General features: G+C 38.1%; 1 non-coding gene across 1 annotated transcript; it reads left to right on the top strand.

Annotated features, from left to right (window-relative positions):
• The first annotated feature begins 64,611 nt into the window (after window positions 1–64,611).
• Window positions 64,612–64,718, top strand: LOC112445295 (U6 spliceosomal RNA). The gene has a single exon (XR_003033652.1). It is a non-coding gene; the product is annotated as a U6 spliceosomal RNA (small nuclear RNA).
• Window positions 64,719–72,089: the final 7,371 nt, after the last annotated feature.

The following is a 72,089-nucleotide window of genomic DNA, read 5'->3' as shown; positions in this document are numbered from 1 at the left end:
GCATGAGTCACTCTGTCATGTCCTACTCTTTGCGACCCTATGGACTGTAGCCCGCCAAGCCCCTCTATCCATGGGACTCTCCCAGCAAGAATACTGGAGTGGATAGCCATTCCCTTCTCCAGGGGATCTTCTCATCCCAGGGACTGAACCCAAATCTCCTGCATTACAGGCAGATTCTTTATCATCTAAGCTACCAGAGAAGCCATTTTGATAACTTTTTAATATGGCTTTAAATCAGAAAATGTGATGCCTCCAACCTGATAAAAGTTTTTAAAGATTGCTTTGACTATCCACTGTTTTTTTTTCTTATTAAAGTATAATCAGTTTACAATGTTGTATTAGTTTTTGGTGTGCAGTAAGGTGATTTAAAGCTAGTGGGTATTTTTCAGTCCTCATATTATCTTATCTTTCTGCAGCATTTATATAATTGAATTTTCCTTTAATGACATATTCATTCTCTGGATTTCTTGACATTGTCCTACTTCCCAGATTATTTATTCATCTCCTATCTATATGATCATTTACCTTCAGTCTTGTCTCTGGACTCTTCACCTTTCCCATACCTTTAAATTTTAGAATTTCTTAGAGCCCAGACCTTGGCTCTCTCTTTCATATTCTTTCCTTAAGTAAACTCACCCAGACCCATGAATTCGATTGACTTTCTGAAATAATTTACTAAAACATACTCTAATATTATTTGATCAAAGTTATTAATTTTGAGTATTCCGTTTTGAAAACCTTCAACTCTTGGTGAATTTTTCTAGATAATAAAGTCACCTAAGAAATGAAATGTTGATTGTTCCTGCTCTTACTGAATACATTCATGTGATTGAGATAGAGACTGTTAAAACTTAGGAAAAGAATTACTTGAAGTAGAATATATATCCTTGGATAAATGCAGAATTTTAATATTTTTCCTCAAAAATATTTTTAAAAAACTAACATAAGGACTGTGTGCATGTATGTTTAGTAGTTCAGTCGTGTCCAAATCTTTGCAACCCTTTGGACTGTAGCCCATCAGGATCTTCTGTCTATGGGTTTTTCCAGGTAAAAATACCAGAGTGGGTTGCCATGCCCTCCTCCAGGGGATCTTCCTGACCCAGGAATCAAACTCTCATCTCCTGTGTCTTCCGCATTGCAGGTGGATTCTTTACCTGTGGAGCCATCAAGGAAGGCCAAACATAAAGACTATCTATGTTTAATACTCAGTAGTTTTAGTTTACTTGAGCATATTAAGAAAACTGTAAAATATTTATGTTGGAGTATATGTTGACAGTTTTCTTGGAGAAAATAGGAATATTGTTTAATTCTAAAAAGTAAAACATTAGAAATGACTTAAACAGAATAGGCCAATAGACGTTTATTTTTACTTTAGTTGCATTTATTTTTTACTCTTCCTCCATCCAATCAGTCTCACTGTCTGATATACCAGAACTATATCCCATAGCTTTATGATGGATCAGGATGTGACTTGCTTCATTTTTAGGAATCTCCATTTTGACTTTGGGTACACATTGCTCTTTAGTTTTGCATAGCAGAACACCTTTTCTTATTGCTTCCATCAAGGCCATCCTTGCTTTATTGATCATTGGAAGAGTTGACGGAAGAGATTGCTTAAAGCCAGGACAAACTGGAGTTGATGAAGATTGAGAGACTGATTGAGCCCAAGGGCTTGATATGGAAGATGGTGACTGTACAAAGGAAAAGAGTGATTGTAGAGTGGACAATTTTGTTGACTTCAAACTTGATGATCTTGGGTGTGGTGTAGTCAAATGTTCTGTTGGTTGTGCAACCAAAGATCTTGATGACTGTGTATCTAAACATCCTGATGGTTGGGCAACTGAGCGTCTTGGCAACTGGGCAACTGAAGGTTTTGATGATGGAATCAAAGATACTGATGTTTGTGGATATGAAGATACTGATGACAATGGAATTGAACTTTGTAGTGTTTGTGGAGTTGAAGATCTTGGTAATGGTGCAGTTGAAGATCTTGATGTTGGTGGAACCACATATCTTGGTGGTGGTGGAAGTGATGATATTAGTCTTGATGGAACTGAAGATCTTGGTGATTGCACATCTGATGCAGAGTCATTTAGATATGTAACTGCAGCCCTGGATTGAATTCTAGGTGAAGTTACTGGAGGAGATAAGGTGGAGGCATTTCCTGATCTTCACTTTGTGGGACTAAATCATCTGGTATCAGTTCATAATATTGGAAAGGTTCAGGTGTTGGAGGAGAGAAATGTTTCAGATGGTGTAATTAGAAGAGCTGTATCAAGAGTGGTCTGCAGGCAATCAGGAGGTGGTGATGCTGCTGGATCACTGAAAACAGTTGGTGTAAGTTGAGTCAGGGAATGCGTTACTGAGGAAATACTTGTCCTCTTTGAAGCTCTTAATACAGCTAACCAATCAGGTGGTAGTGGAGGTGGTGAATTGGGTCCTGTGGGACTCACAAACACCTCTGTTTTAAAACAAGTTCGAGGTTGGGGTTGCAAGTCTTCTCCCATTCCAGTTTCATAATTGACATAGACATATGAATTTTTCACATTGCCAGCTCCATGCATTGGCTGTTGTAGAGGGCTGGATAACACCTTTCCTACAGTTTTTGTTAGAAGTTTACTGATTTCACTAAATGGGAAAGTGCAAAATGAATTTTCAGCTGGTTGATCTACATATGAATGAGAGGTCTCACCACAGGCATTGTGATATGGTCCACTGTAATATCTTCTATCGCTTGACCATGAGGTACACATTTTGGCTCATATGGATAATCTAGGTGCTTCTTCTTTTGCTTGACCTTCCCTCCCTTTTGTTCTTCACCCTCAGAATATGAAACAGGACAAATCTTTAACCTTTCTCTACCATCTTGGCAGTAACGAGCAGGCATAGTAAGAGATGATGTCTGTACACAGGAATCATGTTTTCCATACCTTTTAACAGATTTGGAAGAGTATACTTGCTGTGATTGAAAAGCTGTATTTTGAAACATCCTCTTTTTCTAACTTGCAAAGACACACCTTCATTTGGATCATCTTGGGTAATGCCATCAGTTAACTGGATTACACTCTGGTGTAAAGTCTTAAGTTTTTTGGTTTTTTTTTTAAGTCTTAAGTTTGAAACAGAGCCTGTTGACCTCTTTGGTTAGTTCCCCAAATATGTATTCAGTATATTTATTAGATCATTTACTTGTCTAGCTATATTGTTTAAAGACATCAGGGTTACATAAACTAACTCCTCTCTAATTTTTCTGGGCCCTGCTGATTAATTTGAGGGCCCTTCATCTTTTTCTTCATGTAACGACATTTCAGAATCACATTAGTTTACTAGGAAAAGTTTCCAGGGCTCACCTGTCTCACCTCTTTTGAGCATCCACAACTCTTTTCAGACTCACTCCAAGCTTTACAGGGTTTTGAATTCTGCCGGCAACATCCAGCAATTGGCAGACGCTGCTTGTATGCGAGAATAAAAGCTCCTGCCTCCAGTTTTTGACGAGTAGCAACCTGGCAACCAAGTCCTGTGTCAGAATCTTAATATTGTGCAAGCAGTGAGAGAATAATGCCTTCAAATCATTGCCACGCACCTCTGGCCCACCCTCTCTGGAACTAGTTTCACAAAGATAGACCAGCTGGAGAGGAACAGACAGGGTTATCACCTAACCTCTCATTTAATGTTTCTCAAAATATGGCCCTAGATATGAGACCATATTATCCCATGTGACCACCAATGTGCTTCACTGACTTTAAATAGCATTTGTCTCTCATCTGATTCCAAAAAATTATCTTACACTTGAAATATTTGTTCTGAGATCCACTTGGATATCAACTTGTAGTTGTTCTCTTATTCTACCCACACCTACCTCTCCTCCCTGCATCTCTTATTTCTGAATACCACAAGTCCATCAATCCAGTTACTCATGTCCAAAACTTGGTGATTCACTTTATCCTTGACACTTCTCTTATTTCCATATCTAGTCTACAATATGGTTAGTTCTATCTCAAATTACATTCCCCATCATCCTACCCTACCACTAGTAAATTTCTCACTGTCTTTGATCAGAATGATCACAGCAGCCTTCTAAATAGTGTTCCTGTTCTTCTCTTTCCCTCTTCCAATCTATTCTCCTTCCTCCTTCATCCATATGTCTGTGCATCCTTCCATTCATCATCTATAAAAGTAAGAGTTTAAAATATCAATTTATAAAGACCTCTAGGTAAGATGGTTGCTGCTGCTGCTGCTAAGTCACTTCAGTCGTGTCCGACTCTGTGCGACCCCATAGACTTCAGCCCACCAGGCTCCCCCGTCCCTGGGATTCTCCAGGCAAGAACACTGGAGTGGGTTGTCATTTTCTTCTCCAATGCATGAAAGTGAAAAGTGAAAGTGAAGTCACTCAGTCGTGTCTGACTCCCAGCGACCCCATGGACTGCAGCCTACCAGGCTCCTCTGTCCATGGGATTTTCCAGGCAAGAGTACTGGAGTGGGGTGCCAATGCCTTCTCCAAAAGGTAAGATGGTAGGGTATAGCTAAATGACAAAAAAAAAAAAAAAAAACTCATCCTCAAAAAATAAATTATATGAACAAAAATGAATTTTAAAATGAAAAAGTAAATGCTTCAGCACCATAAAAAAAAATAAGGGGCATAATCCCCTACTAGGAAAATTGATGTCCAAAGACATGGAGACCAGGGATTTTAGGAACTCATACATAACTTCTATTTACATTGCTTAAGGAGTGTCTTGATGATGGGGTTGAGGCTGGTATTGACTGGAAGAAGTTGGTAAGCATTGGGAAAAGTGTCACTCATAACTCCAATCTGTAGGGAAAGGTTTGAAAAAAGCAAATGAGTTTCCTGGGTGAAAGGTACAAGGTATCTCTCTCTCCTCCATACTTCCACACTAACACAAGAGTTTAAAAAAAAAAAAAAAAACTTTCCCAGACTCTCTAGCTCGGAGAAATATGGGAAAGAGAAAACAGAATGTCTTAAATAATCAGAGCTAATTGGTTGTAACAATAAAAGATTTAATATGAATATATACTACAGATAACTGCAAAAAAAGTGGGTAGCCATTTGGGAAAAGGCACAAAGAAAGTATCAGTGTAAGTCTATCTCTACAGCTGTGGGCTAATAGGGCCTTGGCCAACCACCCCAAACTGCAAAACTGTAACATCATGGCTCCAGAACAAACTATTAGTATTATAAACTTGAAAATATACATTCAGTACTGTAAAGAAACAAAAATTGGGAGATAAACTACAAAAGTTTAAGAGCTGTGATTATGTTATCGTTTTCATTTGTTATAGCAACAATCCAATAGATACCTAAATCTAGAGATAGAAGTTCAAATAAAATATAAAATTATAACTATAATAACTCTTTTACTCTGCAATGTTTTTAAAATGCTACCATATGATATTCACAGATTATCACCCAGAGATAAAAGCACATGCAAATACTCTGAGGCATGAACTAAAATGTCCTGAATGAGACCCTGCAAGAGGCCCTGTGGCTAGGAAATGGTATGAGGTGAGATTTGAAGGATTTATAAATGCATCCATGCAAAAGATGTGTCAGAACTGTATTAGTGGTAGACATAGTGAGAAGTGATTTAATTCAAGGTGTATTTTGGAGAGGAAGAACAAGTTTGTGACAGAGGATATGGAAATACAGTGTAAGCAATAAGCAGTCAGGTGTTCTGAGGAAAGTTTGGGCCTGCAAATGAGTGTTTATAGTTGTTAGTGTGTAAATGGTGTTTAAAGTTATGGAATAGGATGAAAAATTCTAGGAGGAAAATACAAGTACAAAAAATTACGTCCTTCGTTATCATAAGGAATATAAACAGATATTTAAAACAAATCATAAATGATATAGCAAAAACTAAAAAAGCTAAAGTATGAAGAACAATAATAACAAAGAATTAGAATTTTAAAAAGATAATTTCATATCAGCAAGTTTTAATGGTATAAATTCATTTATTAAAATCAACAGAAGAGTGTTTGAAGCATGCAGGGATACAGTAGTGAATAGTACAGATAAAGTCTCTGTCACCCTGGGGCTCATATTCTACTGAATGAGATTAAAGTAATCAAGTAAATAAATCAATATATAGTATAACTTCAGATGGTGAAATGTGCTGTCAAAGAATATAGAGCCAGTTGAGAAGATAGATGACTGTTAATTAAGGCTTTTCTTAAGAGATAATGTATGAAAAGAATCCTAAATCCAAGTTACAAAAGGGATCTAAAACATTGACTTAAAAAGATGGAAGTAAAAGGATAGGATTCAATGTGAAGAAAGTTATAGTTATAATATTGATGTCAACCAGAATTGACTCTACATATACATTTTAAACAACACAGGAGAAATATATCATTAAAAATATAATTCAAAAAGAATCTCTAATGATTATGTTATTGTATATAAAATAACACAGCATTAAAATATATAAAGAAAAATTGAATAAGCAGAAAACTTAAAATTTAGAAACACAATTGACAAAATTTAGCAAGGATGGAGAGAATCCAAATAAAATAAATAAAGTTGGTCTAATAGATCTATATGAAACCCTGCTGCCTGACACAAGAAAAGGCACCTTTTTTACTTACCATTAGAATATTTATATATTTGGCTGTGTATTGGGCCACTATAAATCTAAACAATTAAAAATATATAAAAACAATAAAGATCACATTAATTTTAAATAATTTCTTCTTATATAATCACTTTTATTTATTTTATATATTTAATTCCATTATTTTCTCAATATGTTCATTATAGTTGCAACTTCAAAGTTATGGATTTTCCTGTAGACCCATGTAGTGTGTTATCCTTCAAAATCAGTTTTCCGAAGTTAATATGATTATTTCTGGGTTTTTTGTATCATATAATTTTTATATTTTTACTTTGAGAAGCTATAGAACACAGTGACTAAGAGCATGTTTTGCAATCAGTTTAACTGGATTAAAATTTTGATAGTCTCAAGGACTAAGGACATTTTCTCATCTTTTCATTTCCTCAGTTCTGATTTGTTACATGGTATAGTAATTGTACCAATCTCATAGAGATGCTATGAGATTTAAAGTAATTCATTCATAGCATTTATGAAGAGCTTCTGCCACACAATGTGTACTGTGCTTAGTCACTCAGTTGTTTTTGACTCTTTGCAACCCCATGGACTGTAGCCCACCAGACTACTCTGTTCATGGAATTCTCCAGGCAAGAATACTGGAGTAGGTAGCCATCCCCTTCTCTAGGGGATCTTCTCTACCTAGGGATCAAACCTGAGACTCCTGCATTGTAGGTAGTTTCTTTACCATCCTTCAACACAATAAGCCCATACTAAATGTCAGCTATTATTATTACTTTCATTCTTTTTGAGTCATGGTGTTTTTCTCTTGATAGAAAGAAGTATTTTTTTTGACAGTGTAGGATAATTTTTTCTTAAAAATTGATGTTTCTAAGATTTTATTTATTTTTGTAATACTTGCATGGCTAGTGTCAATTGTGTCAGTGTTTTCAATATTTTCTGTTTAAGAATCCTTTGATTTATTGTTTAGTGTCCTTTGATTTCAACTTTGAAGACTCTCCTTAGTATTTCTTACATGACATATTTGGTAACAATGAATTCTCCCAGCTTTTTTTTTTTTTTTTTTTTTGTCTTCTGAGAATTCTTTTTTTTTCCTTCAGAAGAATTTTAGTAAGGAATTATTTATTGACACTTTTTTTCCTGTCAGTACTTTGAATGTTATCTGGCCTCCATTATTTCTAATTAGAAATCAACTGTTAATATTATTGAAGATCCCTTGTATGTGATTAATCACTTATCTCTTTATGCTCTCAAGATTCTTTTTTTTACTTTCAACAGTGATTTTGAAAGTAATCACTTTCATTTTGATGTTGATGTGTCTACCTAAGGTTGCATTACTTGAGTTATTATTTGTACTACTTTGAGTTTCTTGTATGTGTAGATTAATGTTTATCATCAAATTTTGGAAGTTTCCAAATATTATTTATGCAAGTATTCTTTCTGATTCTTTTTTTGTCTTCTCTGGCACTTCCTTTATGCATATTTATTACACTTAATGGTGTCCTACAGGTCTTTGAAACTGTTAATTTTCTTCCTTCTTTTTTCTTTGTATTCTTCAAATGGAAATTTTTATTTTTAAAATTTTTTTACTGTATTTATTTTTTTTAACTTTTTATTTTGCATTAGGGTATAGCTGATTACCAGTGTCATGATAATTTCAATGGACAGCAAAGAGACTCAGCCATGCATATGCCTCTATCCATTCTCCCCATATTCCCTTCCCACCCAGGTTGTCACATAAAATTGAGCAGAGTTCAGTGTGCTGTACAGTAGGTCATTATTGGTTATCGATTTTAAATATAGCAGTGTATACATGTCCATCCCAAACTGTCTACAATTCCTTCCCAGCATTCTTCCTGCTGCTGCTGCTGCTAAGTCACTTCAGTCGTGTCCGGCTCTGTGCAACCCTATAGACGGCAGCCCACCAAGCTCTGCCATCCCTGGGATTCTCCAGGCAAGAACGCTGGAGTGGGTTGCCATTTCCTCCTCCAATGCATGAAAGTGAAAAGTGAAAGTGAAGTCGCTCAGTCGTGTCCAACTCTTCGCGACCCCATGGACTGCAGCCCACCAGGCTCCTCCATCCATGGGATTTTCCAGGCAAAAGTACTGGAGTGGGGTGCCATTGCCTTCTCCTATTCTTCCTGCTGGCAACCATATATTTGTTCTCTTAGTCTTTTTGTCTATTTTGGTTTGCAAATAACTTCATCTGTATCATATCTTTTAGATTCTGCATATAAAGGGTATAATATGATGTTTCTGCTTCTCTACCTGACTTAATTCACTCAGTAATTAATTAATCACTAGATCCATCCATGTTGAAGCAAATGCCATCATTTCATTCTTTTTGACAGCTAAGTAATATTCCATTGTATGTATACATGTGAGTATGTATATATGTGTGTGTGTGTGTGTGTATATATATATATATATATATATATATATTGCATCTTCTTTATCCATTCCTATGTCAGTGGACATTTAGGTTGTTTCCATGCTTTGGCTATTGTAAACAGTGCAGCAATGAACATTGGGGAACATGTATCCTTTTGAACCATGTTTTTATCCAGATATATGTGCAGGAGTGGGACTGCAGGGTCATATGATAGCTCTATTTTTAAGTTTTATAAGAAACCTTCATACTGTTCTCCATAGTGGCTGTACAAATTTTCTCAACAACAGTATAGGAGGGTTCATTTTCTCCATACCCTCTCCAGCATTTATTGTTTTTAGATTTTTTATTATAGCCATTCAGGATGGTATAAGTTGATAGCTCGTTGTAGTATTGAATTGCATTTCTCTAATATTTAGCAATGTTAAACATCTTTTCATGTGCATCTGTTTTGCCATCTGTTTGTCTTTTGGGGGGAAATATCTATTTAGTATTTTTGCCAGTATTTATTGGGTTGTTTGTTTTGATGCTGTTAAACATCATGAGCTGTTTCTAAATTTTGGAGACTAATTCCTTATTGATCACATAATTTGCAGATATTTCCTCCCAATCTGTGGGTTGTCATTTCATTTTGTTGTTTCCTTTGCTGTGAAAAACTTTTGAATTTATGTAGGTCCCATTTGTTCACTTTTGCTTTTATTTCCATTACTCTGGGAGATAGACTGAAAAAGATATTGATATGATCTATGCCAGAGAGTGTTCTGCCAAAAGCATTTCTAAAACTCTTTGAGTTTTATAGTGTCTGGTCTCACATTTAGGTCTTTAATCCATTTTGTCCTTTTTTTAGTGAATGGGGTTAAAGGATGGTCTAATTTCATTTTTTTTTACATATAGCTGTCCAATTTTCCCAGCACTATTTGTTGAAAATATTGTCTTTCCAACATTGTGCAGTTTTAAGTCCTTTGTCATAGGTTAATTGGCCATAGGTGCATGAGTTTTTTCTGGGTTTTCTATCATGTTCCACTGACCAATATTTCTGTTTTTGTGTCAGTATCATATGGTTTTGATGACTGTAGCTTTGTAATATAATCTGAAGTCAGGGAGACTGACTCCTCCAACTCCGTTTCTCTTTCACAAGATTATTTTGACTATTTGGGGTCTTCTGTGTGTCCATATAAGTTTTAAGATTTTTTTGTTCTAGTTCTGTGAAAAAACGTGATTGGTAATTTGATAGGGGCTGCATTGAATCAATCTGTAAATTGCCTTGGGTAGTATAATAATTTTGATAACATTGATTCTTCCAATCCACCAACATGCTATGTCTTTCCTTCAGTTTGTGTTTTCTTCACTTTCTTTCATTAGCATTTTATATTTCAGGGTATAGGTCTTTTATCTCCCTATGTATTTTTATTCCTGGATATTTTATTATTTTTAAGGTGATGGTTGGTCTTCCCTTGTAGCTCAGTTGGTAAAGAATCTGCCATCAAAGCAGGAGACCTGGGTTTGATCCCTGAGTCAGGAAGATCCCGTGGAGAAGGAAACGGCAACCCACTCCAGTATTCTTGCCTGGAGAATCCCATGGACAGAGGAGCCTGGCAGGCTACAGTCCATGGGATCTCAAGAGTTGGGCATGACTTAGTGACTAAACCACCACCGATGTGATGGTAAATGAAATTGTTTCTTGAATTTCTCTTTCTGAGTTTTCACTGTTAGTGTATAGAAATGCAACTGATTTATGTGTATTAATTATATGACCTGCAACTATATCAAATTCATTGATGAGTTCCAGTAGTTTTCTAGTAGCATCTTTAGGATCTCCTAGACATGTATTAAAAACCAGAGACATCACTTTGCCAACAAAGGTCAGTATAGTCAAAGCTACGTTTTTTTCCCAGTAGTCATGTATGAATGTGAGAGTTTCCATAAAGAAGGCTATGCACTGAAAAATTGATGTTTTCGAAGTGTGGTGCTGGAGAAGACTCTTGAGTGTCCCTGGACTGCAAGGAGATCAAACCAGTCAATCCTAAAAGAAATCAGTCCTGAATTTTCATCAGAAGGACTGATGCTGAAGCTGAAGCTCCAATACTTTGGCCACCTGGTGCAAAGAGCCAACTGATGGAAAAGACCCTGATGCTGGGAAAGATTGAGGGCAGGAGGAAAAGGGTACAACAGAGGGTTAGTTGGTTGGATGTTATCACTGACTCAATGGAAAGGAGTTTCAGAAAACTCCAGGAGATAGTGAAGGATGGGGAAGCCTGGCATGCTGCAGTCCATGGGGTCACAGAGTCAGACATGACTTAGCAACTGAACAACAGCAACAATGCTGATGAAATGAAAGATGAAATCAGTAAATACCACCGGACAAATGATAATAGAAACATACATGTCCAAAACCTATGTGATACAGAAAAAGCATTTCTAAGATGAAGGTTTATAGTGAAACAAGCCTAATTTAAGAAATAAGAAAAATCTCAAATAAAAATCAAAATACAAAACTGGGGCTACATGATGAAGTAGAAAGACACTGACTATACCTCCTCTCACAGGCATACAAAGATCAAAATTATTTACTAAATAATAAACAGTGAAAAAGAGTAGAACTGATCAAAAATGATCTTCCCAAACTGAAGATATTAGCAATGTACCACAATGAGATAAGTGGGAGGGATAGAGTCATCATACATCCAAATTATATACTCCTGGGTGGGCAACCCACAAACAGGGGAATAATTCAACTGCAGAGACTCTCTCAAAGGAGTGATATGTCTGAGCCCCACATTGGACTCCCCAGTACTAGGGTCCTGAACTAGGATGATAAGTCCTCAGAGAATATAATTTTGAAGTCAGATGGGGCTTATATCAGGAATTCCAGAGGGCTAAGAGAAGTAGAGATTTCTATCTTAAAATATTACATACTCTAGAACCCAGGGCAGAAACAGTAATTTGATAGAAACCTGGGTTAGACCTGCCTTCTGATCCTGGGGAGAGGCAGGAGGCAACTGAAGCTCTCCCTGGGGATATCCACACCAGTGACAGCCATTTTGGTAGCTCCTTTTACTACATGGATGCTTGTGCTGGTAAGCACCATTTTGGACTTTTCCCTCTAGCTTTATAGTCTCAAGACTAAGCCCTACCCTGGCCCAACAATCTACAGATGCCAATGCTGTACACCTCAGGTCAAGGATATAACTAGGCATGAACACAGCCAACTCACCAGTGGATAAGCTCCCTTAAGACTGCTGGAGACCCCACAACTTCCTCTGGACATGGTTATGCCCACCAGAGGGCCCAAAACATGGTCCTACACACCAATGCACAAGCCCCCAACTCCTGTGGCAGAGATCTTGAGACACAGACCCACCCACCAGTGAAAAGGCGCCAGCGCCAGAATCCTTGGAGTCCAAGTTCCTCCCACCAGTGAGCCTGCTCTAGCTTCAGGTTCAGCTCCACTCAATGTGTAGACACCTGTCATAAAAAACTATATGACCCATGGTCTGCACACACAACCTGCCTGTTGGCAATCAAGAACCTCCTCTGGGACCAGCTGGGCCTCAATCCAACCCACAAGTGAATCTGCTCTAACCTCAAGCCCAGATCCACCCACAGGTGACCCAACATCTTCTCTCGAGCCCCTGGAATGCACAACCAGATCCTAGTACTTGGCTCTTCCCACTAGTAACCCAGCACTATCCCCAGGGCCACCCAGGGTTTGACAATCATCCGCTTCCTGACCTGCTCAGCCAAACAGGATACAGCATCCTCTACACAAGGCAGGATCTAGCAACAAAATAGAACTGGGGTCAAATAAGCCTACAAAGTCACCTACATAGTCAGCCCACCACAATAGAAAGACTCACACAACCCCTATGGGGGAAAACCTAAAGCATATAGCTCTGGTTATGAGAGAAAAGTATGTTCCTGGATGAACAGGACATCTCCTAAAAAAGGTCACTTTTTCAAGGTTGGCAAATACAACTAACTTTTAAGATACATAAAAGCAAAAACATTAAGTTAGGCAAAATAGGGTAACAGAGGAACATGTTACAAATATAAAAACAATACAAAAAGCCCAGAAGAAGTACCAAGTGTAGTGAAGATAGGCAATGTACCCAAGAAAGAGTTCAGGGTACTGATCATAAAGGTGATCAAAAAATTCGAGAAAAGAATGGATATACAAAATTAGATGTTTTTAACAGAGTTAGAAAATATAAAGAACCACCAAACAGAGATGAGTAATACAACAATTAAAATGAAAAAAACTCTAGAAGGAATCAACTTTAGACCAAATGATACAGAGGAATGGATCTGCAAACTGGATGGCAGAGTAGTGGAAATCACAGATGTTGACAGAAAAAAAGAAAATAATAATGGGGGAAAAAAAGAGAGAGAGAGAGAACAGGTTAAGATATTTCTTGGACAACACCAAGAATACTATTGGCATTATAAGGGTCCCAGAAGTAGAAGACGGAGAAGGAAGTGGCACCCCACTCCAGTACTCTTGCCTGGAAAATCCCATAGACAGAGGAGCCTGGTAGGCTGCAGTCCATGGCGTCACACAGAGTTGGACACGACTGAAGTGACTTAGCAGCAGCAGCAGCAGAAGTAGAAGGGGGGGGGGGCATAAAATATATTTGAAGGGATAATAGCCTAAAACTTTCATAATCTGGGAAAGGAAAGAGACATACAAATCCAAGAAGCACAGACAGTCCTATGCAGAATTAACACAAAGAAGAACATATCAAGGCACATAGTAATTAAAATGGAAAAAATTAAAGATAAAGAAAAAATATTAAAAGCACCAAGAGAAAAGTAACATATTACATACAAGGGAACTGTCATAAGATTATTAGCTGACTCAGCAGCAGACTCTGCATGTCAGAAGGGAGTGGCACAATACAGTTAAAGTGATAAAAGGGAAAAAATAAAACCAAGAATAGTCTACCTGGCAAAAACCTCATTCAGATTTGATAGAGATATCAAAATCTTTACAGATAACCAAAATCTAAAGGAGCTCATTATTATCAAACTAGTTTTGCAAAAAATCTTAAAGGAACCTCTCTAAGTGGAAAACACACACACACACACACACACACACACAAGGAGAAACGTGAAAATCACAAAAGGAAAAACTCATCAGTAAAGGCATACATATAGTAAAGGTAGGGAATCATCAAGGCACAAAGCTAGTAAGAAGGTTAAAACACAAGAGTAGTAAGACCACTAATTTCACAGCAAGAAGTTAAGAGATACACTACATATGTAAAATGTGGAATGATAACAGTATCATGAGTGGAGGAGACAAAACCTGAATCTGGGAGTGTTCTTTCCTCTTCATTCTTTTGAAAAGTTTCAGAAAAATAAATAAAATTTCTTATATGAATGTTTGGTAGAATTCTACAGTGAAGCTGCACAGTCCTTTCCTTTTGTTTACAAAAAGTTTTTTGATAACTGATTTAATTTCAATACTAACAATGTCAGCTCAGACTATTTCCTACTGACTGAGTCTTGAAGATTTTATGTTTCTAATAATTTATGCATTTCTTCTTATTTATTCAATTACTTGGCATATAAATCTTCCTAGTAATTTATTATGATTATGTAATAATATGGTCAAACTACCGCATAATTGCACTCATCTCACACACTAGTAAAGTAATGCTTAAAATTCTTCAAGTCAGGCTTCAGCAATACATGAACTGTGAACTTCCAGATGTTCAAGCTGGTTTTAGAAAAGGCAGAGGAAACAGAGATCAAATTGCCAACATCCACTGGATCATCGAAAAAGCAAGACAGTTCCAGAAATACATCTATTTCTGCTTTATTGACTATGCCAAAGCCTTTGACTGTGTGGATCACAATAAACTGTGAAAAATTCTGAAAGAGATGGGCATACCAGACCACCTGACCTGCCTCTTGAGAAACCTGTATGCAGGTCAGAAAGCAACAGTTAGAACTGGACATGGAACAACAGACTGGTTCCAAATAGAAAAGGAGTACGTCAAGGCTGTATATTGTCACCCTGCTTATTTAACTTATATGCAGAATACATCATGAGAAACTTCTCAAGAGGCAGGTCAGGTGATCTGGTATTCCCATCTTTTTCAGAATTTTCCACAGTTTATTGTGATCCACACAGTCAAAGGCTTTAGCCTAGTCAATAAAGAAATAAATGGAATTCAATTTGGAAAAGAGTAAAACTGCTTTTTTATGCAGATGACAAGATAATATAGATAGACAATCCTAAACATGCTAGCAGAAAAATATTAGTTTTCATCAATGAATTTGATAAAGTTGCAGGATACACAATACACAGAAATTTGTTGCACTTCTCTACACTAGCAATGAAAGATCAGAAAGAAATTAACAACACAATTCCATATACCATCACATCAAAAAGAATAAAATTCCTAGGAATAAACCTACTGAAGGAGATAAAAGCCTATACTCCAAAAACTATACAATACTGATGAAATAAATTGAAGATAAAAAACAGATGGAAAGATATACCATGTTCTTGTACTGGAAGAATCATTACTGTCAAAATGACCATAGTATATAAGGAAATCTACAGATTCAGTGCAATCCCTATCAAATTACTAATGGAATTTTTTTAAAGAAATAGAACAAAAAAATCTTAAAAGTTTATGAAGAAACAAGACCACAGATAGCCAAAGCAATTTTGAAAAAGAAAAATAGAGCTGGAGTAATCAGACTCTCTGTCTTCAGAATGTACTACAAAGCTGTAGTCATCAAAACAGTATGGTACTTGCACTACAAGACTCTTAGAGGAAACTTTTTCACTCTCCTCTTTCACTTTCATCAAGAAAGTGGCCTACCACATTCTATCTATGGAGTGTCTCTCCCTATAAACATACTTCTTGTTGTTCTTCAGTTTCTAAGTCATGTCCGACTCTTTGCAACCCCGTGGACTGCAGCATGTCAGGCTCTTCTGCCCTCACTACCTACTGGATTTGGCTCAAATTCATGTCCATTGAGCCAGTGATGCTATCTAATCATCTCATCCCCTTCCACCCTCTTCTCCTTTGGTCTTCAATCTTTCCCAACATCAGGGTCTTTTCCAGTGAGTTGGCTCTTCACAACAGGTGGCCAAAGTATTGGAACTTCAGCATCAGTTCTTCCAGTGAATATTCAGGGTTTATTTCCTTTAGGATTGACTGGCTTTATCTCCTTGCTTTTCAAGGGCTCTCAAGAGTCTTCTTCAGCACCACGTTTTCGAAGCATCGATTCTTTAGTGCTTTGCCTTCTTTATGATCCAACTCTCACATCTGTACATGACTACTGGAAAAACCATAGCTTTGACTATATGGAACTTTGCTGGCACAGTGATGACCCTGCTTTTTAATATGCTGTCCAGGTTTGTCATAGCTTTCCTTCCACAGTCACTGTCCACAGGGATTTTGGAGCCCAAGAAAATAAAATTTGTCACTGCTTATACTTTTTCTGCTTCTGTTTGCAATGAAGTGATGAGATCTGATACCATGATCTTAGGACAGAGGAGCATGATGGGTTACTGTTAATGAAGTTTGAAAGAGTCAGACAAGATAAGCAACTAGGTACACACATACTCAATTTATAGTTATTATAATATATTGGCTATATTCCTGTGTTGTACAATATATTTTTGTAGCTTATTTTATACCTAAAATGTATAGCTTTTACTCACCTACCCTTATATTTCCCTTCCCTCCTTCCCTCTCCTCACTGGTAACCACTAGCTTCTTCTCTATATCTGTAAGGCTGCTTTTTTTTTAATTCACTTTTGTTGTATTTTTTAGATATCACATATACAACACAGTAGTTGTATTCCTTTATCTAACTTATTTCACTTAAGTGAAATAATGCCATCCAGGTCTATCAATGTTGCTGCAAATAGTAAAATTTCATTCTATTTTATTGCTGGGTAATATTTCATTGTATATATTTACCATATTTTCTTATTCATTCATCTCTTGATGGACCCATAGGTTGCTTCTGTATCTTGAAAACTGTAAATAGTGCTGCTGTGAACATTGGAGTGTGTGTATCTTTGTACATTAGTATTTGCTTGTGGGGCTATATACCCAGGAGTGGAATTGTTGGATCATATGGTAGTTCTATTTTTAGTTTTTGAGAAACTTCCATACTGTTTTTCACAGTGGCTCTACCAGTTTAAATTCCCACCAAAAGAGTACAAGGGCTCACATTTCTCCGTATTCTCACTAATATCTGTAATTTTTGTTCTTTTAGATGATAACCATTATGATGGGTGTGAGTTGATACCTCATTATGATTTTTATTTGCATTTCCCTGATGATTAGTGATGTTGAGTACCTTTTCTTGTGCCCATTGGCATGTCCTCTTTGGGAAAATGTCTATTCAATTCTGCCCAAATTTTTTAATTAATTCATTTATTTTAACTGAGAATAATTAGTTTACAATATTTTCATGGTTTTTGCAATACATCAATATGAATCAGTCACGGGTGCACATGTGCAGCCCCATCCTGAAACCCCTTCCCATATCCCTCCCCACCCCATTCCCTCTGGGTTGTCCAAGAGCACTGGATTTGAGTGCCCTGCTTCATCCATCAAACGTGCACTGGTCATCTATTTTACATATGGTAATATACATCTTTCAATGTTATTTTCTCAAATCATCCCAAGTTCACCTTGTCCCAGAGAGTCCAAAAGTCTGTTCTTTACATCTGTGTCTCTTTTGCTGCCTTACATATAGGATCTCCATTACTGACTTTCTAAATTCCACATATATACCTTAATGTACTGTATTGGTGTATGTCTTTCTGACTTACTTCACTCTGTATAATAGGCTCCAGGTTCATCCACCTCATTAGAACTGACTCAAATGGAATCTTTTATGTAGCCGAGTAATATTCCATTGTGTATATGTATCACAATTGCCTTATACATTCATCTGCCGATGGCCATCTAGGTTGCTTCTGAGGGAGTCAATTCCTAGGCATGTTGATAAGAAGTCCATGGGTCCCCATGGAGAGAGGGGTCTGGAATTCTCAAGGAGGAAGAAAGGAAAATCTCTCTCTCTCTCTCTCTCTCTCTCTCTCTCTCTCTCTCTCTCTCTCTCTCTCTCTCTCCATCCCTAAGGATTATATAACAATAATGTATCCTGCTTGAGAATAGTCTCTGAAAAAAATCCTTCTGACTAATCCTGTTGTCTTGAAACATAAATTATGGGAGTGGATCTAGTGAGGTCTTTACAACCTCCAGACATTCTTTTGATTCACTGTAATAAGTAATTAAAAAGTATATAACTCCATTGCTAACACTAGCGAGGGTACTCTCTCTGCCCCCTTCTGATGTCTATGTCGGAAGCTTTCTCTATCCCTTTCATACTTTAATAAAATTCTAATACACAAAAGCTCTGAGAGATCAAGCCTTGTCTCTGGCCCCAGATTGAATTATTCTTCTCTGGAGGCCAAGAATCCCGGCATCTTTCATGGTTCAGCAACAACCTTTCACTTCCATGCCCTAACTATTGTAAACAGTGCTGCAGTAAACATTGGGGTACATGTGTCTCTTTCATTTCTGGTTTCCTCGGTGTGTATGCCCAGCAGTGGGATTTCTGGGTCATATGGCAGTCTATTCCCAGTTTTTAAAGGAATCTTCACACTCTTATCAATAGTGGCTATAACAATTTATATTCCCACCAACAGTGTAAAAGAGTTTCCTTTTCTCTACTCCCTCTCTGGTATTTATTGTTTGTAGACTTTTTGATGGTGGCCATTCTGACTGGCGTGAGATGATAGATAACTCACTGTGGTTTTAATTTGCATTTCTCTAATAATGAGTGATTTGAATACCTTTTCATGTGTTTATTAGCCACCTATATGTCTTCTTTGGGGAAATGTCTGTTTAGGTCCTCTGCCCACTTTTTGATTGGGTTTTTCATTTTTATGGTATTCATTTGCCTGAGCTATTTGTATATTTTGCAGATTAATACCTTGTCAGTTCTTTCATTTGCTATTATTTTCTCCCATTTTGAGGGCTTTTTTTTTTTTCAACTTGGTTATTGTTTCCTTTGTTGTGCAAAAGCTTCTAAGTTTAATTAGGTCTGATTTTTTTTTTTTAATTTCCACTACTCTGAGAGGTGGCTCATAGAGGATCTTGCTTTGATTTATGGCAGAGAGTGTTCTATGTTTTCCTCTAAGAATTTTAGATTTTCTGGTCTTACATTTAGATCTTTAATCCATTTTGAGTTTATTTTTGTATATGGTGTTAAAAAGTGTTCTAGTTTCATTTTTTAAAGGTGCTTGACCATTTTTCCCAGCACCACTTGTTAAAGAGTCTGTCTTTCCTCCATTGTATATTTTTGCCTCCTTTGTCAAAGTTAAGGTGTCGATAGGTGTGTGGATTTATCTCTTGGATTTATATTTTGCTCCATTGATCTACATTTCTGTCTTTGTGCCACTACCATACTGTTTTGATTACTGTGGCTTTGTAGTATAGTCTGAAGTGAGGAAAGTTGATTCCTGCAGTTTCATTCTTCCTTCTTGAGATTACTTTGGCTATTCGAGGTTTTCTGTGTTTCCATATGAATTGTGAAATTATTTATTCTAGTTCTGTGAAAAAAATCATTGGTAGCTCAATAGGGATTGCATTGAATCTATAGATTCTTTTGAGTAATATACTCATTTTCACTATATTGATTTTTCCAATCCATGAACATGGTATATTTCTACATCTATTTGTGTCATCTTTGATTTCTTTCATCAGTGTTTTATAGCTTTCTTTAGGTAAATTTATACCTAAGTATTTTATTCTTTTCATTGAATGGTTAATGGGATTGTTTCCTTAATTTCTCTCTTTTTTTTTTTTTTCATTGTTAGCATATAAGAATGCAAGGGACTTCCGTGTATTAATTTTATATCATTCAATTTTCTATATTAATTGATTAGCTCTAGTAATTTTCTGGTAGTATGTTTAGGGTTTTCTTTGCAGAGGATCATGTCATTTGCAAACAATGGGAGTTTTCCACATTTTTTCCAATCTGTATTCCTTTTATTTCTTTTTCTTCTCTGATTGCTATGGCTAGGACTTCCAAAACTATGTTGAATAGTCATGGTGAGAGTGAGAACTCTTGTCTTATTCCTGATTTTAGAGGAAATGCTTTCACTTTTTCATCATTGAGGATATAGTGTTTGTTGTTGGTTTGTCATATATGGCTTTTATTATGTTGAGGTATATTTCTTCTATGCCTACTTTCTGGAGAGTTTTGACCATAAATCGGTGTTGAAATTTGTCAAAGGCTGTCTCTGAATCTATTGAGATAATCACATGGTTTTTATCTTCCAATTTGTTAATATGGTGTATCACACTTATTGATTTGGAAATATTGAAGAATCTTTGATCCCTGGAATAAAGCCCACTAGTCACGATGTATGGTCTTTTTAATATGTTGTTGGATTCTGCTTGCTAGAATTTTGTTTAGGATGTTTGCATCTATGTTGATCAGTGATACTGGCCTCTAGTTTTATTTGTGGCATCTTTGTGTGGTTTTGATATCAGGGTGATGGTGGTCCCTTAGAATGAGCTTGGGAGTTTGCCTTCTGCAATTTTCTGGAAGAGTTTGAGTAGGATAGGTGTTAGTTCTTCTCTAAATATTTGGTAGAATTCACCTGTGAAGCCATCTCGTCCTGGGCTTTTGTTTGTTGGAAAGTTTTTGATTACAGTTTTGAATTCCATGTTTGTGATGAATCTGTTCATTTTCTATTTCTTCCTTGTTTAGTTTTGGAATGTTATACTTTTCTAAGAATTTGTCCATTTCATTGTTGTGTTTTCATCATCATTCGTTTCTATGCACATTTTGATTCCTTCCATGATCTGTTGGTTTATTCAGGTGTGTGTACTTTAGCTTCCATAAGTTTGTGTTTTTTGTAGGTTTTTTTTCCCCCTGTAATTGATATCTAATCTTTCCACACTGTGATCAGAAAACATGCTTGAAATGATTGCAGTGTTTTTTTGTTTGTTTGTTTGTTTTTGTTTTTTACTTTATCAAAGCTAGATTTGTAGCCCAGGATGTGGCTGTCCTGGAGAATGATCCGTGTGCACTTGAGAAAAAGGGGAAATCCATTGTCTTTGGGTGAAATGCCCCATATCAATTAGGTCTAACTGGTCTATCGTATCATTTAAAACTGTGTTTTCTTGCTAATTTTCTGTTTCATTGATCTGTCCATAGGTGTGAGTTGAATATTAGAGTCCCCCACTGTTACTGTGCTGCTGTTAATTTCCCCTTTTGTATTCGTTAGCATTTGCCTTACATATTGAGATGCTCCTATGTTGGGTGCATATATATTTATAATTGTTATATCCTCTTCAGGATTGATCTCTTGATCACTATGTAGTGTCCTTCTTTGTCTCTTATCACAGTCTTCATTTCAAAGTCTATTTTATCAGGTATGAGTGTTGCTACTCCTGCTTTCTTTTGGTCTCCATTAGCATGAAATATCGTTTTCCAGCCCTTCACTTTCAGTCTATATGTATCCCTAGGTTTGTGGTGGGAATCTTGTAGATGAAATATATGTAGGGGTTTTGTTTTTGTATCCATTTGGCCAGTCTATGTCTTTTGGTTGGAACATTTAACCCATTTTCGTTTAAGGTAATTATTGATAAGTATGATCCATTACCATTTACTTTGTTGTTTTGGGTTCAGTTTTATAAACGTTTTCTGTTTTTCCTGTCTAGAAAAGATTCTTTAGCACTTGTTGAGGAGCTGATTTGGTGGTACCAAATTCTCTGAGCTTTTGCTTGTCTATAAAACTCTTGATTTTTCCTTTGTCTGAAAGAGATCTTTGCTGGGTAGAGTAATTTTGGTTGTAAGTTTTTCTTTTTCATCACTTTAAATATGTCCTACCATTCCCTTCTAGCCTCAAGAGTTTCTATAGGAAGATCAGTTGTTATCCTTATGAATAGCCCCTCGTGTGTTATTTATTGCTTTTCTCTTGCTGTTTAATATTTGTTCTTTGTGTTCAATTTTTGTGAGTTTGATTAATGTGTGTCTTGTCATGTTTCTCTTTGGGTTTATATTGTTTTGGACTCTCTGGGTTTCTTGGACTTGGGTGGCTCTTTCCTTCCCCATTTTAGGGAAGTTTTCAACTATTATCTCCTCAAGTATTTTCTCATGCCCTTTCTTTTTGTCTTCTTCTTCAGGGATACCTATGATTCACATATTGTGGCATTTAACATTGTCCCAGAAGTCTCTGAGGTTGTCCTCATTTCTTTTTATTCTTTTCTCTTTTGTCCTCCCTGCTTCATTTATTTCCACCATTCTATTTTCCACCTCACTTATCCTATCTTCTGCCTTAGTTATTCTACTATTGGTTCCCTTCAGAGTGCTTTTAATCTCAGTGCATGCATTGGTCATCATTGATTGACTTTTTTTTTTTTTTTACTTCTTCTAGGTCCTTGCTAAACATTTCTTGCATCTTCTCAACCCTTCTCTCTAGTCTATTTATCTGTAACTCCATTTTGTTTTCAAGACTTTGGATCATCTGTACTATCATTATTCTGAATTCTTTTTCAGGTAGACTCACTATCTCTTTTGTTTGGTTTGGTGTTTTTTTTTTTTTTTTTATCATGTTTCTTCACATGCTGAATATTTTTCTGCCTTTTCATTTTGTTTGGATTGCTGTGTTTGGGGTGCCCTTTCTGTGGGCAGGAAGGTAGTGATTCCTCTTAATTCTGAAGTCTTCTCCCTGTGGGTGGAGTTGGACCAGTGGCTTGTCAAGGTTTTCTGGTTAGGGGAACTTGTGTCTGTGTTCTGGTGGTTGGGGCTGAATCTTCTCTCTGGAGTGCAATGAAGTGTCCATTAGTGAGTTTTGAGGTGTCTGGTCTGGTATGGCTTTGGGCATCCCTGTTCAGGATTGTGTTCCTCTTTTGCTGGAGAATTAGCGTGGTGTGTCTTGTACTGGAACTTTTTGGCTCTTGAGTGGAGCTTTCTTTCAGTGTAGATATGGAAACTTTTGGGTGGGCTCTTGTCTGTTAATGTTCCCCAGGGTCTGGAGTTCTCTGATGTTTTAAAGTTCTTGAGTTGAGCCTTCTGTCTCTGAGATTTGGTCCACCTCTTACAGTAGCCTCTAGACGTCTCCATTCATACAGCAGAGAAGATAAAACCCCTATTTTAATGGTAAAATGTCTTTCCACAGCCAGGAACATCCAGGAACACCCAGATATTCACAGAGTTATATATGGAAGAGAAGAGGGTAGAGGCTGATGGCAGTGACCAGGAGAAGAAAAGAGACAGTCAAAAGGGGATAGAGCAATCAAACCAGAAATCAAATCCTTAAGTGAAAATGGACACTGGAGATGAGAGTCTCAAAGGTACAAAATTGATAACAAATATCAAAAAGCAAAAATTAAAAACCTAGAATGGAGGTTAGACTCTCAAAAGTACAATATAAAAAATACAAAAAAAATCGATCCCCCAAATTAAAAAAATATATATATGGAATTTGTTTTCGAAAAATAGTTTTCTTTAGAAAGGTAGGCTATAAAAATGAAAGAACTGAAATTTTTAAAAAGTTAGAAGTGATAATGGTAAAAATATATATATCTAAGAATTTCTCTGGAGCTGTTGTGGGCAGTGTTGGGTCAGTGCAGTGTCAGATAGTCCCTTGTTCCAGCTTGCACTTGTTCTCAAAGTCTATAGCTGCCCCCTCAAATGCACGGTCTCAACATTAACTGCAGGGTTTTAATCTATTGCACCTGTCACTTTCAGGGCACAACCCCCTCCTTTTTTTTTATGTTGGCGTCCTTTGTTTTCAAATCTCTTCAGTGCCTTATTTCTGCCCTGATATCAGAGGGTGAAGGTGGACTCTTATTCAGGCTCACTTGTTCAATTGTGCTGTGGAAAGGGAGTGACACTGCAAGCAAATACCACTAGCGTGTGTGGGGAGTGCTTGCAGTAGATGGACCACAGTGGGTTTGCCACAGTTCAAGATAGCATGTCCTTCCTGGGTCCATGCTGCTCAGGCTCCAGGGTGCTCTGTGAGAGTACAGTCCCAGGTGGCCCTGCATTTTTGTGCACTTTCAAAGTCCAAGCCACTCAGGTTTTTGTGTGATCTGCATGGGCACAGAACCAGATGGGCTGTGCGTTTTGTGCCCTTCCCAGGTCCAAGCAGCTCAAGCGACCAGGTGCTTCACGAGCCCACTGTCCCAGGTAGGCCATGCATCTTATTCATTTCCCTGGTCCCAGCAGCTCGGTTTCCCAGTGCACCACAACAGCGCAGTCCCAGGTGTGCCAAGTGTCTCCTCTGGGGAGCTGATCTCAGGTTGTGACACTCCTGGCATATGTCAACCGTCCAGGATCCCAGGAAGACTTAGTTAGCAACTGGGAACCTGCTCACAGTTTGGTGGAAGATGCATCTCTGGGGCCGAGACTGCAATGGCCTATTGCCTTCCTGCTCCTGCTGTCACACACCTGCCTCTCTGTCTTTGGGAAGGGAGGGCCACAAATGGCAGCCAGGTTGCTCTCATTTGGTATTCTCTAGGGAGCAATCCTTTGTTCTGTGAGCATGTTCTGTGACTTTCCAGGGTCATTGTGCTGCATTAGAGCCTTTCCCGGGAAAGATTTTTTTTTTTTTTGTCTCTCTGGAAACCCCATGGTTTTGGTTGCTATGTCAAATTAGTCCTCAGATTTTCCTTAGGGCATTCAAGCCTGTTCCTTACCCTAGGGACTGACGAAACAGCACACGCCTCCCTGTCCAACCCCCACTTGCTGCTCATGGATGTGAGTGTCTGAGCAGCTTCTCTGCTGGTAGTTGCGGTTATATGTGTCTTCTGTGTGTGTATACTTTTTGTCCAGTTGTGTTGCTCTCTGAGATTCCAGAGCTCCCCACTGACATGCCTGTGAGAGAGTTTCCTATTGTGTGGAAACTTCTCCTTCTCAACTCCCTCCCCAGAATGGGCCTCCATCCCTAAATCCTTTGTCTCTGTTTTTGTCTTTTCTATTTTGTCCTACCTCGTTTCAAAGAGACTGGGCTGTCTTTTTGGGTGTCTGGTGTGCTCCGACAGTGTTCAGAAGTTTTTTTTGTGGGAATTGTTCCACATTCAAATGATCTTTTGGTGATTCGTGAGAGAGAAATTGGTCTCTCAGTCCCATTCCTCGGTCATCTTTGGAGTGCCTCCTGCCCAGTTTTTAACTGGATTGCTTTTTTTTTTTTTTTTTTTATGTTGAGTTGTATGAGATGTTATATATGCTGGATATTAACCCCTTATTAGTCATATTGTTTGCAAATATTTTCTCCTATTAAGTAGGTTGCCTTTTCATTTGTTGGTGATTTCCTTTGCTATGCAAATGCTTTTAAGTTTAGTTAGGTCCCATTTGCTTATTTTTGTTTTTGTTTATTTTGTTTTAGAAGCTGGATCCAAAAAAATATGGCTGAAATTTATGTCAAAATTCTTTCTTCCTGTGTTTTCCTCTAGGATTTTTATGACAAGTAGTGGATTTTTCTATACCAGTAGTCAAAATGGAGTTTAACAATTTCAATTGGTGGTGAAATAAACTGGGTTCATTGATGTGAATGTCCTGTGGGCAATTCTACCAGGAAATTGATACAGATTACAAATAGGAGTTTTTGCTTAGGCAGTAATGGGGCAGTTCATCTATTTGTTTGTCATCAGTGACTTCCTACAAGAGGCCATAAGTCTGTATTCCATCTGTGGAGGGAAATGAGGTGGAATCTGACAGGCAAATACCACCAGTAAATCAGGCAGCCTGGAGTGAGAACCCAAGCTCTAAGTAGGACTGATAAGAAAAGCAGAATTATAGTTTTAGAGAAATTTAGAGACAGAATATAGAGACAGAAACAAGATGAAAACCTAGTAATATAGGTAGAAACTGTGACAGGAGTAAAGTGAACATCTAACAGCAGAAAATGGATCAGGAGCTCAGAAGAGAACTTGGAGCACAGCTGGTCAGATGCTGAATTACATGGGCTACTTATACTTTCTCTGGCTGAAATCAGATTGTCTTAGAAGCTGAGGTAGGGCTGAGCAACAGGTGGACTGATGGTCAAACTTTAATTCGAGGTAAAGTTCCAGATGGGTAGCCAGACACCCCCTACATCCAATTCTTCACAGCTTTCAGCCGGTTCTTTCACAACTTCATTCCCTTTTGAAATCTGTTTGTATTACCTAAAGTTCCCAATTTCAAGCTCCTTAGGTTGTGTTCCTTCAGGATTCAGTTTAAAAGCATCTTCTCTGTGACATCCTTCCAGGCTTCTCTGGGGTCCAGGAGCACTTCATATACTTCGCTATTATGACACTTACTACATGTTGCCTCATCCTGTTTTTCTTTAAACATCTCTTCCCCTGACCATTCTTCAAGCTTCTTGTCAAATGAGCCTTGGCATTCCCTGAACCTAGCATAGTACCAGCCTAGCATAAGATCTCAATAAATATTTGATGGTAGATAAATGTGTGATGGTAAAAAAAATTTTGATGGTAAATGAAGTTTAAAAAGTGTTTAACAAATAAAAATCAATTAATATACAGGTTAATGAGTAAAAAATAGTATATCCCAGGATATTTTTATAAAAAATACTTTTTTCATAAAGTTAAAAGACAAGCATAACTAAGAAATATACTTCCTGAACTTTATATTCCTATACAAAAGTTAGGAACTGCTAAACTCAGGATAGGTAGGGAGAAGGAATTTGAAAGAAGTTCATAAAAGATGCAGCTTTTAGGTAATAGTTTAGATTTTGAAATGTGTAATAGTTTTTCTGGTGTTTATTATATTATTAAAAGTGTTATGATAAAAATTTAAAAGAAGAATATGGATAATTCTTACTAAGCATCTAGCTAGTTACCATTCAAGATTTGAACATTAATTTTTGAGAGTGGTGAGATCAATAAATAAGTGTACAAAAGAGAAAGAGAACTGTGGATGGTGACTGCAGCCATGAAGTTAAAAGACACTTGTTCTTTGGAAGAAAAGCTATGACAAACATAGACAACATATTAAGAAACAAAGACATCACATTGCTGACAAAGGTCCACATGGTCAGAGCTATGGTTTTTCCAGTAGCCATGTATGGATGTGAGAGCTGGACCGTTAGGAAGGTTGAACTGCCAAAGAATTTTTACTTTTGAGTTTTTTTGCTGGAGAAAACTCTTGAGAGTCCCTTGGACTGCAAAGAGATCAAACCAGTAAATGTTAAAGGTAATCAACCCTGAATATTCCTTGGAAGGAGTGATGCTGAAGCTGAAGTTCCAATACTTTGGCCACCTGATGTGAAGAGCTGACTCATTAGAAAAGACCATGATGCTGGGAAAGATTGAAGGCAGGAGGAGAAGGGGATGACAGAGGATGAGATGGTTGGATGGCATCACTGACTCAATGGGCATGAGTTTGAGCAAGCTCCAGGAGATGGTGAAGGACAGGGAAGCCTTATGTGCTGCAGTCCATGGGGTCACAAAGAGTGGAACACAACTTAGTGACTAAGCAACAACAATGGTTCAAATATTATTATATTATTTGATTGTGAATCTTGAGTTACCATCTAATCATAATTAAAGGCTTTTGTTTTTGCAGTCTTAAAAATAATGCTACTTTCAGTATGTACCACAAAATAGGATCTGATGAGTTAAATAACCTTTTAACTGCAGCATTTTTGTTTTTTAAACATACTGAAAGATTGTTTGCTAGTAACAAGAGAAAGGTGACACAGTAGTTATTCAAATATTATAGCATAGTAATTATAAATGTATTAAGCTGACACATGAATCACAAACATTACTGTGGATTTTTCAAATTGTGATGCTTAATCTTTATAGCATAGATGAAAGTGAAAATGAAGTCGCTCAGTCGTGTCCAACTCTTTGCAACCCCGTGGACTGTAGCCTACCAGGCTCCTCTCTCCATGGGACTCTCCAGGCAAGAATACTGGAGTGGGTTACCATTTCCTTCTCCAGGGGATCTTCCCAAGCCAAGGATTGAACCTGAGATTCCCGCATTGCAGGCAGATGCTTTAATCTCTGAGCCACCACGGAAGCTCTAGCATTTGTAAGCACTGCGGTGGCTGCTACTGAAACACTAGGCGCGGCGGCGGCTGCGACCTGTGCACTAAGCACGACCAAAGAGGAGCTACCCCACATCCGAGGCCAGGGGCGGTGGCCAGGAGGAGCAACCCCACGTCCAAGGAGCAGTGGCTGCAAGGGCAAGGAGGGCCTAGAGAAGCTATCCCACGTTGAAGGTCAGGAAGGGCTCAGTGAGGAGATACCCCCTCGTCCAAGGTAAGGAGCAGCGGCTGCACTTTGCTGGAGCAGCAGTGAAGAGATACCCCACGCCCAAGGTAAGAGAAACCCAAGTAAGATGGTAGGTGTTGCAAGAGGGCATTAGAGGGCCGACACACTGAAACCATACTGACAGAAAACTAGTCAATCTAATCACACTAGGACCACAGCCCTGTCTAACTCAAAGAAACTAAGCCATGTCCGTGGGGCAACCCAAGACGGGCAGGTCATGGTGGAGAGATTTGACAGAATGTGGTCCACTGAAGAAGGGAATGGCAAACCACTTCAGTATTCTTGCCTTGAGAACCCCATGAAAAGTATGAAAAGGCAAAATGATAGGATACTGAAAGAGAAACTCCCCAGGTCAGTAGGTGCCCAATATGCTACTGGATATCAGTGGAGAAATAACTCCAGAATGAATGAAGGGATGGAGCCAAAGCAAAAACAATACCCAGCTGTGGATGTGACTGGTGATAGAAGTAAGGTCCGATGCTGTAAAGAGCAATATTGCATAGGAACCTGGAATATCAGGTCCATGAATCAAGGCAAATTGGAAGTGGTCAAACAAGGGATGGCAAGAGTGAATGTCGACATTCTAGGAATCAGCAAACTAAAATGGACTGGAATGGGTGAATTTAACTCATATAACCATTATATCTACTACTGCAGGCAGGAATCCCTCAGAAGAAATGGAGTAGCCATCATGGTCAACAAAAGAGTCCAAAATGCAGTACTTGGATGCAATCTCAAAAACGACAGAATGACCTCTGTTCGTTTCCAAGGCAAACGATTCAATATCACAGTAATCCAAGTCTATGCCCAACCAGTAATGCTGGAGAAGCTGAAGTTGAATGGTTTTATGAAGACCGATAAGACCTTTTAGAACTAATAACCAAAAAAGATGTCCTTTTCATTATAGGGGACTGGAATGCAAAAGTAGGAAGTCAAGAAACACCTGGAGTAAAAGGCAAATTTGGCCTTGGAATACAGAATGAAGCAGGGCAAAGACTACTAGAGTTTTGCCAAGAAAATGCACTGGTCATAGCAAACACCCTCTTCCAACAACACAAGAGAAGACTCTACACATGGACATCACCAGATGGTCAACACTGAAATCAGACTGATTACATTCTTTGCAGCCAAAGATGGAGAAGCTCTATACAGTCAACAAAAACAAGACCAGGAGCTAACGGTGGCTCAAATCATGAACTCCTGATTACCAAATTCAGACTTAAATTGAAGAAAGTAGGGAAAACCACTAGACCATTCAGGTATGAACTAAATCAAATCCCTTATGATTATACAGTGGAAGTGAGAAATAGATTTAAGGGACTAGATCTGATAGATAGAGTGCCTGATGAACTATGGAATGAGGTTTGTGACATTGTACAGCAGTGAGGTATCAAGACCATCCCCATGGAAAAGAAATGCAAAGAAGCAAAATGGCTGTCTGGGGAGGCCTTACAAATAGCTGTGAAAAGAAGAGAAGTGAAAAGCAAAGGAGAAAAGGAAAGATATAAGCATCTGAATGCAGAGGTCCAAAGAATAGCAAGAAGAGATAAGAAAGCCTTCCTCAGTGATCAATGCAAAGAAATAGAGGAAAACAACAGAATGGGAAAGACTAGAGATCTCTTCAAGAAAATTAAAGATACCAAGGGAAAATTTCATGCAAAGATGGGCTCGATAAAGGACAGAAATGGTATGGAGCTAACAGAAGCAGAAGATACTAGGAAGAGATGGCAAGAATACACAGAAGAACTGAACAAAAAAGATCTTCACCACCCAGATAATCACGATGGTGTGATCACTGACCTAGAGCCAGACATCCTGGAATGTGAAGTCAAGTGGGTCTTACAAAGAATCACTACGAACGAAGTTAGTGGAGGTGATAGAATTCCAGTTGAGCTCTTTCAAATCCTGAAAGATGATGCTATGAAAGTGCTGCACTCAATATGCCAGCAAACTTGGAAAACTCAGCAGTGGCACAGGAGTGGAAAAGGTCAGTTTTCATTCCAATCCCAAAGAAAGGCAATGCCAACGAATGCTCAAACTACCGCACAATTGCACTCATCTCACATGCTAGTAAAGTAATGCTCAAAATTCTCCAAGCCAGGCTTCAGCAATACGTGAATCACGAACTTCCTGATGTTCAAGCTGGTTTTAGAAAAGGCAGAGGAACCAGACATCAAATTGCCAACATCTGCTGGATCATGGAAAAAGCGAAAGAGTTCCAGAAAAACATCTATTTCTGCTTTATTGACAATGCCAAAGCCTTTGACTATGTGGATCACAAGAAACTGTGGAAAATTCTGAAAGAGAGGGAATACCAGACCACCTGACCTGCCTCTTAAGAAACCTGTATGAAGGTCAGGAAGCAATTTTAGAATTGGACATGGAACAACAGACTGGTTCCAAATACGAAAAGGAGTACATCAAGGCTGTATATTGTCACCCTGCTTATTTAACTTATATGCAGAGTACATCATGAGAAACGCTGGACTGGAAGAAACACAAGCTGGAATCAAGATTGCTGGGAGAAATATCAATAACTTCAGATATGCAGATGACACCACCCTTATGGCAGAAAGTGAAGAGGAACTCAAGGGCCTCTTGATGAAAGTGAAAGTGGAGAGTGAAAAAGTTGGCTTAAAGCTCAACATTCAGAAAACGAAGATCATGGCATCTGGTCCCATCACTTCATGAGAAATAGATTGGGAAACAGTGGAAACAGTGTCAGAATTTATTTTGGGGAGCTCCAAAATCACTGCAGATGGTGACTGCAGCCATGAGATTAAAAGATGCTTACTCCTTAGAAGGAAAGTTATGACCACCTAGGTAGCATATTCAAAAGCAGAGACATTACTTTGCCAACAAAGGTCCATCTAGTCAAGGCTATTGTTTTTCCATTTGTCACATATGGATGTGAGAGTTGGACTGTGAAGAAGTCTGAGCGCCAAAGAATTGATGCTTTTGAACTGTGGTGTTGGAGAAGACTCTTGAGAGTCCCTTGGACTTCAAGGAGATCCACCCAGTCCATTCTGAAGGAGATCGGCCCTGGGATTTCTTTGGAGGGAATGATGCTGTAGCTGCAACTCCAGTACTTTGGCCACGTCATGCGAAGAGTTGACTCATTGGTAAAGACTCTGATGCTGGGAGGGATTGGGGGCAGGAGCATAAGGGGACAACAGAGGATGAAATGGCTGGATGGCATCACTGTCTCTTGGACGTGAGTCTGAGTGAACTCCAGGAGTTGGTGATGGACAGGGAGGCCTGGCGTGCTGCAATTCATGGGATCGCAAAGTGTCGGACACGTCTGAGCGACTGAACTGAACTGATAAAGTACAAAAATAATCAGAAAAAAAAAAAAGCTTTTTGTTTCTGTTATTCAGTCACTCAGTCATGTATGATTCTTTGTTACTCCATGTCCTTCAGCATTCCAGGCTTCCCTGTCCTTCACCATCTCCCAGAGCTTGCGCTACTCATGTCCATTGAGTCTGTGATGCCATCCAGTCATCTCATCCTTGTCATCCCCTTGTCCTCCTGCCTTCAGTCTTTCCCTAAGTGAGCCTTTAGTTCATAGTAATTCCAACATTAACTCTGGCAAGTTCTTTATTAACTTAATTGGATAAATATTTTTGGAGGGCTTTGAGTTTGTTAATGTCTTGCAACTAAATTTTGTTTTTTATAGTGTGCTATTTGGGGTGTAATTTTAGGAGTGAGCAAAGAACAAAAATGCAGTGCTTCACAGTGTTGGAATAAGGGATCACTAGACTGCCTTTCATTTGTGCCAGTGTTTTAACTTACTTTCAAATTCTTACATAGCATTACCAACCCCTAAATTTTATTACCACCCTTTAATTTGCATAGAAACGAATGAAAATGAAAATACAACAACCCAAAACCTGTGTGACACTGTAAAAGCAGTCCTAAGGGAAAAGTTCATAGCAATACAGGCACACCTCAAGAAACAAGAAAAAAGTCAAATAAATAACCTAAGTCTACACCTAAAGCAACTAGAAAAGGAAGAAATGAAGAACCCCACGGTTAGTAGAAGGAAAGAAATCTTAAAAATTAGGGCAGAAATTAATGCAAAAGAAACAAAAGAGGCCATAGCAAAAATCAACAAAGCCAAAATCTTGTTCTTTGAAAGGATAAATAAAATTAACAAACCATTAGCCAGACTCATCAAGAAACAAAGGGAGAAAAATCAAATCAATAAAATTAGAAATGAAAATGGAGATATAACAACAGACAACACAGATATACAAAGGATCATAAGAGACTACTATCAGCAATTATATGCCAATAAAATGGACAACGTGGAAGAAATGGACAAATTCTTAGAAAAGTACAACTTTCCAAAACTGGACCAGGAAGAAATAGAAAATCTTAACAGACCCATCACAAGCACGGAAATTGAAACTGTAATCAGAAATCTTCCAGCAAACAAAAGCACAGGTCCAGACAGCTTCACAGCTGAATTCTACCAAAAATTTAGAGAAGAGCTAACACCTATCCTACTCAAACTCTTCCAGAAAATTGCAGAGGAAGGTAAACTTCCAAACTAATTCTATGAGGCCACAATCACCCTAATACCAAAACCTGACAAAGATGCCACAAAAAAAGAAAACTACAGGCCAATATCATTGATGAACATAGATGCAAAAATCCTTAACAGAATTCTAACAATCAAAATCCAACAACACATTAAAAAGATCATACACCATGACCAAGTGGGCTTTATCCCAGAGATGCAAGGATTCTCCAATATCCGCAAATCAATCAATGTAATACACCACACTAACAAATTGAAAAATAAAAACCATATGATTATCTCAATAGATGCAGAGAAAGCCTTTGACAAAAGGCAACATCCATTTGTGATAAAAACACTCCAGAAAGCAGGAATAGAAGGAACATACCTCAACATAATAAAAGCTATATATGACAAACCCACAGCAAACATTATCCTCAGTGGTGAAAAATTGAAAGCATTTCCTCTAAAGTCAGAAACAAGACAAGGGTGCCCACTTTCACCATTACTATTCAACATAGATTTGGAAGTTTTGGTCAGAGCAATCAGAGCAGAAAAAGAAATAAAAGGAATCCAAATTGGAAAAGAAGAAGTAAAACTCTCACTGTTTGCAGATGACATGATCCTCTACATAGAAAACCCTAAAGACTCCACCAGAAAATTACTAGAACTAATCAATGATTATAGTAAAGTTGCAGGATATAAAATCAACACACAGAAATCTGTTGCATTCCTATACACTAATAATGAGAAAATGGAAAGAGAAATTAAGGAAACAATTCCATTCACCATTGCAACAAAAAAGAATAAAATACTTAGGAATATATCTACCTAAAGAAACTAAAGACCTATATATAGAAAACTATAAAACACTGGTGAAAGAAATCAAAAAGGACAATAATAGATGGAGAAATATACCATGTTCATGGATTGGAAGAATCAATATAGTGAAAATGAGTATACTACCCAAAGCAATTTATAGATTCAATGCAATCCCTATCAAGCTACCGGTATTCTTCACAGAGCTAGAACAAATAATTTCACAATTTGTATGGAAATACGAAAAACTTCGAATAGCCAAAGCAATCTTGAGAAAGAAAAATGGAACTGGAAGAATCAACCTGCCTGACTTCAGGCTCTACTACAAAGCCACAGTCATCAAGACAGTACGGTACTGAAACAAAGACCGAAATATACATCAATGGAATAAAATAGAAAGCCCAGAGATAAATCCACAAACATATGGACACCTTATCTTTGACAAAGGAGGCAAAAATATACAATGGATTAAAGCCAATCTCTTTAACAAGTGGTGCTGGGAAAACTGGTCAACCACTTGTAAAAGAATGAAACTAGAGCACTTTCTAACACCATACACAAAAATAAACACAAAATGGATTAAAGATCTAAATGTAAGACCAGAAACTATAAAACTCCTAGAGGAGAACATAGGCAAAACACTCTCCGACATACATCACAGCAGGATCCTCTATGACCCACCTCCCAGAATATTGGAAATAAAAGCAAAAAAAAACAAATGGGACTGAATTAAACTTAAAAGCTTCTGCACAACAAAGGAAACTATAAGCAAGGTGAAAAGACAGCCTTCAGAATGGGAGAAAATAATAGCAAATGAAGCAACTGACAAACAACTAATCTCAAAAATATACAAGCAACTCCTGCATCTCAATTCCAGAAAAATAAGTGACCCAATCAAAAAATGGGCCAAAGAACTACACAGACATTTCTCCAAAGAAGACATACAGATGGCTAACAAACACATGAAAAGATGCTCAACATCACTCATTATCAGAGAAATGCAAATCAAAATCACTATGAGATACCATTTCACGCCAGTCAGAATGGCTGCGACCCAAAAGTCTACAAGCAATAAAGGCTGGAGAGGGTGTGGAGGAAAGGGAACCCTCTTATACTGTTGGTGGGAATGCAAACTTGTACAGCCACTATGGAGAACAGTGTGGAGATTCCTTAAAAAAACTGGAAATAGAACTGCCTTATGATCCAGCAATCCCACTGCTGGGCATACACACTGAGGAAACCAGAATTGAAAGAGACATGTGTACCCCAATGTTCATCGCAGCACTGTTTATAATAGCCAGGACATGGAAGCAACCTAGATGTCCATCAGCAGACAAACGGATAAGAAAGCTGTGGTACATATACACAATGGAATATTACTCAGCCATTGAAAAGAATACATTTGAATCAGTTCTAATGAGGTGGATGAAACTGGAGCCTTTTATACAGAGTGAAGTAAGCCAGAAAGAAAAACACCAATACAGTATACTAACGCATATATATAGAATTTAGAAAGATGGTAACAATAACCCTGTATACGAGACAGCAAAAGAGACACTGATGTATAGAACAGTCTTTTGGACTCTGTGAGAGAGGGAGAGGGTGGGATAATTTGGGAGAATGGCATTGAAGGATGTATAATATCATATATGAAACGAGTCGCCAGTCCAGGTTCGATGCACGATACTGGATGCTTGGGGCTGTTGCACTGGGACGACCCAGAGGGATGGTATGGGGAGGGAGGAGGGAGGAGGGTTCAGGACGGGGAACACATGTATACCTGTGGTGGATTCATTTTGATATTTGGCAAAACTAATACAATTATGTAAAGTTTAAAAATAAAATAAAATTAGAAAAAAAATAAATAAAATAAAATAAAATTTAAAAATAAATAAATAAATAAGTAAATCTTTAAAACATGCCTGAAAAATGGAAAAAAATTGATAATAAAGAACCTCTAATCCTTTCTGAGTAAACCTGGGAAATAAGAAGCTTATCTATGGTAACTTCTGTATATGACTCACTTTCCAACTTTCATAAACCTACACTTATATTGCTTTCCTTATTATCTTTGAATCTCCCACTGTGATTTTCCTTACTTATTACTTTTAAAATCGTCCATATTCTTTTCCATATGATCCTATTGTCTCTATTGATCATGTTGTCCTTGTGCCCCACCACTTATCCCAGGCTGGCCAGTGTATTTTATTTTCATGGATGTAGAAATTAGACCAGAAGTGAGCCTAAAACCTAAGAAAAGCCAGTTGCCATCTTTAGGGAGAAGACTGATATAGATACAATGCAAGACACTGATCTCTTTATATATAATAGAGTTCTATACCTTCCACTACTGCAAGGGGAAGGAGATATTCTTTGATCTTTGATGAAGAAATTCTAAAATGTAAACTCATCTCAGCCTGCCTATATGAAGGAATACCCAATCTATTTCCCCCTTTTAAAACTCCTGATTTTTCTCTTGACTGTGTTACATTAATTCTCTTTAGCCATGAGCTGAAAGATAGTGTTTTGAATCTTGCTTTCTCTCCCTTACAGTCTAGTTGATAAATCAAACAAATAAACCTCAAGTAGCTAAGTAGTGACTCTTGGCAGTGATTGATTCAATGCCAAAGTGAATACCTGAGACAATAAATACTGGCAGAGTTCAGAGAAAGTATTGCAGTATAGGCTGAACTAATAATTAATGGAGGCTTTATCAAATTCCTAGGGTTTAAGACCTGAAGAGAACTTAGAGGTTTAGCTTCCTTCTTTCACCAAAAGTAGGTGGAGAATGAGGAGGGAGAAAAGGAGAGAAAAATCTTTCCCAGGAGACAGATTTGGAGTGGAAACTGAGAGAGCAGGCATATGTAATGTGAGTCTAGCAATTTAGAGGTTTATACAGACAGGATTTGTTCATGATAAAAGGGATGCATAGTAGATGGTAAGCTAAAGAGATGATATGGAAAAGCTTGTTCTCATTTCAGGATGAGCATATTAATGGGGCAGAGGTAAGAGCTGTAGACATTGAAATCTGTTCATAGTTATAAATACCAAGAGCTTGTGATTTTAGTCCAATAAATTCCTAATGGTCAATTGTTGATAAGGTAAAGAAAGATGGTCAAAATGAGTTTTTTGATAATTGTTTGGAAATCTGATTAGTTGTTCAGAAACAATTTTGTAATTAGCATGTTAGAGGAAAATATGGCCATGGAAGGAAGGAAGGAGATTATTTTAATGAAAAAAATAAATACAAATGAAATGTTAATGAGTTTAATTAATAATATAATGATAAATTTATCTCTCTTGAATAATTGGGTTGATAGTTTATTCTTTTCTTAAACTGTGGGAGAAGGCACACAACACACATTTCTCCTCTTAATGTTATTTTGTATTGAGGTATTGACCTACAACACTATGTTAGTTCCAGGTGCACAACAGAATGATTTGCTCTAGATATAACAAAATAATCACCATGTTAAATCTAGTTACCATCTGTCACTATAAAAAGTATTAATGAATATATACCTCATCCTGTACATTTTGTAACCTGGATTTATTTATTTTGTAACTGGAAATGTGTACCTCTTGAACACTGTCACCTATTTAACTCATTCCTCCACTGCCCTCCCCTTTGGCAACCACTTGTTTGTTCTCTATATTGATGACTCTGTTTCGATTTTATTTGTTCATTTCTTTTATTTTTTAATTTCCAATATAAGTGAAATTATATGGTATTTATTTTTCCCTGTCTGACTTAGTTCACTTAGCATAATACCCTCTAGGTCCATCCATGTTGTTGCAAATGGCAAGGCTTTATTCTTCTTTGTGGCTAATATTCTATTGTATGTGGCTACCCTGGTGTCTCAGACTCTGGTAAGGAATCTGCCTACAATGCAGGAGACCTGGATTTAATCTCTGGGTCAGGAAGATCCCCTGGAGAAAGGAATAGCTGCTCACTCCAGTATTCTTGCCTGGAGAATCCCATGGACAGAGCAGCCTGGTGAGCTACAGTCCATGGGGTCACAAAGAGCCAGACAAGACTGAGCAACTAAACACACACATTCTGTTGTATATTTTTTTTTTACTGCATCATCTTTATCCATCTATTAATGAACACAGGTTGTTTCTATTTCTTGGTTATAATAAATAATGCTAAAATGAACATGGTAAATATTTTGAAAATGATAAATATTTTCAAATTATAGTCTGGGGTGTTTTTTTTGTTTGTTTGTTTTTTGTTTTTTGTAAAAGTACCCAGAAATGGAATTGGTGGGTCCTACAGTGGTTCTACTTTTATTTTTCCTGAGGAACCTACATAATGTTTTCCATGGTGGCTCTAACAGTTTACTATTCCACCAATGGTACATAAGGATACCCTTTTCTCCACATCTTGGCTGACACTTGTTACTTGTTGTATTTTGGGTAATAGCTACCCTGACAGGTATTAGTTGATATCTCATTGTGGTTTTGATTTGCATTTCCCAGATGATTAGTGATGCTCAGCATCTTTTCATGTTTCTGTTGGACACTGATATGTCTTCTTGGCAAAAATATCTATTCTTGGCGCCTATTCATTTTGTAATCATGTTGTTTGGGTTTTTTATGTTGAATCATATTAATTATTTTGTATTTAGTATATTTTGTACACTAACTCCTTATCAAGTATATCATTTGCAAATATCTTCTCCCATTTGATAGGGAAAACAAAAACCAAACAAAAACTGTCTTTTGTTGTTGATAGTTTCTTTAGTGGGAAAAACGTTTTAGTTTGATGTAGTCTCATTTGTTTATTTTTGCTTTTGTTTCCCTTTCCTGATTATATCAATGAGCATACTGCTTGTTTCCTTCTTGGAGTTCAATGGTTTCAGATCTCAGCCTTTAATGCATTATGAATTTATTTTGTTTATGGTGTGAAAAGTAGATCAGTTTGAATCTTTAAAAAGTAGGTGTATAGTTTTTTCAATGGCATCTATTGATGAAGCTGTATTTTCCCACACTGTAAATTCTTGCTTCCTTTATTGTAGATTAATCAACCATAGAAATCTGGGTTCATTTTGGGGTGTTGTATTATGTTCTCTAATTTTTCCGGTACCATACTGTTTTGATAATTGTAGATTTGGAGTATTTTGCAGCTAGGAAGTATGATACCTCCAGGTTTATTCTTCTTTAATTTTTAAACTTTTTATTTCATATTGGGGTATAGTTGATTAACAATGATGTTATTGGTGAATACTGAGGGGACTCAGCCACAAAAGTACATGTACATATTCTCCCCCCAAATTCCCTCCCATTCAGGATGTCACAAAACATTCAGCAGAGTTCCATGTGCTATACAGTAAGTCCTTTTTACATATTCATTTTAAATGTAACAGTGTGTACATACCCATGGAGAAGGGCATGGCAACCCACTCCAGTATTTCTGCCTGGAGAATTCCATGGACAGAGGAGCCTGGATGGCTAAAGTCCATGGGGTTGCAAAGAGTTGGACATGCCTAAGCAACTAACACACACACGTGCCCATCCCAAACTCCCTAACTATCCTTTCTGCTCATCATTTCCCCCAGCAACCATAAGTTAGTTCTTTAAGTCTGTTAATCTCTTTCTGTTTTGTAAGTACATTTGTATTATTTATTTTTAGATTCCACATATAAAGGATGTCATACAATATTTCTCCCTCTCTGTTTGACTTACACCCAGAATAACAATTTCTGGGTCCATCCATGTTGTGGCAAATGGCATTATTTCATTGTTTTAATGGCTGAAGTATTCCATTGTATATATGTGCCACAGCTTTGTCCTTTTCTTTTTTAATGGCCATCTAGGTTGTTCCCATATCTTGGATATTGTAAAGTGTTGCAATGAACATGGGGATGCATGTATCCTTTTGGATCATGTTTTTATTCAGATATATGCCCTGGAATGGGATTTCAAGGTCAAAGGGTTGCTCGATTTTTAGTTTTTAAAAGAACCTCCATACTGTACTCCATAGTGGCTATACCTATTTGCATTCCTATTAAAGTAAAAGAAAGCTCTTTTCTCTCTACACCCTTTCCAGAACTTATTGTTTGTGGATTTTTTATGATAGCCATTCTGGCTGGTGTGAGATGATATCTTGTTGTAGTTTTAATTTGAATTTTTTTTTGATTTTATTTTATCTTTAAACTTTACAATATTGTATTAGTTTTGCCCAACATCAAAATGAATCCGCCACAGGTATACCCGTGCTCCCCATCCTGAACCCTCCTCACTCCTCCCTCCCCTTACCCTCCCTCTGGGCCGTCCCAGTACACCAGCCCCAAGCATCCAGCATCGTGCATCGAACCTGGACTGGCGACTCTTCTCATAATGGCATTGAAACATGTGTAATATCATGTATGAATTTTTTTTTAATAATTAGGGATGTTGAGCATCTCTTAATGTGCCTGTGCCCATCTGTATGTCTTCCTTGGAGAAATTCCTATTTAGATTTTCTGCCAATTAGTTGATTGGGTTGTTTGTTTTTATGCTATTAAATACCATAAGCTGTCTCTAAATTTTGTAGACTAATCCCTTGTTGGTCACATAATTTTCTAATACTTTCTCCCAATCTTTGGGTTGTCTTTTCATTTTTTTAATTGTTTTCTTTGCTGTGCAAAAGCTTTTAAGTTTAAGAAGATCACATTTGTTTATTTTTTGTTTCATTTCCATTATTCTGGGAGAAGGATCAAAGAAGATATTACTGTGATTTAAGTCAGAGAGTGTTCTGCCTATATTTTCTTCTAGGAGTTTTATAGTGTACAGTCTCACATTTAAGTCTTTAATCCATTTTGAAGTTATTTTTCTGTATGGTGATAAAGAATGATCTAATTTCATTTTTTACATGTAGCTGTCCCGTTTCTAAGCACATGTTGAAGAGACTCTTATTCCAACATTGTGTAGTTTTGCCTCCTTTGTCATAGATTAATTAAACATAGGTGCATGCATTTATTTTTGGGTTTTCTATCCTGTTCCATTGATCTATATTTCTATTTTTGTGCCAGTACCATACTGTTTTGATGACTGTAGCTTTGTGAAATAGTCTAAAGTCAGGGATCCTGATTCCTCCAGCTCCGTTTTTATTTTTTTTCCTCTCTCTCAATACCACTATGGCTACTCAAGGACTTTTGTGTCTCCAAACAAATTGTAAGATTTTTTTGTTCTAGATCTTTGAAAAACACCATTGGTAATTTGATAGAGATGACATTGAATCTATAGATTGTCTTGGACAGTATAGTCATTTTGACAGTATTTATTCTTCCAATCTACAAACATAAATTATCTTTCTATCTCTTTGTGTCTCCTTCAATTTCTTTCTTCACTGTTTTATAATTTTCAGAGTACAGGTCTCCTTAGATAGGCTCACTCCTGGGTATCTTATACTTTTTGTTGAGATAGTAAATGGAAATGTTTCTTCAATTTCTCTTTCTGATCTTTCATTGTTAGTGTATAGAAAGACAACAAATTTCTTTGTATTAATTTTGTAACCTGAAACTTTACCAAGTCCATTGATGAGTTCTAGTAATTTTCTGGTAGCATCTTTAGGATCTTGTTTTTATATTATCATGTCATCTGCAAACAGTGACAGTTTAACTTCTTTTCCAATTTGGATGCCCTTACTGCTCTTTCTTCTGTCAGAGTACAGGTCTCCTTAGATAGGCTCACTCCTGGGTATCTTATACTTTTTGTTGAGATAGTAAATGGAAATGTTTCTTTAATTTCCCTTTCTGATCTTTCATTGTTAGTGTATAGAAAGACAACAAATTTCTTTGTATTAATTTTGTAACCTGAAACTTTACCAAGTCCATTGATGAGTTCTAGTAGTTTTCTGGTAGCATCTTTAGGATCTTGTTTTTATATTATCATGTCATCTGCAAACAATGACAGTTTAACTTCTTTTCCAATTTGGATGCCCTTACTGCTCTTTCTTCTGTAGTTGCTGTAGCTATGACTTAAAAAGTTATGTTGAGTAAAAGTGATGAGAGTTGACATCCTTGTCTTATTCCTAATCTTAGAGGAAATGCTTTCAGCTTTTCACCATTGAGTATGATCTTAATTGCAGATTTTTCTTATTTAACCTTTATTATGTTGATATATGGGATTCCCAGGTGGAGCTAATGGTAAAGAACCTGCCTGCCAATTCAGGAGATGTAAAAGACACAGGTTTGATCACTGGGTCAGGACGGTCCCCCTGGAGAAGGGCATGTTGATGTATGTGCCCTCTGTGGCTTCCCAAGTGGTTCAGTGGTAAAGAATCCACTTGCCAAGCAGGAGATGTGAGTTTAATTTTTGGGTTGGAAAGATCCTCTGGAGAAGGAAATGGCGAGTATTCTTGCCTGTGAAATCTCATGGACAAATCTCATGGGAAATCTCTAGCCTTGTGGGCTAGAGTCCACTGGGTCACAAAAGAGTGGGACACAAGTTAGTGACTAAACAACAACAATGTTCCATCTATGCCCACTTTCTGGAGAGTTTTTATCATAATTGGGTGCTGAATTTTATTAATTTTTTTTTGTTTCCATCTATTGAGATGACCATATGTTTTATTCATCAGTTGTTGTTTTTGTTTTGTTTTGTTTTTTAATATGGTATGTCACATTGATTGATTTGCGGATGCTGAAAAAAACTTTTGCATCCATCGGATGAATCCCACTTCATCATGGTATATGATTTTTTAATGTATCATTGGATTCAGATTGCTAGTATTTTGTTGAGGATTTTTGCATCCATATTCATCAGGGAAATTGTCCTGTAATTTTCTTTTTTTGAGGTATCTTTGTCTGGTTTCAGTATCAGGGTGATGGAGGCCTCATAGAATGAGTTTGGGTTTTCCAAGACCTGTGATTTTTTGGAACATTTTCAGAAGGATAGATATTTACTCTTCTCTAAATGTTTGATAGAATTCACTTGTGAAGGCATCAGGTCCTGGACTTTTGTTTCTTGGGAGTTTTTAAATCACACTCTCTTTTTAAAATTAATTTATTTTAATTGGAGGATAATTACTTTACAATGTTGTGATGATTTTTGCCATACATTAACATGAATCGACCACAGGTATACATGTGTGCCCCCATCCTGAACTCCCTCCCACCTCCCTCCCCACCCTATCCCTCTGGGTTGTCCCAGAGCACCAGCTTTGGGTCCCTTGCTTCATGCATCGAACTTGCACTAGTTATGTATTTTACATATGGTAATGTACATGTTTAAGTTATATTCTCTCAAATCATCCCACCCTCACCTTCTCCCACTGAGTCCAAAAGTCTGTTCTTTATGTCTATATCTCTTTTGCTGCCCTGCTTCCATGCTTGTGGTTGGACTGATCATATTTTCTATTTCTTCCTGGTTCAGTCTTGGGAGACTGTACTTTTCTAAGAATATGTGCATTTCTCACAGGTTTTCTGTTTACTGGCCTAGAGTTTCTCATAGTGTTACTGAAATCACAAGTCAATGTGCCCGACGCACAGTGAGGCCCATCGATTCTAAACATTAGAGTTTGGAACAGAGAAAGTTTCATTACAGATTTATACACAGAGATGAGTGGTTCATGTCCTAAGAATTTCAAAGTTACTGAAAGCTTTCAACAAGTCCGTATAAAAGAAAAAGATGAGGGATGGACGTGGTTAGTTGTTGCAGAATTCTTGGTATCAGATCCTTTGTTCTTGAGGTCAGGTCATGGTCAGGTAATGATGTTCCTGTAAATCTCTACCAAAAGAATGTTATACTCTGTCCTAACAAGAAAGGGCAAAGTCCCAAGGCACAACTTTTACCCTCTAAGGTCCCAGTCTTAACTAAGAGGAGGCAGATCTCAGTTGGCAGCTACTTCCGGCCAGGTTCCCACATCCTCCCCAGCTGCCATCCCTAAGGGAGCCAGGCATCCAACCCGACTGGCCCTCAGTCTCCTCAGGCCACCCAAATGAGGAGACCAGGTCTCACAGACTGTGACCCAGACAGATGGCCACAGCTATAAGATCACAAAGACAGAGATTGGGGGAAAGTTCACCACTGCCCCAAGGCCTGGGCCAAGGCTAGTTGAGTGCCTTAGTGGGGACTCTGGAGACCTGCAGGATGTAGTCCCCTGTCTATTCCCTGGGCCCTCTAGCTCATCCACTGGCCCAAGTCTGGGTAAGGTGGAGGGCCTCCAGGAGAAGGCTTGAATCTGCCTCTTACCTCACTCTCCACCTAATGACCACCATACCTCTGACCCTTGGCTGAATCACTTCCCCAGTGGCCCTTCATTGACAGTTACTAGTGTGCAGGGCCCACTGCAATGGTAACCAGTAGCTGAGCAGGACAGCTAACAGTTGCTCATTGACAGTTGGTTGCTTGTGGGCAGGGTATACTGAGGCTCAGTCAGGCATGGCTGAGCAAGACCTGTTGCCTAATAACAGGGTGCAGAGTAATGAGGCACTGCAGTGGCTACCTGCTAAGGGCTGTGCTCATCATATTTTCTATTTCTTCCTGGTTCAGCCTTGGGAGACTGTACTTATCTAAGAATTTGTCCATTTTTTCCAGGTTGTCTATTTATTGACATAGAGTTTCTCATAGTAGTCTCCTATGACCCCCTGTGTTTCTGTGGAGTAATTTATAACTTTTCCTTTTTCATTTCAAATTTTATTAATTTGAGTTCTCTACTTTTTTTTTCTAGATGAGTTTGGATATAAGTTCATTAATTTTGTTTATCTTTTGAAAGGAACAGTTTTTAGTTTCATTGATATTTTTTATTCTTTTCTTTGTCTCTTATCATTTATTTCTGCTCTGTTCTTTATGATTTCTTTCCTTGTACTAACTTTAAGTTTTGTTTTTTCTTCTTTCTCTGGTTGTTTTAGGTGTAAGATTAGGTCGTTTATTAGAGATTCTTCTTTTTTCTTGAAGTAAGATTTCATTGCTATAACCTTCCCTCTTAAAACTGCTTTTGTTTGCTATTATTTTCTCCCATGCTGATTCATGTCGATGTATGGCAAAACCCACCACAATATTGTAAAGTAGTTATCCTCCAATTAAAATAAATTAATTAATTTTAAACTGTTTTTGTTGCATCCCATAGGTTTTTGGACTGCTGTGCTTTCGTTTTGTCTGTAGGAATTTTTTATTTCCTTTTTCATTTCTTCAGTGTTGTTTACCTACCATTTGTTTGTGTATTTTGTAGGTTTTTTTTTTTTTTGCCTTGTAGTTTATTCCTAGTGTCATATCATTGTATCAGAAAATATTCTTGATGTGATTTCAAATTTCTTAAATTTACTATGGCTCACCTCATGGCCCAGCATGTGGTCAACCCTGAAGAATGTTCCATATGTGCTTGAATAGAGTATTTCATCTAGTGTTTTTGGACAGAATATTCTAAAAATATCAGTAAAGTCCATCTGACCTAAAATGTCATTCAAGGCCTGTGTTTCCTTATTAATTTTCTGTCTGGATGATTTCTCCATTGATTAAATTGTGGTGTTAGTGTTCCCCACTATTATTGTGTTGCTGTCAATTTCGCCCTTTATGTTTGTAGTTGCCTTACATATTGAAGTGCTGCTATCTTGGGTGCACATATATTTATAATTGTTTTATCTTCTTCTTGGATTGAACCTTTAATTATTCTGTGGTGTCCTTCTTTGTCTCTTATAACAGTTTTTTGTTTGTTTGTTTTTGTATTTTGTTGTTGTTAGTATTGCTACTCAAGCTTTTCTTTTTATTTCCACTTACATGGAATACCTTCTCCCATCCCTTTACTTTGTTTATAAGCATCCCTAGGTCTGAAGTAGTTCACTTGTTATTCAGTCACTAAGCCGTGTCTCATCTTTGCTACCTCATGAACTGTGGCACACCAGGTTCCTCTGTTCTCCACTGTCTCCTGGAGTTTGCTCATATTCATGTCCATTGAGTCAGTGATGCTATCTAACCATCTCATTCTTTGCCACCCCTTTTTCCTTTTGCCTTAAATCTTTCCCAGCATCAAGGTCTTTTCCAACATGTTGGCTATTCACATCAGGTGGCCAAAGTATTGAAGCTTCAGCTTCAGTAATCATTCTTCCAATGAATAGTCAGGGTTGATTTCCTTTAGGATTGAGTGGTTTAATCCCCTTGCAGTCCAAAGGACTCTCAAGTCTTCTCTAGCACCATAATTCAAAAGTATGAATTCTTCAGTACTCAATCTTCATTATGGACCAACACTCACATCCATACAAGACTACTGGAAAAAGCATAGCTTTGACTATACAGACCTTTTTTTTTTTGACAGAGTGATGTCTCTTCTTTTTAAATACACTTTCTAGGTTTGTCACAGCTCTCCTTCCAAGGAGCAAACATCTTTTCATTTCATTACTGCAGTCATTATATACAGTGATTTTGGAGCACAAGAAATTAAAATCTTTCCCTTTTCCAATTTTTCCCCTTGTATTTGCCATGATATGCTAGGACCAGATACCATGATCTTAGGTTTTTCTTTTTTTTTTAATGTTGAATTTCAATTCAGATTTTTTACTCTCTTCTTTCACCCTCATCAAGAAAGTCTTTAGATCCTCTTCACTTTATGCTATAAGAGTGGTATTCATCTGCATATCTGAGGTTGTTGATATTTCTCCTGGCAACCCTGATTACAGCTTGTGATTCAGCCAGCCTGACATTTCACATGAGGTACTCTGCATATAAGTTAAATAGTACCAAGTATTGCACTTTGAGCTCTTTTGTTGACTATGAGGGCTACTCCATTTCTTCTAAGAGATTCTTGCCCACAGTAGTAGATATAATATTCATCTGAATTAAATTTACCCATTCCCATCTATTTTAGTTCACTAATTCTGAAAACATCGAGTTCAGTCTAGCCATCTTCTGCTTGACCACATCCAATTTACCTTGATTCAAGGACCTAATAGTCCATGTTCCTATGCAATATTATGCTTTACAACATTGGACTTTATTTTCACTACAAGACACACCCAAACTGAGCATCATTTGTGCTTTGCCCCAGCCACTTCATTCTATTTGGAGCTATTCATGATTGCCCTCCACTCTTCCCCAGTAGCATATTAGACACCTTCTGACCTGGTGGTGGGGGGAGGGATCTCATCTTCCAGTGTTATGTTTTGCCTTTTCATACTGTTCATGTTGTTCTTGCAGCAAGAATACAGGAATGGTTTGCAATTCCCTCCTCCAGTGGATCACGTTTTGTCAGAGCTCTTCACTATGACTAGTAAATTTTGGGTGGCTCTGCATGGCATGAATTGAAGCTTCATTGAGTTATACAAGACCCTTTGCCACAATAAAGCTGCAATCCATGAAATAGGGGGTCTCTTGTAAAAAGACTATATACCAGTCTTTTTTTGTATCCACCCAGCCAGTCTATGTCCTTTGTTTGGTGTATTTGTTAATAATCCATTTACTTTTAAGGTAATTATTGATGTGTATGATCCTATACCATTTTAAAGTTTGTTTTGTGTGTTTTTTTTTTTTTTATGACTGAGTCTTTTTTTTTTTTAACTTTACAATATTGTATTGGTTTTGCCATATATCAACATGAATCTGCCACAGGTATACACTTGTTCCCCATCCTGAACCCTCCTCCCTATTTTTTGTAGTTCTTTTCCTTTTCTTGTGTTTCCTGCCTAGAGAAGTTCCTTTAGCACTTGTAAAACTGGCTTGATGATGCTGAATTATCTCAGCTTTTGCTTGTTGGTAAAGATTTTGACTTCTGCAACAAATCTAAATGAGTCTTACTGGGTAGAGTATTCTTGGTTGTGGTTTCTTCCTTTTCATCACTTCAAATATGTCATGCCATTCCCGTCTGACTTGTTCAGTTTCTGTTGATAAATTAGCTGATTATCTTTTGGGGTTTCTTTGTGTGTTGTCATTTTTCTCTTGTTGCCTTTGATATTTTATCTCTGTCTTTACTTTTTGTCTGTTAGATTTCTGTGTGCCTTTAGTTGTTCATCCTTGGGCCTATCCTGCCTGTGAATCTCTGGAATTGTTGGACTATTTCCTTTCCCATGTTAGTGACCTTTTCAGTTATTGTTTCTTCAAATATTTTCTTGGGTCCTTCTCTCTCTTTTCTCCTACTGGGATCCCAATAATGTGAATGTTGCTGAGCCAGAGGTCTCTTAGGCTGTGTTCATTTCTTTTCACTCTTTTTGCTATATTCTGTTCTGCAGAGGTGATTTCCATCATTTTGTCTATTAGGTCCCTTATCCATTCCTCTGTCTCAATTATTCTGCTATTGTTTCCTTCCAGTGTTATGTTCATCTCTGTTTGATCTTTAGTTCTTCTAGGTATTTGGTGAACATTTACTGCTGTTTCTCATTCTTTTTCTGAGATCCTGGATCATCTTCTTCATTATCATTATTCTGAATTGTTTTTCTGGAAGGTTGCCTATCTCCACTTCATTTAGTTTGTTTGGGGGGTGGGGTTCATCTTGTTTTTTCATCTAGCACCTAATCCTCAACGTTTTCTTTTGATTGACTTTCTGTAATTGGTTTTTTTTTTTTTTTTTTTTTTCCCTGGAGGTTTTGGAATTGTAGTTCTTTTTGTTTCTTCTGTCTTCCCTCTGGTAGATGAGGCTGAGGGTTGTGCAGGCTTCCTGATGTGCTGGACTGGCAGTGGGAAAAACTGGTTCTTGCTATGTTGGGCAGACAATGCTCAGTAAAACTTTAATCCAGTTGCCTTCTGATGGGTAGGTCTGTGCTCCCTCTCTGTTAGTTGTTTGGCATGATGTGTCCCAGGCTTGTTGCCTACAGGATCTATTTTAGGGCTAATGGAAATCTCCAAGAAGGCTTATGCCAAGGGAAACCTCCCAGGACTGCTGTTGCAAGTGTCCCTGTCCACAGTGAGCCATTGTTGACCCATGTTTCCTCAAAAGACTTTCCAACACTAGCAGGTTGGTGTGGTTCAGTCTCCTATGGAGTGACTGTTCTTTTTGCCTGGGTCCTGGTGCATACAAGCTTTTGTGTGTGCCCTCCAAGAGTTAAGTCTCTGTTTCCCTTAGTCCTGTGGAAATTCTGCAGTCAAATACCACTCGCCTTCAAATTCAGATCCCCTAGGGATTCCTAGTCCCTTTGGATGTTCCTCAGGCTGGAAAGCCTGACCTGGGTCTCAGAGTCTTTTTTTTTTTTTTTCCCTAATTTTATTTTATTTTTAAACTTTACATAATTGTATTAGTTTTGCCAAATGTCAAAATGAATCCGCCACAGGTATACATGTGCAGTGGGAGAACTTCTTTGGTATTACTGTTCTCCAGTTTGTTGGTCAACAACCTGGCAGATGTGAAATTTGATTTTATCATGATTGTGCCCCTCTTACCATCTCATTGCAGCTTCTCCTTTGTCTTTGAAGGTGGGACACCCTTTTATTTTATTTTATTTATTTATTTTTTTGGTGAGTTTCAGCATCTTCCTGTTGATGGTTGTTCAATAATTAGCTGTGATTTTTTTGCTCTCTCAGGTGGAACTGAGGGCATATTCTATTCTGCCATCTTGAACAAGTCTCTAAAACTAGCTTTATTCTTCTTTTTCAAGTTTGCTTTGGCTATTCAGGGTCTTTTGTGGTTCCATATAATTTTAGAATTATTGTTCTAATTATCTGAAAAATGTCCTTGATATATGCATAGGCATTGCATCGAGTCTCTAGATTTGCCTTGGGGAGTTTGGTCATTTTAACAATATTAATTCTTTTAATCTGTGAGTATGGTATTTTTTAATTGTTTGTGTTATCTTCAATTTTTTCATCACTGTCTTATAGTTTTCCATATGTAGATCTAATAACATTTTAGTTAGATTTGTACCTAGGTATTTCATTAATTTTGATGCAACTGTAGATGGGATTGTTTTGTTTCTTTTTCTTTCTTTTTCTTCTCTGATATGGCTAAGATTTCTAATACTGTTTAATAAAAGTTGCAAGAGTGGACATTTTTGTCATATTCCTGATCTTAAAAGAAATGCCCCACTCTTTGTGACCCCATGGACTTCAGCACACCAGGCTTCCCTATCCTTCACCATCTCCTGGAGCTTGCTCAAAATCATGCCCCTTGAGTCTGTGATTCCATCCAACCATCTCATCCTCTGTCATCCCCTTCTCCTCCTGCCTTCAATGTTTCCCAGCATCAGAGACACTACTTAGTGACTAAGCAACAACAATGGTTCAAATTTTATTTTATTTTATTTTGAATTCTGAGTTATCTTCCAATCATAATTAACAAAGCCAGGAGCACCACATTACCTGGTTTCAAACTATACTACAAAGCTATAATAATCAAAATGGTGTCACTCACATAAAAAAAGACACATAGACAAGTGTAATATATTGAGAGCCCAGATAAACCCCTGCATATAGGGTCAACAAATAATTGTTGAAGAAACCAAAAATAGTCAATGAAGAAATGGCATTATATTCAGTAAATGGTGTTGGGAAAATTAGATATCACACAAAAGAATGAAACTGGACCCCTTATCTTACAGAATTCACAAAAATTAACTCAAACCTGATTCTCCTCTTAAGGGTGAGACCTAAAATATTACAATTCCTAGAAGAACATATAAAGGAAATTTTCTTTAACATTGTTCCCTTAAAAGCTTCTGCACATCAAAGGAAACTATTAGCAAGGTGAAAAGACAGCCTTCAGAATGGGAGAAAATAATAGCAAATGAAGCAACTGACAAACAACTAATCTCAAAAATATACAAGCAACTCCTACAGCTCAACTCCAGAAAAATAAATGACCCAATCAAAAAATGGGCCAAAGAACTAAATAGACATTTCTCCAAAGAAGACATACAGATGGCTAACAAACACATGAAAAGATGCTCAACATCACTCATTATCAGAGAAATGCAAATCAAAGCCACTATGAGGTACCATCTCACACCAGTCAGAATGGCTGTGATCCAAAAGTCTACAAATAATAAATGCTGAAGAGGGTGTGGAGAAAAGGGAACCCTCTTACACTGTTGGTGGGAATGCAAACTAGTACAGCCACTATGGAGAACAGTGTGGAGATTCCTTAAAAAACTGGAAATAGAACTGCCTTATGATCCAGCAATCCCACTGCTAGGCATACACACTGAGGAAACCAGAAGGGAAAGAGACACGTGTACCCCAATGTTCATCGCAGCACTGTTTATAATAGCCAGGACATGGAAGCAACCTAGATGTCCATCAGCAGATGAATGGATAAGAAAGCTGTGGTACATAGACACAATGGAGTATTACTCAGCCATTAAAAAGAATACATTTGAAGCAGTTCTAATGAGGTGGATGAAACTGGAGCCTATTATACAGAGTGAATTAAGCCAGAAGGAAAAACACCAATACAGTATACTAACGCATATATATGGAATTTAGAAAGATGGTAACAATAACCCGGTGTACGAGACAGCAAAAGAGACACTGATGTATAGAACAGTCTTATGGACTCTGAGGGAGAGGGAGAGGGTGGGAAGATTTGGGAGAATAGCATTTAAACATGTAAAATATCATGTATGAAATGAGATGCCAGTCCAGGTTCGATGCATAATACTGGATGCTTGGGGCTAGTGCAGTGGGACAACCCAGAGGGATGGTATAGGGAGGGAGGAGGGAGGAGGGTTCAGGATGGGGAACACATGTATACCTGTGGTGGATTCATTTTGATATTTGGCAAAACTAATACAATTATGTAAAGTTTAAAAATAAAATAAAATTAAAAAAAAAAAAGAACAGATCAAGCCTACTGTAAATGGTGGATTATATCCAAGCAAAAAAAAAAAAAAACCATTGTTCTTGGCAGTGAATTTTTTGTGTATGTAACAAGCAATAAAAAGCAAAAAGTAAATAATTTGGACTACATTATAGCTTCTATAAAAATTTCCCTGATGGCTCAGACGGTAAAGCGTCTGTCTACAATGCAGGAGACCCGGGTTCCATCCCTGGGTCAAGAAGATCCTCTGGAGAAGGAAATGGCAATCTACTCCAGTACTATTGCCTGGAAAATCCTGTGGACAGAGGAGCTTGGTAGGCTACAGTCCATGGGGTTGCAAAGAGTTGGACACAACTGAGCGACTTCACTTTCACTTTGTATAGCCTCTATGCAGCTAAAAAAATAAATAAAGACCAAAAGATATAAAGGCAACCTATAAAATGGGAGAAAATATTTGTACACCATATATCAGATTAAGGGATAAAATGCAAAATACATAAGGAACTCATATAACTCAGTAGCCACTCCCCTCCTAGAAAATACAGTTAAAATGGTTGTGTGCATGCCTGCTCAGTCACTCAGTTTTGTCTGACTTTTTGTAACTCAGTGGAGTGTAGTCCATCATGCTTCTCTGTACATGGGATCTTCCAGGTCAGAATACTTGAGTGGGTTGCCATTTACTCCTCCAGGGGATCTTCTTGACCTGTGGATTATACCCACATCTCCTGCATTGACAGTGAGATTCTTTACTACTGAGACACCTGGGAAACCCCTAATAAGGCTAAAGGACCTGAATAAACATTTTTCCAAATCTCTTTAACAAATAGTGCTCGGAAAATTGGTTAATCACCCATAAAAGAATTAAACTAAAACACTTTCTAACATTATACACAAAAATAAACTCAAAATGGACTAAAGATCTAAATGTAAGAACAAAAACTATAAAACTCCTAGTGGAAAACATAGGCAAAACACTTTCTGACATAAATCACAGCAAGATCCTCTATGAGCTACCTCCCAAAGTAATGGAAATAAAAGCAAAAATAAACAAATGGGACCTAATTAAACTTAAAACATTTTTCACAATGAAGGAAACTATAAGCAAGGTGAAAAGACAGCCTTCAGGATGGGAGAAAATAATAGCAAATGAAGCAACTGACAAATAATTAATCTCAAAATTATACAAGCAGCTCGTGAACCTCAATTCCAGAAAAATAAACGACCGAATCAAAAAATGGGCCAAAGAACTAAACAGACATTTCTCCAAAGAAGACATACAGATGGCTAACAGACACATGAAAAGATGCTCAACATCACTGTCAGAGAAAGGCAAATCAAAAACCACAGTGAGGTGCCATCTCACCCTGGTCAGAATGGCTGCTATCAAAAAATCTACAAACAACAAACGCTGGAGAGGATGTGGAGAAAAGGGAACCCTCTTACACTGTTGGTGGGAATACAAACTAGTACAACCACTATGGAAAACAGTGTGGAGATTCCTTAAAAAGCTGGAAATAGAACTACCATAAGACCCAGAAATCCCACTGCTGGGCATGCACACTGAGCAAACCAGAATTGAAAAAGGCACATGTACCCCAATGTTCATCTCAGCACTGTTTACAATAGCTAAGACATGGAAGCAACCTAGATGTCCATCAACAGATTAATGGATAAGAGATCTAAGGTACATATACACAATGGAACATTACTCAGCTATTAAAAAGAACACATTTGAATCAATTCTAATGAGGTGGATGAAACTGGAGCCTGTTATACAGAATGAAGTCAGAAAGAAAAATAACAATACAGTATATTAATGCATATATATGGAATTTAGAAAGATAGTAACGATGACCCTATATGTGAGACAACAAAAGACACAGATGTAAAGAACAGACTTTTGGACTCTGTGGGAGAAGGCGAGCATGAGATGGTTTGAGAGAATAGCATTGAAATATGTATATTATGATATGTGAAATAGATGACCAGCCCAAGTTCAATGCATGAAACAGGGCACTCAAAGCCAGTGCACTGGGACAACCCATAGGGGTGGGATGGAGAGGGAGGTGGGAAGGGGGTTCAGGATGGGGGACACAGGTACACCTGTGGCTGATTCATGTCAATGTATGGCAAAACCACCACAATATTGTAAAGTCAATAGCTTCCGATTAAAATAAATTAATTAATTTAAAAAAAGAAGGTATATGAAAATACACTGAATATCACTAACCATCAGGAAAATGAAGATAAAAACCACAATGAGATATATTTTCATACTAGTTGTCATCTAAACGACAATTGAAAACTGTGAGTGAGGAAGTGGAGAAAAGAGAATCCTTGTTCACTGTGGTGGAAATATAAATTGCTATAGCCATTACAGAAAACAGCATGATCGTTCATCAAAAAATTAAATGTAGAACTGCCATATGATACGGAAATCCTACTTCTGGGTATTTATATAAATAAATCATTTACATTATGTAAATTTTGCATCAATAAAAAATAAAAGTTAAGATATCAAAAAGATAAAGTTGCACTCTCATGTTTGTTGCAGCATTATAATCAACAGCTAAGACATGTGAACAGTCTAAGTGTCTATCAACAGGTAAATGGATAAAGCATACGTGTAATATATATATATATATATATATATATATATATATATATATATATATATATATAATTCAGTCATAAAATAGAAGAAAATATTGCCATGTGCAAGAAAATGAATAAAGCTGGAGGACATTATTCTAAGTAAAATGTCAGCCAAAAACATATATTGTATCATTTTACTTATAAGTAGAATCTAACAATAACTAAAACTCATAGAAACAGAGAATAGATTGATGGATGCCAGGGGGAGGACAGTGAGGAAAATGGGTGAAGATAAACAAAGTGAACAAAATTCCACATATAAGGTAAATTAGTTCTAACGGTCTAATGTACAGCATGCTGAGTATAGTTAGGAATATTTATTGTATTGTATTGTATACATAATGTCGCTAAATGTGTAGATCTTAACATTTGTCACCACTCACAAAAAAAGTTTACCGTGTGATGGATGTGTTGTTGCTGCTGCTGCTGCTAAGTCACTTGAGTCGTGTCTGACTCTGTGCGACCCCATAGACAGCAGCCCACCAGGCTCCCCCATCCCTGGGATTCTCCAGGCAAGAACACTGGAGTGGGTTGCCATTTCCTTCTCCAATACATGAAAGTGAAAAGTCAAAGTGAAGTTGCTCAGTTGTGTCTGACTCTGCGACCCCATGGACTGCAACCCACCAGGCTCCTCCTTCCATGGGGTTTGTTAACTAACCTTACTGTGGTAATCACTTTGCAGTATATACAAATATCAAATCATCTTGTCATACACATTAAACTATCAAAATGCTATCTGTCAATTACATCTCAACAAACCTAGAAAAATAATTTATGTTAAAAAGATAAAAAGAAAAGAAGGGTTGCTAAGGATGTGAACAAATTGAAACCTTCATAAATTGCTGTTTCAAATGTAAAGTGGTGCAACCACTGTGAAAAGTCTTTTTGATGGATGTTTAAAGATTTAAAAATATTACCATATCACTCATAATTACCAAGGATAATAAAAAGCAAGTGTTTAGACCAAATTATAGACATGATTGTTTATTGAAGCTTCATTCACTATAGCCAAAATCTGGAAGAAAACAAATGTCCAACAACTGATGAATGATTAAGTAAAATGCAGTTACATACATACAATGTAATATTTTGGTAAGAAAAATAATTTAAGTACTATATATCCTGTAAAATGGGTGACCTTTGAAAACCTGTTTAAGTAAAATAATCAGACACCAAAAATTAAATGATCTGAATTATATGAAGTGTCCAGAATAGCTAAATCTATAGAGAAAACAAAGTAGTGAGTGGTTGCCAAATGCTGAGAGGAAGGAAAATGAGTGGAAAGTGACTAATTCATACAGGTTTTATTTGGGGAATGACAAAAATTTTATACAATTAATGGAGATGGTTGTGTCTGTCAGAAAGCCTCTGAATCATAAGCTTTCAGATCAGATCAGATCAGATCAGCCGCTCAGTCCTATCCGACTCTTTGTGACCCCATGAGTCACAGCACACCAGGCCTCCCTGTCCATCATCAACTCCCAGAGTTCATTGAGACTCATGTCCATCGAGTCAGTGACGCCATCCAGCCATCTCATCCTCTGTCGTCCCCTTCTCATCCTGCCCACAATCCCTCCCAGCATCAGAGTCTTTTGCAATGAGTCAACTCTTCGCATGAGGTGGCCAAAGTACTGGAGTTTCAGCTTTAGCATCATTCCTTCCAAAGAAATCCCAGGGCTGATCTCCTTTAGAATGGACTGGTTGGATCTCCTTGCAGTCGAAGGGACTCTCAAGAGTCTTCTCCAACACCACAGTTCAAAAGTATCAATTCTTCGGCGCTCAGCCTTCTTCACAGTCCAACTCTCACATCCATACATGACCACAGGAAAAACCATAGCCTTGACTAGACGAACCTTTGTTAGCAAAGTAATGTCTCTGCTTTTGAATATACTACCTAGGTTGGTCATAACTTTCCTTCCAAGGAGTAAGAGTCTTTTAATTTCATGGCTGCAGTCACCATCTGTAGTGATTTTGGAGCCCAGAAAAATAAAGTCTGACACTGTTTCCCCACCTATTTCCCATGAAGTGGTGGGACTGGATGCCATGATCTTCGTTTTTTGAATGTTGAGGTTTAAGCCAACTTTTTCACTCTCCTCTTTCACTTTCATCAAGAGGCTTTTTAGTTCCTCTTCACTTTCTGCCATAAGGGTGGTGTCATCTGCATATCTGAGGTTACTGATATTTCTCCTGGCAATCTTTATTCCAGCTTATGTTTCTTCCAGTCCAGCGTTTCTCATGATGTACTCTGCATATAAGTTAAATAAACAGGATGACAATATACAGCCTTGACGAACTCCTTTTCCTATTTGGAACCAGTCTGTTGTTCCATGTCCAGTTCTAACTGTTGCTTCCTGACCTGCATGCAAATTTCTCAAGAGGAAGATCAGGTGGTCTGGTATTCCCATCTCTTTCAGAATTTACCACAGTTTATTATGATCCACACAGTCAAAGGCTTTGGCATAGTCAATAAAGCAGAAATAGATGGTTTTCTGGAACTCTCTTGCTTTTTCTATGATCCAGCGGATGTTGGCAATTTGATCTCTGGTTCCTCTGCCTTTTCTAAAACCAGCTTGAACATCAGGAAGTTCACGGTTCATGTATTGCTGAAGCCTGGCTTGGAGAATTTTGAGCATTACTTTACTAGCATGTGAGATGAGTGCAATTGTGTGGTAGTTTGAGCATTCTTTGGCATTGCCTTTCTTTGAGATTGGAACGAAAACTGACCTTTTCCAGTCCTGTGGCCACTGCTGAGGTTTCCAAATTTGCTGGCATATTGAGTGCAGCACTTTCACAGCATTATCTTTCATGATTTGGAAGAGCTCAACGGGAATTCCATCACCTCCACTAGCTTTGTTCATAATGATGCTTTCTAAGGCCAACTTGACTTCACATTCCAGGATGTCTGGCTCTAGGTCAGTGATCACACCATCGTGATTATCTGGGTCTTGAAGATATTTTTTGTACAGTTCTCTGCATGGGTGCAGGAGGGCCTAGAGGAGCTATCCCACATTGAAGGTCAGGAAGGGCGGCGGTGAGGAGATACCCCTCGTCCAAGGTAAGGAGCAATGGCTGCGCTTTGCTGGAGCAGCCATGAGGAGATACCCCACACCCAAGGTAAGAGAAACCCAAATAAGACGGTAGGTGTTGCAAGAGGGCATCAGAGGGCAAACACACTGAAACCATACTCACAGAAAACTAGTCAATCTAATCACACTAGGACCACAGCCTTGTCTAACTCGATGAAATTAAGCCATGCCTGTGGGGCAACCCAAGACGGGTGGGTCATGGTGGAGAGATTTGACAGAATGTGGTCCACTGGAGAAGGGAATGGCAAACCACTTCAGTATTCTTGCCTTGAGAACCCCATGAACAGTATGAAAAGGCAAAATGATAGGATACTTAAAGAGGAACTCCCCAGGTCAGTAGGTGCCCAATATACTACTGGATATCAGTGGAGAAATAACTCCAGAAAGAATGAAGGGATGGAGCCAAAGCAAAAACAATACCCAGCTGTGGATGTGACTGGTGATAGAAGCAAAGGCCCGATGCTGTAAAGAGCAATATTGCATAGGAACCTGGAATGTCAGGTCCATGAATCAAGGCAAATTGGAAGTGGTCAAACAAGAGATGGGAAGAGTGAATGTTGACATTCTAGGAATCAGCGAACTAAAATGGACTGGAATGAGTGAATTTAACTCAGATAACCATTATATCTACTACTGCGGGCAGGAATCCCTCAGGAGAAATGGAGTGGCCATCATGGTCAACAAAAGAGTCTGAAATGCAGTACTTGGATGCAATCTCAAAAACGACAGAATGATCTTTGTTCGTTTCCAAGGCAAACCATTCGATATCACCATAATCCAAGTCTATGCCCCAACCAGTAATGCTGAAGAAGCTGAAGTTGAACGGTTCTATGAAGACCTACAAGACCTTTTAGAACTAACACCCAAAAAAGATGTCCTTTTCATTATAGGGGACTGGAATGCAAAAGTAGGAAGTCAAGAAACACCTGGAGTAACAGGCAAATTTGGCCTTGGAATACAGAATGAAGCAGGGCAAAGACTAATAAAGTTTTGCCAAGAAAATGCACTGGTCATAACAAACACCCTCTTCCAACAACACAAGAGAAGACTCTATACATGGACATCACCAGATGGTCAACACTGAAATCAGACTGATTATATTCTTTGCAGCCAAAGATTGAGAAGCTCTATACAGTCAGCAAAAACAAGACCAGGAGCTGACTGTGGCTCAGACCATGAACTCCTTATTGCCAAATTCAGACTTAGATTGAATAAAGCAGGGAAAACGACTAGATCATTCAGGTATGATCTAAATCAAATCCCTTATGATTATACAGTGGAAGTGAGAAATAGATTTAAGGGACTAGATCTGATAGATAGAGTGCCTGATGAACTATGGAATGAGGTTCGTGACATTGTACAAGAGACAGGGATCAAGACCATTCCCATAGAAAAGAAATGCAAAGAAGCAAAATGGCTGTCTGGGGAGGCCTTACAAATAGCTGTGAAAAGAAGAGAAGCGAAAAGCAAAGGAGAAAAGCATAGATATAAACATCTGAATGCAGAGTTCCAAAGAATAGCAAGAAGAGATAAGAAAGCCTTCTTCAGTGATCAATGCAAAGAAATAGAGGAAAACAACAGAATGGGAAAGACCAGGGATCTCTTCAAGAAAATCATAAGCTTTAAAATATGTTAAATTGTGAATTTTATGTTATGTAAATTTTGCATTAATAAAATATAAGTAATATAACCTGAAAAGTGATAACCTAACTTTCCACCTTAAATCACTAATAAAATAAGAACAAACTAAATCCAAAGCAAAGTGTAGGGAGAAAATAATAAGAATTGTTGTTCAGTCGTTCAGTCTTGTCTGACTCTTTGCAACCCTATGGACTGTAGCACGACAGGCTTCCCTGTCCTTCACCATCTCCTGGAGTTTGCTCAATCTCATGTCCATTGAGTTGATGATGCTACCCAAACATCTTGTCCTCTTTGTCATCCCCTTCTTCTTCTTCCTGCAATCTTTCCCAGCATCAGGGTCTCTTCCAGTGAGTTAGCTCTACACATCAGGTGAGCAAAGTATTGGAGCTTCAGCTTCAGCATCAGTCCTTCCAATGAAAATTCAGGACTGATTTCCTTTGGGATTGACTGGTTTGATCTCCTCACAGCCCAAGGGAGGATTCTCAAGTCTTCTCCAGCACCACAGTTCAAAGACATCAGTTCTTAGGTGCTCAGCCTTTTTTTATTGTCCAGCTCTTGCGTCTGTACATGACTACAGGAAAAAAGCCATAGCTTTGATTATACAGACCTTTATAGGCAAAGTGATGTCTCTACTTTTTAATATGCTGTCTAGGTTTGTCATTGCTTTTCTTCCAGGGAGCAAGTGTCTTTTATTTTCATGGCTGCAGCCACCATCCACAGTGACTTTAGAGCCCAAAAAAATAAAGTCTGTCACTGTTTCCATTGATTTCCCATCTATTTGCCATGAAGTGATGGGACCAAATGCCATGGTATTCGTTTCTTGAATTGTAGGGAAAGAGAAAATTGGCCAAGATGGCATGTTCAGGCACTCTCACCCCATGTTTTGTAAATAATGACTATGTAGCAGCTGAGATCACATAGCACTGTGCATGAGCACCATGAGGTACTCACTTGGTAATGGGTTGTGTGTGGCATGGATCTATGAGCTCCACCTAGAAAGTGGCAGCAATTACTGATGTGTCCATTGGATCAGCCATGAAAGGAGAGAATATAGCATGTCTATTGCTACAGCTTCTGCATCAGCCAGGAGAGAATACTTTTATGGTTGCTGTGCCAGCCAGGAGAGAGGTTGTGTTGTGTTAGGTTATGCTATGGCTTCTTCTATGGCTTCTGTGTCAGTCAGGAGAGAATATGTGTGTCTGTAATTTCTACAGCTCCTCAATTCTCCTTCCATCCTCTTAGCTCATGCCTTGCCTACTCTTCAGTAAATAATGCAGACAGTGTGAACACTGAGACAATTGAACAGGATCAGTGATACATGAATGTTGAGTTTTAAGCCAGCCGTTTCACTTTTCTCTTTCACTTTCATCAATAGGATTTTTAATTTCTCTTCACTTTCTGCCACAAGGGCAGTGTTATCTGCATATCTGAGGTTATTGCTATTTCTCCCCACGATCTTGATTCCGGCTTGTGCTTCTTCCAGTCCAGCATTTCACATGATGTACTCTGCATATAAGTCAAATAAGCAAAGTGACAATATACAGCCTTAATGTACTCCTTTCCCAATTTTGAACCAGTTCATTGTTCCATGTTTAGTTCTAACAGGCTTCTCTCTCCATGGAATTCTCCAAGCAAGAATACTGGAGTAGGTGGCCATTCCCTTCTCCAGGAGATCTTCCCCTCCAAGGGATTGAATCTGCATCTCCTGCATGGCAGGCAGATTCTTTACTGTTTGAGCCACCAGGGAAGCCTAATAAAGATTAGAGAATAAGTTAATAAAATAGAGAAAATCAACAGGATGAAAATGATCTTAAGAGGAACAACAAAACTGGAAAATCTCTTTCTAGACTGACAAAGAACAAAATGAGAAATTACATTAATTACTAAAAGCAGGAATGAAAGAGGGGACATTAGTACCAAACTTAGAAAAATAAGAATTAAAAGAGAATGCTATGAACAATTGTATGCCAACAAATTAGATAACTTAGATAATGTGGATAAATATCTACAAGGACACATAGAACATATAAATGAATCTATTATGGCCAAGGGAGCTTCCCTGGTGACTCAGATGGCAAAGAATCTGCCTGAAATCCTGGAGACCTGGGTTTGATTCCTGGGTTGGGAAGGTCCCCTGGAGAAGAGAATGGTTACCCATTTCAGTATTCTTGTCTGGAGAATCTCGTGGACAGAGGAGTCTGGCAGGCTACATTCCATGGTGTTGCAAAGAGTCAGACACAATTGAACAACTAACACTTTCACTTTCTACCCACTTTTTTCATAACAGCTAGACACTGTATTAGAAATATAAAACCTACCCACAAAGTAAAGCACTGGCCCAGATGCTTTGCTTCAGTGGTAAATTCTAATAAAAAAAAAAGTTTAAAAATAACTTAACTTCTCACAAAGTCTTTAAACAAATAGAATGGAGAAATCCCCATACTGCTCTCCATAGCAGTTGTATCAGTTTACATTTCTACCAGCATTGAAAAGTGTTTCCTTTTCTTCACATCCTCTTTAGCATTTATTGTTTGTAGATTTTTTGATAATGGCCATTCTGACTCATGTGAGGTGATACCTCATTGTAGTTTTTATTTGGATTTCTCTAATTAGTAATATTCAGCATCTTTTCATGTATTTGTTGGCCCATCTGTATATCTTTGGACAAATGTCTATGTGGGTCTTCTGCGCAGTTTTTGGTTGGGTTGTTTGCTGATACTGAGCTATGTGAGCTGCTTGTACATTTTGTAGGTTAATCCTTTGTCTGTTGCATTGCTTGCAAATATTTTCTGAGGATTGCCTTTTCATATTGTTTATGATTTTCTTTGCTGTGCAAAGAAATTTAACTAGTTTATTAAATTAATTAAGCTAGTTTCAGTTTAATTAGTTCCCATTGGTTTATTTTTATTTTCATTACTCTAGGAGGTGTGTCAAATACTTTGTGATTTATGTCAAAGAATATTTTGTCTATGTTTTCCTCTAAGGGTTTTACAGTGTCTGGCCTTGCATTTAGGTCTTTAATCCATTTTGAGTTTATTTTTGTGTCTGGTGTAAATAGAAATAGAACTACCATATGACCCAGCAATCCCACTACAGGGCATATACCCTGAGAAAACCATAGTTTGAAAAGGCACATGTACCCGAATGTTCATTGCAGCACTATTTACAATAGCTAGAACATGGAAGCAACCTAAATGTCCATCAACAGATGAATGAATAAAGAAGATTTGGTGTGGAATATTACTCAGCCAAAGTAGGAATGAAATTGGATCATATATAGTGATGTGGATGAACCCAGAGTCTGTCATACAGAGTGAAATCAGAAAGAGAAAAACAAATATTGTATAGTAACATATGTATATGGAATCTAGAAGAAGGATTCTACATGAACCTATTTCAGGGCAGGAATAGAGATGCAGATGTGGACAATGGGACTTCTGACACAGCAAGGAAGAGAGTGTAGGACAAATTGATAGAGTACATTGATATATATATATATGTATATATATATGTATATATATATGTATATATATATGTATATATATATGTATATATATACACACACACACACACACACACACACACACACACACACTCCATGCTAAGTTGCTTCAGTCATGTCCAACTCTTTGAGGGCCCCATGGAATTTAGCCCTCCAGGCTCCTATGTCCATAGGATTCTAAAGGCAAGAATACTGGAGTGGGTTTCCATGCCCTCCTCCAAGGGAACTTCCTGACCCAGGGATCAAACCCACTTCTCTTATGTCTCCTGCATTGGTGGTTGGGTTCTTTAACTTAGCGCCACCTCGGATGCCCATACACCAACATATGTAAAATTGACAGCTAGTGGGAAGCTGCCATATAGCACAGGGAGCTCAGCTCTGTGCTCTCTGATGACATAGAGGGGTAGGATGGAGGGTGTCAGGGAGGCTCAAGAGGTAGGGGATATATGTATACATATAGTTTATTCATTTTGTTATACAGCAGAAACTTAACACATCATTGTAAAGCAATTATACTCTAATAATAAAAGTTTTTAAAATGATAATAAATAAGTAAACTAGAAAATAATAAAAATAATGATTTGGGGGTTGCACAACACCTACATTTACTTAATATCACAAAACTGTACACTGAAAATGTGGGATTCCTGCCCACAGTAGTAGATATAATGGTCATCTGAGTTAAATTCACCCATTCCAGTCCATTTTAGTTTGCTGATTCCTAGAATGTCAACGTTCATTCTCACCATCTCCTGTTTGACCACTTCCGATTTGCCTTGATTCATGGACCTGACATTCCAGGTTCCTATGCAATATTGCTCTTTATAGCATCGGACCTTGCTTCTATCACCAGTCACATCCACAACTGGGTATTGTTTTTGCTTTGGCTCAATCCCTTCATTCTTTCTGGAGTTATTTCTCCACTGATCTCCAGTAACATATTGGGCACCTACTGACCTGAGGAGTTCCTCTTTCAGTATCCTATCATTTTGCCTTTTCATACTGTTCATGGGGTTCTCAAGGCAAGAATACTGAAGTGGTTTGCCATTCCCTTCTCCAGTGGACCACATTCTGTCAGACTTCTCCACCATGACCCACCCGTCTTGGGTGGCCCCACAGGGCATGGCTTAGTTTCATTGAGTTAGACAAGGCTGTGGTCCTAGTGTGATTAGATTGACTAGTTTTCTGTGACTTTGCTTTCAGTGTGTTTGCCCTCTGATGCCCTCTTACAACACCTACCATCTTACTTGGGTTTCTCTTACCTTGGACGTGGGGTATCTCTTCATGGCTGCTCCAGCAAAGCACAGCCACTTCTCCTTACCTTGGACGAGGGGTATCTCCTCACTGCTGCCCCTCCTGACCTTGAACGTGGAGTAGCTCCTCTAGGTCCTCCTGTGCCTGTGTAGCCACCACTCTTTGGATGTGGGGTTGCTCCTCCCAGCCACCGCCCCTGACCTCGGATGTGGGGTAGCTCCTCTTGGTCGCCGCCCCTCAGGCATGGGGTCCTCCTGGCTTCTGCCCCTGACCTCGGATGTGGGGTAGCTCCTCTCGGCCGCACTTGTGTGCCGTTGCAGCCACCCGTGCTTGTGCACTGTCGATGTTGATGAAAAACATCAACATCCTTAAATTCATTATAGGTTCTTCACAATTCCCATAAAACTATCCAGGGTCTTCTTAATTGCAAAACTAGTTCTCAAATTTATACAGTGGTTCAGTGTACTCAGAATAATAAAAATGCTCCTGAAAATAAAGGAGAAAGTTAGAAGACTCACATTTCCAAAGTTTAAAACTCACTACAAAGAAACAGTGATCAAAAAAAAAAAAAGAAGAAGAAGAAGAAAATTGTAGTATTGGCATAAAGGTAAACATATAGATCAATTATATTGAACTCAGAATCTAGAAATAAACTTTAACATTTATAGTCAGTTGATTTTCAACAAGGGTGCTAAGGCAATTGAATGGAGAAGGAACTTTTTTTTTTTTTTTTTTGTATGTTTCAAAAATTTGTGCTAAGGCAACTGGATATCCACATGCAAAAGAATAAATTTCTTTTATTCACTATAAACAAGACCTACCTCACACCAAAAACAAACTCAAAATAGGACAAAGAACTAAAGGGAGAACTAAAACTAGTAAATTCTTGGAAGAAAACCCAGGTGTGAATTTTCATGACCTTGGCTTGGATAATGGTGACAGATATGATACCAAAATCACAAGTAACAAAAGAAAAAATAAATAAATTGTACTGCATCAAAATTTTTAAAAGTGTAGGCTCCAAATGATACCATGAACAATATTAAAACACAGCTCACAGATTGGGGAAAATTTTTTGCAAATTATGTCTCTGATAAGGGCACTGTATATAGAAGATAAAAAGAAATCCTAACCTCAAGAATAACAATAAAAACAGTCAACTACAAACTGGGCAACGGATATATATATAGAGAGAGAGATAGTTGATTTAAAATGTTATGATAGTGCTTGCTTTGGCAGCACATATACTAAAATTGGAATGATACAGAGAAGATTAGCATGGACCCTGAGCAAGGATGACACGCAAATTCATGAAGGGTTCCATATTTTTTTGTGTGACTTTTTTTTCTCTTTTTCTTTACTATTGTATTTTTGAAAATCCAACTTTTACTCTAGATTTTTAATATTTGCTTTTTGGTATTTGTTATCGATTTTGTACCTTTAGGAACCCAATCTTCAGTACCCATTTTTACTTGAGAGCGAGATTACTGGCTTGACTGCTCTCTTCCCCTTTGGACTCTCCTTTGTCTCCACCAAGTCGTCTCTATCTCCTCCCTCCCCCTTCTCTTCTCTGCCCAACTCTGGGAAATCTCTTTGTATGTTCCAGATGGTGGAGAACACATAGGGAACTGATTACTGGCTGGATCTGTCTCTCTCCTTTTTATTCCCCCCTTTATCTTCCCGGCCACCTCTGTCTCCTTCTTCCCTCTTCTCTTCTCTGTATAATTCCGTGAACATCTCTGAGCAGTCCAGACTGTGGAGCGCACATAAGGAAGTGATTACTGGCTAGCTTGCTCTCTCCTCTTTTGATTCCACCTCATCTCATCCTGGTCACCTCTATCACCCTCCTCCCTCTTCTCTTCTCTGTGTAACTCTGTGAACCTCTCTGGGTGTCCCTCACTGTGGAGGAACTTTTCATCCTTAACCTAGATGTTTTATCAACAGTGCTGTGTAGATGGAGAAGTCTTGAGACTACTGTAAAAATAAGACTGAAAACCAGAAGCAGGAAGCTTAAGTCCAAATCCTGAGAACACCAGAGAACTCCTGACTCCAGGGAACATTAATTGACAAGAGCTCATCAAATGCCTCCATACCTACACTGAAACCAAGCACCACCCAAGAGCCAACAAGTTCCAGAGCAAGACATACCATGCAAATTCTCCAGCAACACAGGAACATAGCCCTAAGCTTCAATATACAGGCTGCCCAAAGTCACTCCAAACCCACTGACATCTCATAACTCATTACTGGACACTTCATTACACTCCAGAGAGAAGTCCAGCCCCACCCACCAGAACACCTACACAAGCTTCCCTAAGCAGGAAACCTTGACAAGCCACCTGTACAACCCCACCCACAGCGAGGAAATTCCACAATAAAGAGAACTCCATAAACTGCCAGAATACAGAAAGGCTACCCCAAACACAGCAATATAAACAAGATGAAGAGACAGAAGAATAACCAGCAGGTAAAGGAACAGGATAAATACCCACCAAACCAAGCAAAACAGGAAGAGACAGGGACTCTACCTGATAAAGAATTCCTAATAATGATACTGAAAATGATCCAAAATCTTGAAAACAAAATCGAATCACAGATAAATAGCCTGCAGACAAGGATTGAGAAGATGCAAGAAAGGTTTAACAAGGACCTAGAAGAAATAAAAAAGAGTCAATATATAATGAATAATGCAATAAATGAGATAAAAAACACTCTGGAGGGAACCAACAGTAGAAAAACAGAGGCAGAAGATAGGATTAGTGAGGTAGAATGGTAGAAATAAATGAACCAGAGAGGAAAAAAGAAAAACGAATTAAAAGAAATGAGGGCAATCTCAGAGACCTCTGGAACAATGTTAAATGCCCCAAGATTCGAATCATAGTAGTCCCAGAAGAAGAAGACAAAAAGAAAGACCATGAGAAAATACTTGAGGAGATAATAGATGAAAACTTCCCTAAAATGGGGAGGGAAATTATCACCCAAGTCCAAGACACCCAGAGAGCCCCAAACAGGATAAACCCAAGGCAAAACACCTCAAGACACATATTAATCAAATTAACAAAGATAAAACACAAAGAACAAATATTAAAAGCAGCAGGGGAAAAACAACAAATAACACACAAAGGGATCCCCATAAGGATAACAGATGATCTTTCAATAGAAACTCTTCAGGCCAGGAAAGAATGGCAGGACATACTTTAAGTGATGAAAGAAAATAACCTACAGCCCAGATTACTGTACCCAGCAAGAATCTCATTCAAATATGAAGGACAAATCAAAAGCTTTACAGACAAGCAAAAGCTGAGAGAATTCAGCACCACCAAACCAGCTCTCCAACAAATGCTAAAGGATCTTCTCTAGACAGGAAACACAAAAAGGGTGTATAAACTTGAGCCCAAAACAATAAAGTAAATGGCAATGGGATCATACTTGTCAATAATTACCTTAAATGTAAATGGGTTGAATGCCCCAACCAAAAGACAAAACCTGGCTGAATGGATACAAAAAATAAGACCCCTATATATGTTGTCTACAAGAGACCCACCTCAAAACAAGGGACACATGCAGACTGAAAGTGAAGGGCTGGAAAAAGATATTCCACACAAATAGAGACCAAAAGAAAGCAGGAGTAGCAATACTCATATCAGATAAAATAGACTTTAAAACAAAGGCTGTGAAAAGAGACAAATAAGGACACTACATAATGATCAAAGCATCAATCCAAGAAGAAGATATAAAAATTATAAATATATATGCACCCAACATAGGAGCACCGCAATATGTAAGACAAATGCTAACAAGTATGATAGGGGAAATTAACAATAACACAATAATAGTGGGAGATTTCAATACCCCACTCACACCTATGGATAGATCAACTAAACAGAAAATTAACAAGGAAACACAAACTTTAAATGATACAATATTAAAAAGAATACATTTGAATCAGTTCTAATGAGGTGGATGAAACTGGAGCCTATTATACAGAGTGAAGTAAGCCAGAAGGAAAAACATAAATACAGTATACTAATGCATATATATGGAATTTAGAAAGATGATAACAATAACCCGGTGTACGAGACAGCAAAAGAGACACTGATGTATAGAACAGTCTTATGGACTCTGTGGGAGAGGGAGGGGGTGGGAAGATTTGGGAGAGTGGCACTGAAACATGTAAAATATCATGTAGGAAACGAGTTGCCAGTCCAGGTTCAATGCACGATGCTGGATGCTTGGGGCTGGTGCACTGGGACGGCCCAGAGGGATGGTATGGGGAGGGAGGAGGGAGGAGGGTTCGGGATGGGGAACACATGTATACCTGTGGCGGATTCATTTTGATATTTGGCAAAACTAATACAATTATGTAAAGTTTAAAAATAAAATAAAATTAGAAAAAAAAATGATACAATAGACTAGTTAGACCTAATTGATATCTATAGGACATTTCACCCCAAAACAATGAATTTCACCTTTTTCTCAAGCGTACACGGAACCTTCTCCAGGATAGATCACATCCTGGGCCATAAATCTAGCCGTGGTAAATTCAAAAAAAATTGAAAGCATTCCAAGCATCTTTTCTGACCACAATGCAGTAAGATTAGATCTCAATTACAGGAGAAAAACTATTAAAAATCCCAACATATGGAGGCTGAACAACAATGCTGCTGAATAACCAACAAATCACAGGAGAAATCAAAAAAGAAATCAAAATATGCATAGAAACGAATGAAAATGAACACACCACAACCCAAAACCTGTGGAACACTGTAAAAGCAGTGCTAAGGGGAAGGGTCATATCCTCTCCCTTTTGAATCTCCCTCCCATCACCCTCCCCATCCCACCCCTCTAGGTTGATACAGAGCCCCTGTTTGAGTTTCCAGAGCCATACAGCAAATTCCCATGGGCTATCTATTTTACATATGGATTCATGTTGAGGTTTGACAGAAAACAACAAGATTCTGTAAAGCAATTTTCCTTCAATAAAAAAATTAATTTTAAAAAACCCTGCACTTTAGTAGTGTATATCTTACTGCACTCTACAAATCTTCTATCTTCTTCATGAGAGTGTGAGCTCCTTGAAGATGGTATATGTCTTTGCACCCAAACATACTAAACATAGACATTCAACAAATGTTTTTAGGAAGAAAGCAGAGTAAAGCTAATCTGCAGCCTTAGGTTTATTTATAGCATATTATTACAAACTGTACTGAGAAATGGTGCAGGGCGTGGCGGGGGGGGGGGGGGAAGGACTATGCAAGCAGTTCAAAACTCTGTTCAATTATCAACATACTTCCTATCTAAAGTGAAAAGATCATTGGACAGAGAGGTTAGAATACCCAGATCCTTTCTTGCAATGGCATTTAGGGATAGAAAGGGATACTCAGATCAGATCAGTCACTCAGTCCTGTCTGACTCTTTGCAACCCCATGAATCGCATCACACCAGGCCTCCCTGTCCATCACCAACTCCCAGAGTTCACCCAGACTCACGTCCATTGAGTCAGTGATGCCATCCAGCCATCTTATCCTCTGTCGTCCCCTTCTCCTCCTACCCTCAATCCTTCCCAGCATCAGAGTCTTTTCCAATGAGTCAACTCTTCGTATGAGGTGGCCAAAGTACTGGAGTTTCAGCTTTAGCATCATTCCTGCCAAAGAAATCCCAGGGCTGATCTCCTTTAGAATGGACTGGTTGGATCTCCTTGCAGTCCAAGGGACTCTCAAGAGTCTTCTCCAACACCACAGTTCAAAAGCATCAATTCTTTGGCGCTCAGCCTTCTTCACAGTCCAACTCTCACATCCATACATGACCACAGGAAAAACCATAGCCTTGACTAGATGAACTTTGTTGGCAAAGTAATGTCTCTGCTTTTGAGTATGCTATCTAGGTTGGTCATAACTTTCCTTCTAAGGAGTAAGCGTCTTTTAATTTCATGGCTGCAATCACTATCTGCAGTGATTTTGGAGCCCAGAAAAATAAAGTCTGACACTGTTTCCACTGTTTCCCCATCTATTTCCCATGAAGTGATGGGACCATACTAGTTAATATTAAAAAGCTAATGCAGACAGTATAGACATAGCACTAGATGGCAGCAGAAGAAACATTGAAAAGGCAGTATTCAGTTCAGTTCAGTTCAGTAGCTCAGTTGTGTCCGACTCTTTGCGACCCCATGGCCTGCAGCATGACAGGCCTCTCTATCCATCAACAACTCCCAGAGTTTGTTCAAATTCATGTCCATCGAGTCGGTGATGCCATCTAACAATCTCATCCTCTGTCGTCCTCTTTTCCTCCTGCCCTCAATCTTTCCCAGCATCAGGGTCTTTTCAAATGAGTCAGTTCTTTGCATCAGGTGGTCAAAGTATTGGAGTTTCGGTTCAGCATCAGTCCTTCGAATGAATATTCTGGACTGATTTTTTCTAGGATGGACTGGTTGGATCTCCTTGCAGTCCAAGGGACTCTCAAGAGTCTTCTCCAGCACCACAGTTCAAAAGCATCAATACTTCGGCACTCAGCTTTCTCTATACATGACTGATGGAAAAACCATAGCTTTGACTAGATGGACCTTTGTTGGCTAAGTAATGTCTCTGCTTTTTATATGCTGTCTAGTTTGGTCATAGCTTTCCTTCCAAGGAGCAAGTGTGTTTTAATTTCATGACTGCAGTCACCACCTACAGTGATTTTGGAGCCCCCCAAAAATAAAGTCGGCCACTGTTTCCCCATCTATTTGCCATGAAGTGATGGGACCAGATGCCATGATCTTAGTTTTCTAAATGTTGAATTTTAAGCCAACTTTTTCACTCTCCTCTTTCACTTTCATCAAGATGCTCTTTAGTTCTTCTTTGCTCTCTGCCATAAAGTTTGTGTCATCTGTTTATCTGAGGTTATTGATATTTCTCCCAGCAATCTTGATTTCAGCTTGTGCTTCATCCAGCCTGGCATTCCACATGAGGTACTCTGCATATAAGTTAAATAAGCAGGGTGACAATATACAGCCTTGACATATTCCTTTCCTGATTTGAAACCAATCTGTTGTTCCATGTCTACTTTTAACTGTTGCTTCTTGACCTGCATACAGATTTCTCAGGAGGCAGGTCAGGAGGTCTAGTATTCCCATCTCTTTGAGAATTTTCCACAGTTTGCTGTGATCCACACAGTCAAAGGCTTTGGTGTAGTTAATAAAGCAAAAGTAGATATTTTTCTGGAACTCTCTTGCTTTTTTCTATGATATAATGGATGTTGGCAATTTGATCTCTGGTTCTTCTCCTTTTTCTAAATCCAGCTTGAACATCTGGAAGTTCATATTTCATGTACTGTTGAAGCCTGGCTTGGAGAATTTTGAGCTTTACTTTGCTAGGGTGTGAGATGAGTGCAATTGTGCGGCAGTTTGAGCATTCTTTGCATTGCCTTTCTTTGGGATTGGAATGAAAACTGACCTTTTACAGTCCTGTGGCCACTGCTGAGTTTTCCAGATTTGCTGGCATAATAAGTGCAGCACTTTCACAGCATCAACTTTTAGGATTTGAAATAGCTCAACTGGAATTCCATTAACTCCATCAACTCCACTAGCTTTGTTTGTAGTGATGCTTCCTAAGGCCCACTTAATTTCACATTCCAGGATGTCTGGCTCTAGGTGAGTGATCACACCATTGTGGTCATCTGGGTCATTAAGATCTTTTTTGTACAGTTCTTCTGTGTATTCTTGCCACCTCTTCTTAATATCTTTGGCCTCTGTTTGGCCTATGCCATTTCTGTCCTTTGTTGTGCTCATCTTTGCATGAAATGTTCCCTTGGAATCTCTAATTTTCTTGGTATTAGGTGATATATATTAATATTAGTCCACTGATGCTCTTCATTTGGCTACAGAGTTCAATTAACATCATCCTGGGGTGTGAAGTATATTAAAGTATGGTGCTATAGGCCTTATCCAGTTTTTATCACAACTAAAAAGCAGCCGAATCTTGGCAACTGTTTATTTAAGCGATTATTGTTCTGTCTTTTAGTTTCTACTTTAATTTGTTCCTTCTGATTATGAAATGGAGATAGATTATTATTTTAGAGTTGTTCAAATATGAAACTTTTAAAACTTAAAAATTAGCCTGATGAATATTGTTTTGTTATGAAAGTGAAGAAGAGGAGTGGACAGGGGTATGTTGTCCTTTTTTTCCCTGCTTTTCAGTCTTTCTACTGCTGCCATCTAGTGTTCTGTCTTATACTGCTTGCATTTGCTTTACCACATCAGGGATAAGATAAAGTAGAACATGATCATAACAACTGTAGCTCTCATTTGTGATGGTCCCTGTAGTTTACAAAATACTTTCACACATGTGTAATCATAGATTACTCCTAAGCAGCATTTCAATGATCCTATATAGCTAGCCCAGTGGTTTTCAAGTCATGTTTCTCTCTGTCTTGGGGAAGTGACTTGGGGGTAGAGGCAGGGGTAATGGGACTTCCTCCCTTCACTCCTACCACCATAAAATATACCTCCTTTATATATAGCACAGTTTCATTTATATGTTTTATCTATCTGGGTACTAATATGATTTTATTTTTCAGTATGAGGTTTTGTCCACTGCCATGATTCTACTACCTAAAAGTAAAAATTGATAATTCATACAGATGAGAAAACTGAAGCTCAGAGAGTTTCAGTCATAAGTCAAAGATCACATAGCTAATAAGCAGCAGAGCAAAATATGCCTGATTC

This window comes from Bos taurus, chromosome X (genome assembly GCF_002263795.3).
Source record: "Bos taurus isolate L1 Dominette 01449 registration number 42190680 breed Hereford chromosome X, ARS-UCD2.0, whole genome shotgun sequence".
Taxonomy (NCBI): domain Eukaryota; kingdom Metazoa; phylum Chordata; class Mammalia; order Artiodactyla; family Bovidae; genus Bos; species Bos taurus.
Note: the sequence above shows the minus strand (reverse complement) of the source record. Positions and strands in the feature narration are given on the sequence as shown.